At 34.1% G+C, this 72,089-nt stretch overlaps 1 protein-coding gene and 1 long non-coding RNA gene across 2 annotated transcripts; one reads left to right on the top strand and one right to left on the bottom strand.

Annotated features, from left to right (window-relative positions):
• Positions 1-27,366: 27,366 nt before the first annotated feature.
• On the bottom strand, positions 27,367-28,001 carry LOC132255222 (uncharacterized LOC116803646). The gene has a single exon (XM_059743222.1). The coding sequence runs from the start codon at positions 27,901-27,903 to the stop codon at positions 27,550-27,552; it is 354 nt and encodes a 117-aa protein (XP_059599205.1). The 5' UTR covers positions 27,904-28,001; the 3' UTR covers positions 27,367-27,549.
• A 13,598-nt stretch (positions 28,002-41,599) lies between these two features.
• On the top strand, positions 41,600-42,209 carry LOC104881713 (uncharacterized). Its single transcript, XR_002031949.2, has 2 exons — positions 41,600-41,672; positions 41,794-42,209. It is a non-coding gene; the product is annotated as an uncharacterized LOC104881713 (long non-coding RNA).
• The last annotated feature ends 29,880 nt before the right edge of the window (positions 42,210-72,089 follow it).

Below are 72,089 nucleotides of genomic sequence, written 5' to 3'. Positions count from 1 at the left end.
GTTTAGAATTCCTACCATTACTAGACATTTTGTATTAAAAAAAATATCTTATAGAAATAATAAACCTCAAAAAAAAAAGTTAAATGACTAAGATGAAATATAAAATAACAACTAACGTAAAGCAAACCAACATCTCTTTCCTCCCCTCAACCTAACAACTAAACAATATTAGGTAACAAAAATATGTTTCCATATAAAAACAAGAAACAACTCTAAAACTCAAACATGTTTATGTTTAAGCCATGCAATCTGATCAATTGGGTCTTCTAATGCAACAAACATATCTCTATTTTCCTTGACAACCATGATATCTGTGGCTTTCATATATAACTCAAAGTCATTCTTCACTTTAGGCATCCCACGTATGATTTTCATCACTTCAGCAATGCTACAACCTGGCTTATCTCCTTTAGATGAGATAGAAGACCTATTCTCCACAGCACTACAAATGCGCTCTAACTGGATAGCCACAAGCTTAGATTTGGTTTCATTCCTTTTCCTCTTTCTTCTTCCTTCATTTTTTTTTTTTTTGCCATAGAAGGTTGAGAAGTAGCTTCAAAACCATTGAAGATAGTATCAAGTGGCGGATTGCAACTAGAGTCATCTTGGTCTTCTATTATATTATCTTCGTGTTCCCCCACATTAGATGAATCATCAACCTCTTGTCCTACAAAGCCTTGTGATGGTGCCCAGGCTCCTTCACCAGTAGCAATAATATCTTTGAAAAGTATGTCTAATTGCTCAACATTTTTCAAGCCTTTTGTTTTAAACTTTATTGCTTCAAGATTCTCCTACAAGAGTATTTAATTTATCATATTTCATAACCAATATATAAATTAATCAAATAAATTTAATGAATAAACAAAACATACCTTCAATTTCTTATCCCACCATTCATTGCTTGCATTGATGGTTTGTCTCATAGGATCCCACCCAAGGCCAGTCTCTTTCCCAATCAAGGTATTCTAAAGTTGCCAATCCTTTTTAAGAGAACTCCATTTATTCTTAAGTTGCCTATATTGATAGTTTCTTCCAGTCAAATTGTTGAAGGCTTTTATCACATTTTTCCATCCCAACTTGTTAAAGTGACTATTTGGTCTATTTCCAGCCAAAGTCTCAGTCACACAAACTTTGATAAAAGCATCCATTGTAATATCATCCCAATAAGCCTTGCTTTGTTTTTCACTTTCTCCACCACTTGGTTGTTGAAATGGTTGAACAATATTGCTAGACATTCTCTATTTAAAAAAATATATATTTTAGAGAAATAATAATTTTCAAAAAAAGAATCACACAATTAAAATGAAGAATAAAGAAAGAATTAAGGAACATAACATCAAGAATATATGTGGTCCATTAATTGATAAACAATCAGTGCAAAGTTTAGAATTTCCATAATTTGCTAGTGTGGACCATGCTTTAATCTAGAATAGGTAATGCAGAATGGATTAATGTTCTGAATATAACCCACTCTTCATATCGAACCAAACATCAATTACTTCATTGGCTAACCCTGCACAATTACTATGCAGATGATGAAGGGACGATTAACTTACATATGGAACACTGGTCTGTACATAAAAAAAAAATATTTTAATTATATTACTATAAAATAAAATTTTGAGAAAAGACTGAAAGTGATGTCATAGAATCTCTAATGACATGGTGCCATTCTGTGGCTCCGCTAGATCAGTGTAACCACAGTTTCTATGACATCAAACACACTAGTAAAGATTGAAAAAGGTCCAATTATAATCGACTAAAGGTTTCCTAGTAGCTGACCTATCGAGAACTGGACTTGGCTTATCCTTTCCCTCTTCCATCCAACTGGGGCAACCTAATTGTATCAAAACTGTAGTCTCATTAATCCCTCTATTGCACTTACAAGAATTCTTAGGTTGAGCCTGGCATTGAGCCAAACAAAAGGGTTTTTCATAACCCTGAATACAACCCGATCAAAAATTGATTGATTGGGTTTGGGTTATCTCCCGGGTATCATTTTCAGTAATGTTTTTAACTATTTAGGTTTTTGAGATGATGGAATGAGTTGTGTGGCTGATTGGGATCAACTGGAAACGCTTCTTTTTTTCCTTGAAATTTTTTTTTTGGTAACATTGCCCATATGTAATCAAATTCAATTCAATTTGTTCTATTTTAACAAGGGTATATTCCAAATTAAATTAAAAGAAAATTACAGAAGGGAATTCATGAAACAAGTTCAGTATCAAGTTTCTTTCTATCACTATCAACACAATCCTCAATCAAAAAGAGTAACAAAAGAGAGAGAGAGAATGTTAAATGTACTCTAATTACATACCATTGTGTCTTACTTCGAAATTGCAACTTTTATAAGGGGATAAAAAACCCCAAGCCCCTCTGCTTGGTAGCCCAGAAAATGACAGAAAAGAAAGGAAACACTGAAAACAAAGAATCAACTCAACTAACCCAAATGATTGGTTGAATCTCTTCCAAGTGAGGTTTACTTTCTTGGGATCTCAAAAAATAAAAAAACTAATTAATTTATTTTTAAAAAAAAAAACCCGCTCACAATTTCAATTCTCAAATTGCTCTATCACATTTTCTCAACAACCAAACATGCAAAAGGGCATATACATAATCTGCAGCACAGTTTCCCCACCACTCATCAAGAAAAACAGAGAAAAACGTGCATAGTTTGATATTTCTTTTTAACATCTTTCACATAAAAAAGAAAAACATAAAAAGAAATTGTAATTAAACAGAGAGAAATTGAACAATAAAAACAAGAATTGAATAATCAAAACAGAAATAAAAATAAATAATAAACGTACAGAAGAGAGAATCCGAGGAGAAACAGAGATTGAGGAGTAGTGGAAGTAGAGTGGCCTTCTGAAGCTACTGCTGATTGAGGATTTATAAAAACATTTGAGGATTTATAGATTTCATTTTCTCATACTTTCCTCCTAACCAAACAATCCTAAAACCCAAAACCCTAACTAACATTTCAAGGCAATCAGACATTAAAAAAAAAATGGAAAAGGAAAACAAAAAAAGAATAGAGGGTTACCTTCGATCCACGATCTCGAATGAAAATAGAGGTTTACTGTGTTGTCTCAGATGGAGAGCGATGGAGGAGGAGAATAAAGGATAGAGGTATGAACGAAAGGGAAGAAAGATATCGGGAATCACTGGGGGCATTTTTGGAATATTTCAAAAAAATTGAAGTGTTTTTTTTAAAAAAACACCTATCAAGTGATTCTCTAAAAATCACTTCAAGTGTTTTTCCAGATTTTCAAAAGTGTTTTTAAAAATTTTCCAAACACTTTATTTTCATCCCAAAAGCACTTAAAAGTGTTTTTAAGGGTAGAAAGACTTTTAAAAATCACTGCCCATTCAGGCCTAAACTATTTTAAAAACACCATTCTACTACACCATTTTGCTGAGGTGTCTTGAGAACAATTTTTTCCAATTTAATTCCATTAGTTGCACAAAACTCTTTAAGCTTCTCATCTTTGTACTCTCCTCCGTTGTCAGATTTCAATCGCTTCACTTTCAAGCCCATCTTGTTCTCCACCATGGCTTTCCATTTTTTGAAAACATCACAAACTTTTGATTTCTTTTTCAAAAAATAAACCCATACCTTCTTAGTAGAGTCATCAATGAAGGTGATGTAGTACAATGAGCTTCTAAGGGATGAAACCAATGATGGCCTCCACGCTTTTGTGTGAATCAGCTCTAACTTCTTGGCTTTAGGTGGATTGCCAATCTTTGAAATAGCTCCAATGCATGTTTCACAAACCTCATTTAGAGAATTAATAGAAGACAACCCAAAAACCTTCTTAGGAGAAAGTAATTTTAGACTTCCAAATTTTAAATATCCAAAACATGAGTATAATAACTAAATTTTATCATCAACTATAGAGCTAAAGAAAGTCAATTATCCACAATTAATATTTAACAAAAATAGATGATTTTGTATCATATTTAGCTTTGGTATTAGTCATTTCTAATCATCGTTAATGGTACGAACACCCATATAGATCCACATATCAAACCATTTTTTTGTAAAAGTAGCCTTATATTTAATAGATTTTGATGAAGACATGGATTAACATATAACAAATTAGAGATAAAATTTTAGGATCCTTTATTTAATTGAATGAAAATCTTACCTTTATCCTTAACTAGTACTATTATATCATTTCCAAATTTTACCTCTAAATTAGAAGTCTTATCTAACTTGGAAATCATCTCTTCCCTACCACACATATGACTACTATAGATTGAATCCAAAAACCATGTACTTTTGTTTTCATTCTTTCCAGCACTATAAGCTAATAACAAGGTCTCTAAATTTTCACTTTTACCTTTTATAGCATTAGCCTTAAAATTCCTTTCATTCGCTCATTCGATCTCCAAGCCCTACGTTTTAACTTGCAATGACCATATTTCTTTTTAATTATAATATTATATATGAGATTTATTATTTCTTTTAGTTGAAATATTACCTCGTCCTCATTTTTAGCCTAATTTGGAATTTCCTTTTCTATTTTTTCAATTCCAACCTCTCTTACTTGATTTAGAATTATTTTGAGACTCATTTTTTCTCTTCTAAGACTTACTTGGCTTTTTAGTGCTTTTTTCACCTCAATCTAAGACCTTTCATCCAAGTGTTGTTAATGGGCTTGCAAGGAACCTATCAATTCATTTGATGTCATGGTACTATGATCGTTCAATTCTTCAATTATTATTACCTTATACTCCAATCACATGGTTAAGGTTTGAATAATTTTCTACATAACTTGGAGATGTGAAACATTTTTACCATTGGATTTCATTTGATTTTAATAATTTAGTCACTAAGGAATGTGATTTCAATGCTCATTTCTAATTTTATTGACCTAAAAAATTGCATTGGACGAGTATCGGGTATAACCAAAGGTGGAGTTGTTCCCTATGAAGGGGGAAGTTTTCATGTATGCTTTGCATAATGATGATGATATGCCAAGGAACTTCAAGGAAGCTCTCCTTTACTTGTGACATGTGAAAAGCTACAACCAACTCTATTTGGAAGTTGGTTGAACTTCCACTTTTAGCTTAAGATAATTAGGAGCAAGTGGGTTCTCAAGGTCAAATGAAAGATAGATGGTTCAATAGAGAGGTATAATGCTTGACTCATGGCCAAAGATTACATTCAAAGAGAGGATGTAGACTATAAGGAAACCTTCTAATCAATAATGAGGTTTGCCTCAATTTGCCCAATTCCTTTCCCACCTTTTGAAGTAAAAGAATGCTCCTTTATTGATAGGAAAATTTAGAGAGGATTTTACTTATTTGATATTTGACATTCTTTTTGAAATTTAAAATTTAAAATTGGAATGCTTTAATTGCAAACTTGCTCTTGATGTTGGCACATATGACATGGAGGATGTATTTTGATATGATCTAGGTCCACTAAAATTTTGAATTTAGTCCTAAAGGTATACTATTTATATGAATAATTTCTTTTTTGCTTTAATATACTAGAGAAAGAGAAAAAAGAATTAAATAATGGAAATTAACATTTTTTTAAAAAAAGGGTTAAATTATTATCCTATTGTTAAAGATAAATTAAATTATTTGAGAAATTCATCATATCCAATACTTCATCTAAATAACCACAAAATATTCATTGAGTATATTTTAGGTGATATTTCCTCAAACGTAGGGAGTCTTATAAATTCATTTTATTGATGGTAAATATAAATTATCAAATACTTATTAATTGAAATCATATCAAACCCACTTTGGATTATATATATATATATGTATGTATGTATGTATGTATGTATGTATGTGTGTGTGTATGTATGTGTAAGACTGAAAACATTTAGGTACAAAAAATACCAATATTGTTAAATGTATAATCTAGTAAAAAAAAAAACAAAATACTTGTCCAACTTTTATTTTTCCTTTTTGTGAATTAAAAACCACTTGATTTATTAAGATGATAAGCAGTTTTTAAAATTTTATAATTTATGGAACAACTAAATCCTAATAATAATATAACTTAACTAATATTTAGGGTTTTTTCTTCTTTTTTTTTTTTTTATTTATTTTTTATTTCAGATACATTAATATATGGCTTATTAATATATTAAAAAATTAGAACTCATATGTGTTGTCTTTGCTCGCAAACTTGAATGAAATATTATTCACCTATAAGATTAGAACTCATATGTATGAAATAAAATTAATTAATTTGTGAGATATAAAAGAATATATATGACACTCCACCCAACAAAAGTTTGGCATGAAACGCAGTAGAGATGGACAATATCCATTCAAGTTTGTAGATTACCATCAATAAGTATACCCAAGGTTTGTTCTAGGACTAGTCCAAAGGTTTACCTCTACATATATAGAAATAAAATATTTGTACAAGTCAATTTTCTTCTTCTTAATCTAAATGTCACATAGTCTTGAATTTTTGGCACAAAGGCAATAGCTAGAGATTTGAAAAAAGGTCAATCTTATAAGAAAAAAAATGTAAAACGTACTCATTATTGATGTGGCATTGGACAGTGTTGGAATGGTTGTTGGAGGTAATATCCATAAGAGTAGCAGAGAAAGCATGAAATCTTGTAAGCTAAGCTTTCATTACAAGTTATACTAAATTAAGATAAGACCAAAAAAGAAAAAGTACTTGAACTCTATTATCAATTTTTTGAATTGTTCATGCATTGAGAATAGATCATTTTGATATTATATTTTCTTATAATATAAAAAAAAATGTTAAAACTATCACTATAAATATTTCAGGTGGGAAAATGTTATAGGATAGAGATGAACTTATGAAGACTATACGTGATGGATTGAAATGTGACGACGAGTAGTTGGAAACATCCATTGGAGTGAGGGAATTAATCATACTTCATACTTCAGGATATAGATATAAGAAGTGTTGAGACTTGATAATTATATATAGTTTCTATCCTCTATAATATATTTGCACCAAAGAATTAATCCTTTGAGAAATTTCAATGATCTAATTTGAATTAATACATGCCATGAAATCTCAAATCTTGAAACATAACACATTATATGAGGTATGCATTTTGGACTAATATGGTAATTAACTTTTATTCAAATGTTATTTATTTATTGCACTTCAATCTCAAAACAATCAAGTTGTATTTTAATGGGATAATCTCTAGCATAATATTTGAGGGTTCCAATCACTCTATTATACCAAAAGGAGTGTTCCTTATTTGTTTTTTATTTTTATGTTATTTATATATTTATTTATGGCAAAGCACATTTTTACTAATCTATTATTTAAATATTATGATTAGCTATTAACTTTTGAAAGGAATGGGGCAAAAGATTTTATGAATAATAGTTATTAGCTAAATTCTTTTATTTAAATATTCTCTAAATAGAATTCTTTAATTAGATATAGAATATATTTCTTTTTGGTAGGACATTGTTCACTTGAATCAAGATTAATCAATGAATATAATGAGCGATTTCATTAACATATATATAAAAGATCTATATTATGAGATCTAATTGAACAGTAAACATTTTATAATTGAAGTACCCATTTTAACTCATGTACTTACATTAAAATGATTAAAAAAAATTTATTCAACGTCATTTAATAAAAAAAGGAATTATGTCTTATAACCCTTTCATCCTTATTCTCATTGATGATAAGTTGACTAGATCTAATTATATTGACTAGAAAAGAAACTTGGACATAGTGCTCATAATAAAATAGTTGAAATGGGTAACTCAAGAGATTGTTCCACCCATTCCAATGAGTTTTCCACGTAGGGATAGAAAGATGCTCATTCCTAGCGACAAATAGAAAATGACAAGGTTTGTTGTATCATACTTAGGTCTCTCAGTAATGTGATGCAACAACAACACATGGGAATTGCCACTACCTATGAGATTCTCTTGAGCCTACAAGAGAAGTTTGGTGATAAGGGTGGGCCAACTAAGCAAGCTACCCTAGGGACCATCATGAGCCCCAAGATGATAGAAGGAACTCCCTAGAGATCATATTATTCATATGATTGCACTCTTCAATGAGGTGGAGATCCTTGGAGCTGAAATCGATGGGGAAACCTAGGTCGATATGATCCTAGAGACCTCACCAAACTCCTTCAAGTAGTTTAAGCTCAATTATAGTATGAATATGAATAAGTTAATGATGATCTTGCTAGAACTGATGAAGGAACTTCAGATGGTTGAGGGTATTCTCAAGGATCCTAAGGGTATTCACATGGTACTAAAAGATTCTTCAAATTCTTCTCATAATAAGAAGAAAAAGAATTCTTTGAAGAAATCCAAACATGGAAAAAATAAGGCTAGGAAAAGAAAAAGGAAGGGTAAGTGTTTCATTTGTGGCAAGAAAGGCCACTAGAAGAAAGAATGCCCTTATTTTTTGAAGAAAAGATAAGGTATATCCCATACACTTTTAGTTGAATCATGCTTAGTAGTGGATAGAATTTGGAGCTACTAATCATATCTATAATTCATTACAAGGGCTTCAACTAAGGAGAACACTAAATGAGGGAGAGGTGTACTTGACTCTAGCATTTGCTACAAGGATAACTACGTAGAGAGTGGGAGATGTTACTTTAGTATTAAAAAATAAGAAATATTTAGAACTCAAGGATTGTCTTTATGTACCTAAGTATAGAAAGAATTTGATTTTAGTTTCTAGGTTAAATAAATCGAATTATTTAGTTTATTTTAATAAAAATGTTTTCATTTGAAAGAATGATTCATTTATTTGCTCAGATATGTTGGTTGACAATATATTTTATATTACTCTTATATCATTGTTATCTATCATTGAAAATGATCATGCCTCACTTAAGAGGAAAGTACCTAGCATTAATTAGACTTATCTATGGCATCTACACCTAAGTCATATTAATCTAAATATGATCCAAAGATTGGTTAAGTTTAGAACATTGCACTCGTTAGTTCTAGAAGATCTTGTAGTATGCGAATCTTATATAGAAGGTAAAATGACAAACAAACACTTTACTGTTGAAGAGGTTAGCGTTAAAGAATGACTGAAGTTCATGCATACTAATGTGTGTAGACCTTTTAATGTCTAAGTGCATGGAGGGTATGATTATTTCATTACCTTCAAAGATGATTACTCTAGGTATGCTTATGTTTACCTTATGCATAGGAAATTTGATGGCTTGAATAAATTCAAAGATAAGGTGGAATTTGAGAACCAATTAGATAAACACCTCAAGGTACTTTAATTTGATTGAGGTAGAGAGTAATTGTCTAATGAGTTGTGCTAGAGCTATTTATATTAGAGAAATTTATAATTCTATATGATGATTAAAAGATATCAATATTATTTAAATTGTTGCTCATGTTTGATATATGCTTTCTATTGAGATATACTCTATTTTGTTGAGAATAACTAGAATTTATAGCATGAGCAACATCGGGAGTGCTAAAAGCATTTGAAACTTAATCTTAAAGTACCATAATGGGTGTGTAGAAAGAGTCAAGGCATATGAATAGTATAAATTAGATGTCTAATGCCCTTTTTCAAACCTATTTTGATACCAAAATGTGCTTTATCGAAATTTTGATAAAGCACCTAGAGAATCAAGCCTTAGTTTCCTTCATTGGTTATATTCAATAACATTTGGACATAATTTTGATACTTGAAAACCTTGGTAGGAAATTTTGATACCAATGGAGATGACATACTAATTTATCAATTTTTCACTATTTAAAATTTCTACACCAAACTTATATAAGCTCAAGATTTTGGCAAACACTTGCATTTTTTTGCATTTTTAGTACCGATCCATGCAAAAGGTGTTTTGCGAAGTATTTTGACTTGACTTGAGTGTATTGGAGTTTAATACAATTGGAGAAGGCTAAGAGGATTGATGCTATTCAAGATGAACTTTTTTATACAAGGACAAAATGATTCAGTATTGATTTCAACAATAGCCCATGGATTTCAAAGGTGACCTAAAAAAATAAGACCTTTGTTGAACATTTCATTACCATATTGATCATGTGTCATAATTTTGATCTATAAAATTTGTTATCTTTTTCTGAGACTTCATTTGGCTCTCTTACTCATTTTTAAGCATTTTGACCATTTTCTTGATGTTTTTAGCATTTGTTCATAAGTATAAAAACTTCCATTAGAGATTTTTATGAGGAAGGAGAATGAAGAAAACATAAACTTACTTTTGATTATTGCAATACATCTCTATTAATTTTGTAAATTGAATACATTATGTGGGAATGACAATGAGTGGCTAAACCCCTTTTTTATCTATAAAAAGTTGATCTCCTATGGGAGAGTCTTAGTGGAGTGCATATAAAGTATTAAAAAAAGTTGTCCTTACTCTAAGATTCATATTTCTCACAAATTTGACAAGGAAAAATAACTCTCTTTAAAATTTACTAGGGTTCTATATGTGTGATTCTTATTGGATTTAACAAATGCTTCCTTGTAAGAGTTGATTCACTAAGATTCAATTTGATCCCTTATTGTGATGTATCTAAGGTTGGTGCTTGAGATGAGTATTGGGCTTAGTTGGTTGAAAACTGAATGTGAAAGAGTGTGGCTGTTATAGGAGCACATTGGACCCTACTTTCCTTGAGATTTGAATTTAGGAGTGAACTTGTTTCTATATAATTTTATCATTTTATATTTATAGTATGTTTTTCTACATTTTTACACCCCAAAAATTTCATCTTTCTGATTCAATTAGATTAGGTTAAAAATAACATAGGATTTAGGATGGAAATCTTAGATCTTTACACCATTAGGTACCACAATGCCTATCCTTATGGGATCAATCAAGCTACTATACCAATAGTTGCTTGTTCTTTTTAGTTGTTTTTGGTTGGGAGAACAACGATCTTTGACCTTGGTTTACCAAAACCAATTTCAGAATAGAGTACTAAAATTAGAATAAAACTAAAGAAGGTACAATAGTACTTTATAGCAGCACTAGTGATTCTTGTCATCCCTTAATCAGTAGTTAACTAAGTGTATCCTATCGTTACATTTCCTAAAGTCAAATCTACAAGAAAAGTGAGAACCTAAACATTGTGACATACTTCAATTTGATTCATTAAATGGTAATTAAGGATCTAAACTAAGAAAATGTTTTAGATATAATTTTGAGTTATAGAACTCAACTTGATCAAGAATAACCCAAGGTCCTAAAACAAAAATAAATTTGAAAATCCATATTCAATGTTCAAAGGACTTGATCATAGAACTTATAATTTATCAATGCAAATTATAAATCTAAGTAAATATTTTATTTTCATATTAATGAAATCATTAAAGGATCATAGAAAGTTTCTAATTTCTATGGCTTAAATTATTTATTACAGAACGGAGGTATTGAAATTGGTTTCATGAAAATGAGTAATCATTTATAAAAGATTGTAAATTTTTTTGTAATACAAGGGCTAGACAAAATTAATTCAAAAATTTGTGAGGATTTCTATATTTCACAAATTAATTCATTTTCTATTTGATTCATATTTATGTTAATTGATATTAAGAGTGATAATCATGACACATATGTTATAGATTTGGCAGTACGCTTACCACCCTGTAATCCCAGAAGGCCAATTTGTACTCACATATGGTGGTGGTGCAAGCATAGAGGCTGTATTTCCTATGTAAAATTTTCTATTGATTTCTATTGAGTTGAAACAGGATAATAATAATAATAAATAAATAAAAACCTCAAATATTGTGATGTCTATGATTGTGAATATAATCTCAGTTGTTACTACTACTTGCTAAAATATGTAGTGCATACTAATGCCTCCTTTATATTAATCCCCTTGATAAGTGTGAGTAACGATTAAAATTCATCAAAATTTGATAATATAATCCTAACTAATTAAATCAATGTCAAAAGGAAAGTGTTCTATTTAAACAAATGCTATTCTACCCAAATACATTTGTTAAAATTTATTTCAATTAAACATTTCTATTATCTTTTTCTTGCGAATATGTGATTTTAATAACTTTTTAGTCACTAAGAAATGTGATTTCAATGCTCATTTCTAATTTTATTAATAAAAAAAATTACATTAGACGAGTATTGAGTAAAAACCAAAGGTGAAGTTGTTTCGTATTAAGGGGAAAGTTTTCATGTATGCTTTGCATGATGATGATGACAAGCCAAGAAGCTTCAAGGAAGCTCTCCCTTGTGAAATGTGAAAAGTTGCAACCAACTCCCTAGTTGGTTGAACTTCCCCTTGGGCTTAAGATAATTAGAAGCCAATGGATTCTTAAGGTCAAATGCAAGATAGAAAGTTTAATAGAGAGGTATAATGCTTTGATCTTTGATCTATTTATAGGAAAATTTAGAGAGGATTTTACTTCTTTGATATTTTAAATTCTATTTTAAAATTTAAAATCTAAATTGGAAAGCATTGATCACAAACTTGCTCTTGATGTTGGCACATATAACATGGAGAATGTATCTTGATATGGTTTGGGTCCACTAAAATTTTGATATTTAGTTCTAAAGGTAGTATATTTATATGAATAAGTTTTTTTTTTTAAATATATATACACACTAGAGAAAGAGAAAAAACAAATTCAATAATGGAAATTAACATTTGAAAAAGAAAAGTCTACATTTTAAAAAATAAATTCAAGTTTTTTTAATATTATCATTATTTGAGAAATTCATTATATTTATTACCTCATTTAAATGACTACTAAATATTCTTGAGTGTATTTTAGGTGATATTTCCTCAAAAGTTGGGGGTCTTGTAAATTCATCTTATTTAATGACATATATAAATTATCAATTACTTATTAATTGAAATCATATAAAAACCATGGTGGACTATATAATTTATGATGGTTTATATGCATATATATTGCATATTGAAGACGTTTAGGTACAAAAAGTACTATTGCGAAATGTATGCTCTAGTGAAAAAAAAAATTAAAAATACTTTGTGATGTTTAATAATAAGGGCTCTTCACTCCAAAATAAAATTACTTGTTCAACTTTTTACCTCTTTTTTTTTTGCTAATTAAAAACCACTTGATTTGTTAAGATGATAAGAAGTTTTGAAAATTTTATAATTTATGGAAAAACTAAATCCTTACAATAAGATAAATTAACTAATCTTTAGGGCCTTTTTCATTTTTCCTTTTTTAAATTACAAATACATAAAAAGGTTTGATATATAGCTTAATAATAATCTATTAAAAATTTTGAACTCATATGTGCTGTTTGTCCTCATGCACTTGAATGCAATATTATTCACCCATAAGATTGTAAGTCATATATATGAAATAAAATTAATTAATTTGTGAGTTATAAAGCAATATATATGATAAATCCTTACTATTCTCCACCAACCAAAGTTTGACATGAAATGCAATAGAGATGGACATTAATATCTACTTGAGTTTTTAGATTACAACCAATAAGTATACCTAAAGTTTGTTTTAGGACTAGTCTAAAGGTGACATTACCTTTCTCTCTCTCTCTCTCTCTCTCTCTCTCTCTCTCTCTCTCTCTATCTATCTATCTATCTATCTATCTATATATATATATATATATATATATATATATATAGAAAATCAAAATTCATACAAGTCAATTTTCTTCTTCTTGATCTAAATGTCACGTAGTCTTGAATTTTTGGCACAAAGCTAATAACTAGAGATTTGAAAAAGGTCAATCTTACAAGACAAAAATGTTAAACTTACACATTATTGATGTGGCATTGGACAGTATTGGAATGACTATTAAAGGCAACATCTACAAGAGTAGTAAAGAAAGCATGAAATTTTGCAAGTCGGGCTTTCATTACAAGTTATATATGAATCAAGATAAAACCAAAAAAGAAAAAGTACTTGAACTCTATTATCAATTTTTTGAATTGTTGGTGCGTTGGGAATTTATCTTTGTGATATTATATTTTCTTATAATATAAAAAAATTTGGAAATGATTAATGCTAACAATTTGAAAATGATTAATTTTTATGAGATATGATTTAGCAGCCCCTTATGCAATTAATATAACTCAGAAAAGGCCATGTATCCTGAACATGCTAGTGAATATCACTTGTACTTGTAGCATATAAATTGATTCTTCGGTGACCAATACAGGTTAATTACAAATCAATAATGTAAATAAGCTTTACGAACTTTGCTTAATTTGGTGAAATAAAATGTGATTATATAGTAGAACCTGGTCTCCAAAACAATAATTATCTAACTTTCTCGTGAAAACCATAACTAAGGATATTTAATCAAGCCAAATTACATACCTTACTATTGACTAAAGCTAATGGGAATGGATTAATTTCTCATATCTGTTTTGAAAAAGCTTGTAGAGAGTATCATATATTTTCTTTGTAATTGATTTAAGATGCATGCATATGTGGAATTAAATTAACTACACAAGAAAACTAGTCATTAGGTAATTCTAGGTATTTTCTTCCTTTATGACCTATTCAATTTCTAATCTCCTACAGTAAAATTCTATTAGTCAAGAGTCAAAAAAACCCTTCAACTAAGCCAAACTACCAAAAACTGTAGTCATGCCACTGGCTGCATTCATATAAATAACCGGTGATCGTTCTCCTCCATATATCTTCACATTGCCCACATAAAAATATTGCTACTGAACAGGTTCGCATGCGCTGCTCCTGTTGTCATGGCTACTGAACATAAATGAAGCTCCAGCCTCCAATATGCATAGTCATCACCCAACATCAGAAAATCTTACCAGTCCTGAGCACATAATATGTAGGCCCTGCATTTGTTATTTTTGTTTTTATATATTTTCATCATGATAAATACATTAAGGAAAAATAATAACACAAAAAATTGTACATCATTCATGTATTCTTTTTCTCTGTTCACATTTTGTACCCTGGTGGACTTTTACACTTTGTGATATACATGGAAATAAAAAGGAACTAGTTGAATGATGCATATACGGATATATGCTTGCTGGTTGTTGCTGTATTTCCATCTTCATCATCTTTGCTTGGCATTCAACCGTGTGTTTTACCAAACTTTGCTCATGCATCCAAGTTTATGGCACTTACATGCTGGAAAAGAGGAAAAAAACTAAAATATATTGGCAAGGCTAATATTTGTGATAATATGGATATATTCATGGTAGCCTTTTTATTAGTTTGATAATAAAGCAAACCAACTTATTTTTTAGTATAAATACCATTTGCTTTGGATGTAAATTTGCATACCAGAAGACCATGTCTACATCATTAAGAGAAAATTACTGTGTAATTCGCGAACAGAAAACTGCTATATAATAATATTACTAGAAACTTGATTTGTAAAGACCCAAAAAGGGCCCACTAAGAGAAGGTGAGTCCATTTTGCATCAAAATCTAAAAAGAAATCAATGTCTCAATAGATAAATATTTAGTATGAAAAAAATACATACAATTAAATGATTTTGATAAAACAATAACAACAAAATAAATTAATAGTGGAAGCAAAGATTGAGAAGATGAGACATACAAAAGAAAACATCTAAAATACATAAAGAAAATGAACTACATGTCCTACAAGTCTAATAAGGAAAAACACAAATCTAGGTACCTAGTGACTTGTTCTTTGAAGCTAATTCTGCCTCCTCAATAGGCATATGCATGGGAGTCCTTACCTAAAAACCATCAAAATCTATTAGGTGAACAAATGGTTTAGCGGATAATTATGATGCACAAGTGTTAGGATAATTGATACAAGGTAAAAACAATTTAAAAATATATTATATATGGAACAATTTTTATGTACAAAAACTAGCATAACATAATGATAATTACATTTTAAAAAACGTATGATATGTAAATAATAAAATCATAGATTTGGACATATTTAAAGTCAATCCATTAGCTATACACAAACTTATTACCATCATGGCCACCACATATCAACATGCTCTTCAGGGTCTCACTATCCTTGATTATAATACCATAGAGCTCATCTCTTGATCATATGATCTAAGGGTATAAAAGAATATATTCATGTCAAAATCCCATTTTGAAACAATGATCTTACTTGAAATAAGAAAGAAAATAAAAGATGAAATACAAGATAACTATTAACAAATTAAAACTTGTTTTTTTTAAATTTTTATAAAGACAATTTGTGAATGTGAAATCATTTTTTAAAAAGACAATTTTCAAAAATATTATATTTTTGTAATATATATATATATATATATATTATTTCAAAAAAAATCCTAGATATCTTGGGCAAAGGATATGAAGAGCTGTAGATCCCAAAATTTGTTCCAATTTTATCTTTACATTAATTTTTAGCCCAACTTTATTCTTAGTTTTTAAATCTTGATTATATCTTATATTTTTTTGCCAACTCACCATCTAATTATTAGTTTTTATTATTTTGTATATTATTTTATTATATTATTATATTATTATTTACTATTATTATCATTATTTTATTTCTATTTCTATTTCTTTTCTTCATTTTCTTTCTTTTCTCTCTCATCTGTCCTTTCTCTTCCTATTCTTCCCCAACGACTCCACCTACTCTCCCATTCTCTCTCCTCCCATGCCTCCCCACTCTTAAGACCACCGGCTCCATCTCCTCTCTAGAGTTTTTATTTTTTATTTTTTTATTTCCCTTTTTTTTCCTCCTCCAACTCCCACACAAGACAGTGGCCGACCCCAATTTTTTTCACTGCCACACGCACCCCTCATTTCCTTCCTTCCATTTCTTTTTTTCCTTTTCCATTTTTTCATCTTATTTTCTTTTTTTTTTTTTATAAAAAAAAAAAAAACCATCAATCCCTCCCACCACCGGCAGGACCAGTCGCTGTCGGTTAGCCATTTGCCCGTCGGCAACTCCCTTCTTTCCTCTCTCATTCTTCCATTGCCTCAACTTTCTCTCACTTTCTCATCCTTCCAAAAATTGAAATTGTGTAAGTTTTTTTCCCTTTGATTTTAATAGTGATTATTGTTGAAATTGGGCTTGTGTGTTGGTTTGTGGGCCTTTTATTTGAGATTTGAGATTTAGATATGCATATTGGATATCTAGTTGGACTTAATTAAATTTTTTTTTTTTTTATTACATGTGAACTCTATATATTCAATTTGGTTTGGTTTTAGTTTTGGATTTATGTTTGTGTATTAAATTAGGTTTCGAATATGAAATATTAAATTGAGGCTCAATTAAATTTATTTTGATTTGTCATATTTTAAACTTTGGTGAATTAATATTAAATTTGGGCCATTTTTATTTTTGCATGAGCCTATTTTGCAATCTTGTTGGCTGAGTATGAATTTATGACATGTGGAGCACGAAATTTCATGAAAGAAAGTGAAACTCGAAAAATTGTAAGCAGACATTAAACTTGTTGTAAGCTTGTTTGGATACACGTTTTATTTCCCACTTTTATTTGGTTTTATTTTTATTAGTTTATATAAATATTTATATATATATATATATATATATATATATATATATATATATTTACTTGTTGTGTACAAAATTAGATATCTAACAAACTAGAAATTTTGTTTAAACAAGAGGAATAATTCAATAAATATGTTTTAATAAAATAATAATTTTAAAATATTCAAAAAGTTTTTTTATTAATAAAAACTCAAAAAAATGCTTTTAAAAAATCTAAAAAAATTGTTTTTAATAGAATTTGAAAAATTGTTTTTAATAATAATTGTGAAAAAAATTCTTTGTTTAATAAAAATTGTCTAAAAATTACTTTGTAAAAAAAGTTTCTCAAAAATTAATTTTAAATTAAAAAGTCTTTTGCAAATAAAGTTATTTTTTTAATAATTTGTATAAGTCATTTTTCTTAAATGAAAAAAAATTGGAATATTATGTAAATAAAATTGTAAAAAATCATTATTTTCTAGTAAAAGCAAGTAAAAATAATTTTTGTGCCCAAATTGAAATTTTGTAATAAATTTTTTTGATACAATAAGTGTAAATAATATTTTTGAAAATTGAATACAAATGAAATTACGAAAATAAATTGACTCTTTTTTGTAAATAAATAAATTGAAACCACTCATTCAAAATTGTTTTTAATAAAATCATTTGAAATTTTCAGAAAACTATTTTTTTCAAATATTTTTTTAATTAGTTCAATAAATCAATTTGCATAATTCTATTGTCATTTATTTTGTACATTCTTGTAATTTTATCTTGTCATCATCTTTGTGTATATTGTTTTTTTCCTTTAATCTTGGTATTTATGGATATTAATTAAATAATTACCACAATTCCCTTAATTAGTTTAGTAGAAACCGTATGTATACGTACTTAAAGGGGTGTTACGGTTCTCCACCGTATCTTCTCAATAGGTAGTCTGACCCCCAAATCCAGATTCTGTTTTTGCAAACATGTCTTTTTCAAATAAGAGTCAAACATAGTTTTCTTTCTTATATTGTTTTCCCTTTTTAAAAAAAATTAAAATAAGTGGCGACTCCAAATCTTTTTCTAAAAAATTAAATTTTCACAAATAAATGAAAAACGAGTCTCACCATTCGAGTGGGGATGCACGTGAAAAACACAGGTCCACAAGAGCCTTCCAATTAATGGTATGAAGATAGTGTAATTGTTAAATTACTCTTTTGATTTAAAAACTTAAGTTGTTGGATAACATATCAAATTAACCATATTAACCATATTTATCAAGGTAATTTAGCTTAATCCTTAAATGCCATCCTAAGTTACTAATGTGAGTTCATGTTAAACTATGTCAACATGGATAAAGTCATAATAAAGAGGGTTGGTAAATGTGCATATATACATAGAAAGGGATTTTGTCTCATGGCTCCTGAGGGTGGAAAAGCTGATGCGTGTTAGTAATGTTCAATGACTTAAATCTGCTGGAAGTATGTGGTCTAAAAGCCCCAAATATTCAAGCCCCAATTCAAGTAAACGTGTTCCTACCACAACTTAATTTATCTTTGTTCAAAATCAATGCCTCTAAAATAATGAAGTAAATGGTACGTATCATATATGACAAAAGTCTTCATAGACCATACCTACCTAGATTGGTCTCTCTACTCTTATTTAAGTGCTTTACAACCGTGAGAAAATTTTGAATTAATACTTAACTTTGCTATAGATTAGTGCTAACAATTTGGAAATGATTAATTTTTATGAGATATGATTTAGCAGCCCCTTATGCAATTAATATGGCACAGAAAAGGCCATGTATCCTGAACATGATAGGGAATATCACTTGTACTGGTAGTACATAAATTAATTACAAATCAATAATGTAAATAAGCTTTACGAATATTGCTTAATTTGGTGAAAAAAAATGTGATTATATAATAGAACCTGGTATTCAAAACGATAATTATCTTTCTCGTGAAAATCATAACTAAGGATATTTAATCAAGCCAAATTACATACTTTACTATTAACTAAAGTTAATGGGCATGGATTAATTTCTCATATCTATTTTCAAAAAAGCTTGGAGAGAGTATCATATATTTTCTTTGTAATTGATTTAAGATGCACGCATATGTGGAATTAAATTAACTACGTAAGAAAACTAGCCATTTGGGTAAATTCTAGGTATTTTCTTCCTTTATGACCTATTCAATTTCTAATCTCCTACAGGAAAATTCTATTAGTCAAGAGTCAAAAAAACCCTTCAACTAAGCCAAACTACCAAAAACTCTAGTCATGCCAATGGCAGTATTCATATAAATAACCGGTGATCGTTCTCCTCCATATATCTTCATATTGCTCACATAAAAATATTGCTCTATTTTATTATCTCCTGTTTGCTTAACCCATCCAAGATCATCATGAGATTTCTCAAAATTGTTTAAGCTGTCACAGCAGTCGTTCTCCTCCACAGTGCTAGTAGGGTTCTTGATGGAGAGAAAGAAGAGTGGATGAAGATAAGGATTGTTCCTTTGAAATCTATGCTTTCAGGACCTGTCCCTCCTTCAGGACCAAGTTCATGCGGCCATATCCCCGAAAAAGGCTCACCTTGTCCCAATGGAATGAAGTTTGCGGGTCATGCCTTCCTCCCCATAGAGCCAGTTCGCATGCCAGCACTCCTGTTGTCATGGCTACTGAACATAAATGAAGCTCTAGCCTCCACCATGCATAGTCATCACTCAACATCAGAAAATCTTACGAGTCCTGAGCACATAACTACGTATTTTAGGACTTTTATGGGACCACAAGGAATAAACTGAATATGTAGGCCTTGCATTTGTTGTTTTTGTTCTTTTATTTTATATATTTTCCTTCTCATAGAAAAAATAATAATAACACAAATTGATTGTATGTCATTCGTGTATTCTTTTTCTCCATTTACAGTTTGTGCCCTGGTGGACTTCTACACTTTGTGATATATATAGAAATAAAAAAGAGCAAGTTGAATGATGCATATGCTCATATATGCTTGCTGGTTGTTGGAGTACTTCCATTTTCATCATCTTTGTTCGGCATTCATCCATGTGTTTTGTCAAACTTTGCTCATGCATCCAAGTTTACGGCACTTATATGCTAGAGAAGAGGAAAAAACCTAAAATATATCGTTTCTCCTTTTGCAACAACCAACGAGCCCTTAGTAAGCTTCCAAATCAAAAATATCTTTGGGCCTAACTTCTTTATCTTCAAAAGTATTTGACAAATCTTTGATGGTGAGAAAATCTTCCATCATGGACTTCCACATAGCCTAATTTGAATTGTTAAGTTTTATCATGGAGGTTGAGTTCCCTTTTATCTCCATCCCTTTCAAGAATAAAAGTTCCACAACCAAGCTCTGATACCACTTGTTGGGAAAATAAAGGGAGAGATCTAGAGTATTAACCTGTCAAAGTTAAAAGATTCTTCCACAAGAATAACAACCACTCAACAATAATAACCACCTCTCAAGAATAATAACAACTTAAGAAGAATCAAGAACAACAATCAATAACATTCAACCACAAAAGAGGATACCAAATATAACGTGGAAAAACCCTTTGAATAGAGGTAAAAAACCACAAAGAAAATTTCTTCTACTTCAATAAATAGGGATACAATAATTAAGTCCTCGCTTAAGGTAGGAATCCATCACCCAATGAAACATGAACGAAAGAAATTAGGGAGAAAACGTACTATAGGAATTCCCCAAAAAGGTTGATGAAAGGAACTTGTAACTTCACCCTTGAGCCTTAAAACAATGCCCAGAAAAACAAATCTTGATCTTCTTTCCTTTTCTCAATCAAATGCCCTTTTCTCTTAATACCATAGCCCTATTGCTATTTTTATATCCATATTTGGGCTTAGGAAAAACCTAAATATAAAATAGCCTAATATATGGGCTCATGGGCCAGACAAACATAGCCCAACAACTTCAAACTTTTTCAATCTATTTTTACTTAAAATTCAATACACCCTTTGCTTATATCTCTTCACTCTTTATGCATTTTTATTTCTCTTACTAAATCCTATTTAAAACCTTATATTTGTAAAGTCCAATGGATGAACCCAAAATCAATAGTTTCCTAATCATAGTCAAACTCGAAAAAGGTAATTTACCAAAACACAAACTCTATTATAAATATTGACTTTCCTAAATATAATAAATAGATAATTTAAACCAAATACCAACAATCTCCACATTGATTAAAATTTCTCAATCTTGCATAATTAACGAGAATAAATATGTGCCAAATTCAAACTATCATCGAACTTGATTTAAGAAATTGTCTTTGTTTTCTTTATAACTTTATTCATTTTGAAAGTATTTTCATCCTTGTGTTAATGAGTACACTTAGTGAAAAACGGAATCTCAATCATCTTGTGGCATCCATCTACTTTGAGAACTTCTTTACTACTAGTAAAAGACTTTTCATGATGTGACTCTTCCTTCATAGCTCCACCTAAAATTATATTTTCAATCAAATTGTATAAAATTTTTCACCTTTTTCCCTATCATAGCTATCAAAACACTTTAATTGATATTCATAATATCATTTATATTTTTTTTTTCCAGAAAAATCATAGAGAAGAGTATCCAAAGCCTCTAAAGAAATTAAACTCTTTCTCAACTTAATTAGCAATATGCTAAACATTACTCAACATTCTCATAATACCATCAAACATCCTCACCTTTATGGTATCAATCTTAATGACTTTAGAACTTGAATCATTGCCCATTTAAACAATAAAATTTAAAATCTAAGAGTCAACAAAAATTTTATCGACTATAACAAAAGGAAATCATCTTTCTTATTAAACTTTTTATCAACAATATTAGTAAAATTTGAAGTATATTGGAATTCAAGATTTTTTCTTACTACTTGGTGTTTTGATCAATTCTTCATAATTTCTTCTTATATGTCCCTTTCTATGGTTGTAATAACACTCCTTCTAGAACTTCATTCATTTTTTAAAACCAATGCGTACCCCCAAAAGGAAGTTCTAAGTTATAAGAAAGACGCTCCAAAGTTCATTCCACGATTAGGGGGTCTAATCTTATTTAACGCTGACCTAATTTGGAAGTGGTTTTTCAATTTTTTTTTTCTTTATTAAATGACTTTTACCAACTATATATTCTATACACCTAATTTGATGACATTTGGAGCTCTTACTAGTAGATAATAGCTTTCGCCACCTTGTTTAATTTCATGTGAACAAATTAATGTTAGATTAATGGTAAATCCTCCTCAAGAAAATTATGATTAAGGACAAGCAAGGCAACCCTGCAACTTAACATTAAAATCATTTTCATTTTTTTTATTTATAATTTCTTATGTTTTAAAGGTCATGCATGCTTTAGTGTACAAGAATCAAGATTTATTCTATGATAAAGTCTATAAAATTTAAAAATAATTATAAACCCATAATAGACCCAAATAATATACACTAATATTTTGGGAATCTAAAACTATCTTAGCACGTAGTATTGAAACCCATTGATATTTTCCAAATAAAGGAATTTCTTATTCTCTTGCATTATTGTGTTTTTTTGTGTATAGTATTTATACACCTATTGTAATAGATTCTTGAATGGAATATCAGTTATGTGATTTTACAATAGTCTTGAAGATTCTTCTGGTGTAGCCATTTTTTCTATTGCAGGTAAGTTGTTGTGACTTGAGGTTGTTGCAGTATGGTGAGTGTTATCACCAAATTCTTTCCTAATGCAAACAGATTCAAAATCAAGTGGAAATTTACTATTTGGTTCTATTTTCAGTGTACTAACATGTAAAATTAACAAGGGGTCAAGATCTAGCCAAGACATAAAAAAACTTTAAGAAACACATGTGGTTCAAAAATACCTAAGCTAATCTCTATTTTCAATCAATTTGTTTGAAATTTTTGTACTAGGATATTATGGTCCAAAGGATAGATAGACTTTTAGATGGTTAATTCTTTAAAGAATATATTCTTTTAAAAGCATTTAGGAGTCTAATATCTTTCAAAAAAAATCTTAGAATTTTGAGAAATTCAAAATTGTCTAAGTATCAAGGAAAGAAAGAAAATGATTAGGAAAATAATTTTATCATGTTTGGTTTTTCCATATGAAAAATATGAAAGAGAACCAACTGTAATTAAAATTGGTTAGAAATTTATATATTTTAAAATTATTTAATATTAAAATAAGTAAAATAAATTTTAAATAATGCATGTATAATAATAATTTATAAATTTTAAATTTATTTTTTATTTTCCTTCATTTATTTATTTATTTTATTTCTATCATTTCTTTTTTCTTCCCATCATATTTTCCTTCAAATATAGCCTTGAGCTTGTGTTTAACACTTCATCCATAACTTCATTGATTTTTCAAAACTAATGCCCCCTTAAGGAAGTTCAAGTTATAAGAAAGAATCTCCAAAATGCCTAGATCAGACAGTGTACTCATATTTAATGCTAACCTAGTTTGTAAATATTTCTTAATTTTTTTTATTAAATGACTTATACCAACTAGTATGCGCACCTAATTCAATAGGGAGAAAATTAAACATGCCGACCAATGAGTGACTCCTAATAGGTTTAGCCAGCTTGCTGAAACACACATAAATAAATATATATCTATATATATATATATATATATATATATATATATATAATTTTTTATGTTCAAAAAGGTCATAAGATGCATGTCCATGTGTACAGTAATCTAGTAATTTCAGACGTAGTTTCTTCTTTAAGACCCTTTTTATAAATATATTCAAATGCACTTTGGCATTTGTATGTACATGTTAAAAAGTAATCCACAAAGGAAGTAATTTTCAATCTCCCAAAGCAAAACACTATTAGTAAGTCGTCAACAGTCAAAGAAACCCTTCTCACTTTGCCATTAATTTATAAAAAAAACGCTATTAGGTGTTCTGAGCCCCTTTCTCAATGAGGCATTTAGAGCCATATTCTCACTTTGGCTTCACAGCCACTTCTTACTTAGAAGTTCATAGCGACTTTCTCAATTAGGCGTTTAGAAGCACATTCTCAATTAGGCATCCTGAGCCACTTTCTCATTTAGGCATTTAGAGCCACTTTCTCATTTAGGCATTTAGAGCCACTTTCTCACTTAGGCATTCAGAGCCACTTGCTCATTTAGGCATTTGGAGGCACATTCTCAGTTAGGCGTTCAAAGGCACATTCTTAGTAAGGCGTTTAGAGGCACATTCTCAATTAAGTGTTTAGAGCCACTTTCTCACTTAGCCATTTAGAGCCACTTTCTCACGCACTTAGGCATTCAAAGCCACTTGCATAGTTAGGCCTTCAAAGCCACTTTCTCACTTAGGCGTTCACAACCCCTTTCTTAGTTAGGCGTCTAGAGCGACTTTCTCAGTTAGGCGGTCAGAACCACTTTCTCGATTAGGTGTTTAAAGTCACTTTCTCAATTAGGCATTCAAATGCACATTATTGGTTAGGTGTTCAGAGGCACTTTCTCACTTAGGCATTTATACCCATTTTCTCACTTAGATGTTTAGAGCCACTGGCTCAATTAGGCGTTCAAAGCCACTAGTCTAGTTAGGCGTTCAAAGCCATTTTCCCACTTTGGCCTTCACAACCACTTTCTTACATAGGCATTTAGAGCCACTTTCTCAATTAGGCATTCAGACACTTTCTCACTTAGGCGCTCACAACCACTATCTCATTTAGTCGTTCATAGCCACTTGCTCAATTAGGCGTTCAAAGCCAGTGACTTATTTTGGCCTTAAGAACTACTTTCTCATTTAGGAATTCATCACCACTTTCTTAGTTAGGCGTTCAAAGCCATTGTCTCAGTTAAGTGTTCAGGGCCACTTGCACACTTAGGCATTTAGAGTCACCTTCTAACTTAGGTGTTCGAGGCCACTTTCTCACTTAGGCGTTTAGAGCCACTTTCTCACCTTAGTGATCAAAGACACTTTCTCACTTAGGCGTTGAGAGCCACTTTCTCAGTTAGGCGTTGAGAGCCATTTTCTCACTTAGGCCTTTATAGTGACTTTCTTAGTTAGATGTTTAGAGTGACTTTCTCAATTACGCATTCAAGGCCACTTTCTCAACTAGGCATTCAGAGTCACTTTCTCACTTAGGAGTTAAGGGTCACTTGCTCAGTTAGGTGTTCAGAGTCATTTTCTCACTTTGGCATTCACAACCACTTTCTCACTTAGGCGTTCAGAGTGACTTTCTTAGTTAAGTGTTCTGAGCCACTTTCTCAATTAGAAGTTTAGAACAACATTCTCACTTTGTCGTTCTCACCCACTTTCTCTATTAGGCGTTTAGTACAACTTTCTCAGTTAGGAGTTTAGAGGCATATTCTCAGTTAGGCATTCATAGGCACATTCTCAATTAGGCGTTCATAGCCACTTTCTCGCTTAGGTGTTTAGATCCACTTGTTGAGTTAGGTGTTCAAAGCAACCGTCTCACTTTGGCCTTCAACACCACTTTCTCACTTAGGCGTTTAGAGTCGCTTTCTCAGTTAGGCCTTCAAAGCGACTTTCTCAATTAGGCATTCAAGGTCACTTTTTCACTGAGGTGTTCATAGCCACTTTCTCAGTTAAGCTTTTAGAGTAACTTTCTTAATTAGGTGTTCAAAGCCACTTTCTCAATTAGGTGTTTAGAGGCACATTCTCAATTATGCGTTTAGAGCCACTTTTTCACTTAGGCATTTAGAGCCACTTGTTTAGTTAAGCATTGAATTAATTTTTAAATCGTGAATTTAACCATTCCCATGTTGTTTTTTTTTTAAAAAAAGTAACCTGTTATTATTATTATTATTATTATTTTACATTAATGCCTTCTACCATTTCAAGTATTTAAAGTAACCTGTTTTAAAAGAAAGTTATTTTTACAAGAAAATAATAAGAGTATTTTTGTCAAAAACCCTTTTAATCGAATAACCGAGATAGTGATTCTTTTTCATTTATCATATATGCATATTAATTTGTCCAGCTAAAAATATTTCTTTGATCATCTCCTCTTTGCTTAACCCGCCAAGATCATGAGGTTTCTGGACATTGTTTTAGCTGTCACGGCACTTCGTTCTTGTTCTGAGCGTCCAGCCACACAGTGCTGGTAGGGTTCTTGATGGGGAGAAAGAAGAGTGGATCAAGATAGGACTTGTCCCTTTACAGTCTCTGAATTCAGGTACTGTGCCTCCTTCTGGAAGCAGTTCATGCAGCTGTATCCCGGAAAAGGGCGCTCCACCTTGCCATAACGGAATAAATTTGCAGGTCATGCCATGCCTCCCCCGGCGGTTGTCATGGCTACTGGACAGTAAACATATATAGATGAATGAAGCTCGCTCCTCCATGGGAGCCACCAAAATCAGAAATTCTTACAATTCTCTAGCACCAAAATATACTTCTAATTAATTCTAGTGAGACCATAAGAGTGAACTGATTTGCAGGTCCTGTATTTTTTCATTCTTGTGATAAAGTTTGTGTTTGTTAGAACAAGAAAGAAATAATCATTATCACTATTTACTTGTGGTACCCTTCTTAAGTTTTTATGCTATCTACAAAGATAAATGAGAAAAAATGAATAAGATGGAAATCATATGGGCATACATATCTTTGGTAGCTGATTTACCATCTTCATCATGTTTCTTAGTTTTGCAATCATGCATGGAATAGGAAACCCCACTCAAGCGTTTCATCCAACTTCGTGGCACCTGATTATGTGTACGAATTCATATACCTTCGCACAGGCAATTTGGGTTACTTCCAACATTTACGCTTGCGAATATATTTATTTATTTAACTAGCTCGTCTGTTTCTGCTAAATAAGGTTGATAAAAATTTATTGATCCTCCTCTTGGTTTCCTGTTTTTGGTGTGTTTTTTTTTTTCTTCCTGTCATGGTTTTTAGGACCGAAATAAAGATCAATATTTTCAATACAAAATATGATTGCATTATCAAGCACTAAACTCAGTTTACATGGCATCTTATCTAACCAGTTGAATTGGTTATTCTTTCTAAACCAAGTATATGAAATGAATTAAGGTTAGAGATAAAACATATATACTAATCATAAGGATTGGGATCTATCTTCCACATCTAACTCATCAGCTGATCCATGCACAAATATGATTACATCATTAAGAGCTGTGATCTTGGTCATAGCCATCCTTAGCAAGGGAAGCCATGGCAGCATCCTCTGCCAGCATGTACGCGGAAACGGCTGGAGGTGCAGTTGCAATGTCGTCAGCTATATTCTTTTCATTGAAGGTGCATCGCCCTGCCCTTTGTTCTGGGATGTGAGTACAAGGACTGGGGCCGGATGGCAGCACTGGACCTTTCTGCAGAGACTGAAGCACAAGACTGTTTCTCTTCGCCCATTGCCCTCCTCCTAGTAGCCGCATTGCTTCAAGTTCTCGGAAACTCCAAGCTGAGAGAAGCATGAAATTGAAAAGCACCACCAAGAGGACTAATTTCCTAGAACTGAAACCCATCTTCGAAAAGAAATGAATGGATCGTTTTATATGAATAGAGAGCGGGGAAGATGTGAAGAATAAGCAGCTTTGGGGTGCTGCAAAAATGGTATATGGAAAAGTGTATATATATATATATTCATAAATGTAGACGCTGGGCCTTCATAACAAGCATGCACACAAATACACAATTTGGAAATTTGGAAAGGGCTTCTGCTCTTGGATCGTGACAATGCATAAAAAAGCTGATGCATGTGAATAGAGTCGTCAGTCATATTCAAACATTTGATTGTTGAGGAGGATGTCACGTAAAGGCTGTGAGCATCACGACCAAACCAACAAACATTCAAGCCCCAATTCACTAAAAAAATCCGTTCCCACCATAAACCTATTCTTTGATCAAACTTAGTGCCCCACAAAGGAAGTAATCCACTAATCGTCAGTCAGAAAAGTGGTATACAAACCGTGAAACTTTTTAAATGCGACAGTTTGCATGAGACCAATTCTAACTTAATTTGGAAATGATTTTGGTGGCCGCCATGCTGCTACTTTATTCGGTGGGGCAACATCATGCAAAAGTATGATGTTACAGGTTAATTAATAAGCTAAATTATTGAAGTCATGCTTTTAAATATTTCAATATCATCCATTGTATTTTGAAGAAGCAGCAATTCACAGACATGAAGTGGGAAGTAGATATTTTTTATTTAATTGATTTTTATTTTTATTTTTACAAAGATCATAATTATCATTGTATTTAATAACAGTAAATTTTTTAATTAATTAATTTATTTATTTTTGGGATGGCGGATGCTTACAATTAATGACCTATGAAAACTTTGTCATCGTATGTAATTCATTGGGTTAGATTTAGAGAAAACATGAAATAAATCCCTAAAAATAATTACACATGGATCTTTCATATGTGGATGCATGCATTTAATTAGAAACAAGAAATAGTATATATATATATATATATATATATATATATATATATATATTTATATTTAACCCAATTTGATTTCACAAGTGCAAAACTCTCGGCAAGCTCACATGCATGTCCTTCTAGTCTTGTGCTAGAAAATTAGAACTCTTGAAAGACAAAGGCAAAATAGGAAGACTATCTTCCAACAAATGAAAAAAAGTGTTGAAATTATGATGCATTTTCATCCTTTTATTGACATCATGACATTTTTCAAAATTTTTTAACTTTAAAAATTTTATTGATGACTTTATACCTATTATAAGATCATAATTTATTTGTGAATTTATAATTTGATAACTTGATAATTCACTAGTGACTTTATAACTTCTATTTGTAACCTTGCAAGTTATTGTGACTTTACAACTTTTGTAACCTTACAATTCATTGTAACTTCGCAACTTTTGTAACATTACAATTCATTAGTGTCTTTACCTTTCTTTGTGGCATTGCATTAATTCATTGTATATTTACAACCTTTTCTAACTTTACAATTCATTAGAATATGTTAACTTCTAAAGTAAATGTCTATAATTAATAAACTCATTCATATGTTATGAACTCTTCATATTTCAATAAGTTAATTGTTTCTTCTCAATAATCTGAGGTGAGGACATGTAGCATGGGACCTTCGTGGGATCTCTACATCTCTAGTAAGTTTATTCCTAATGAACTTGTCAATTACAATCATATTTAAAACAAATTACAATTTCACCCAAAAAAAAAGAGAGATAGATTAGTAAGTTCCCCACTTACACATCAATTCTTCCACTAACTAATATTCCTTACAAGTTTTGAAGTCGGATCAAGATAACTGTCATTCCCTAAACTTATAAGTGTGTCACCTCTTATAATTGGAAATTTTAGGAAAACCAATTTAGAAAATCTTAATATATGACATACTAAATAGATATATACACTTAAAAAAAATTCTTTCTAAATTGACTGGTCAGTATTTGTAACATAGTTTCATTTGTTTGTATCTTTATCCTTTGGTCTCATTTACTTGTACCATCATTCAATGGACTATAAAGAATTTTTGGATGAGGTACTAAACACTCTTATGATAGTCAAATAAACTTTTATAGTAAGGATCATCGACAGTACAAAATGATACTTTTTTGTTAGATATCAAAAAGGCACCATGAATTAGGCATAGTCATATATGCATATATAAGTCTCATTTTTTTGTAATATAGTCTTATTTGTTTGCACCCTTATAGTTAAGTCTCATTTACTTGTTCCCTGATTTAGTAGTTTAAATTTCATAATACATATTCAATGGTCCAAATGTGAACTTCGATAGGTATTAATGCAATACCTTAGCATTTTCTTTACAATAATTATCTTTTGCTCAGAAGATGATGAATTATACTTAATATTTTGCTTTGATGAGCTGTCATTGATTTTAGTAGCTCTTGGGATCTCTTTGGTTTGTTGAATGCTCAACACTTGTTAGTTCGATTTATCCATTTTGGCCTTTTGAGACTTTGATGCGTGCTTCATTAAGCATTTAGTGTGGCATGCACATTATCTTAATTAAAAAATATGTAGACAATATAATAGTTGAGAATAATTAAGTATGGAGATGACTCAGCAAATTAATTTTATCATTCCCAATTAACACTTCCCAATCTTCGGCTACATACTTTCACATGGAAACTCTTTGAAACCACCTTTTTAGAACAATCTTAACTTCTTGATGCCTAATTAAGAACAATATTGGATTTTACTCCAACAAATATAGAATCAGAAAAAGAGATGAGTACAAAATTGAATAAACTCTTTTAATAGAAAATTTTTCACTGTCACTCAATGTTATGCTCTTAGTCATAAGATTTTCCACAACCTAAACACTCAATTTGAAAATTAATTACAGGCTCAAGGAGGATAGCAGGATAAACAGAAGAAAAGCATTATATGCATTTTTTTAACATTTTCTCAAGAGATTTGAACAGAAAAAAACAAGATCATAAACAAGCTTTGTGGTGGTCTGGAAATGGTGGTATGTACATGCGTATACATCCCCAGATGATGCCCCATTTTTAAATTAAGGACATTGTCTCTTAGGTCTTGATAATGGGAAGGTTGGTACATGTGAGTGGAATCATCTTCAAAAAGTTGATCAATTCTTAATTAGGAGTATATGTTACGAGAAAAAGCAGCTTAACATCTAGAAGTCTGACCAAACCCCAAAATTTCAAGCCTCAATTCAAGTAAACACGTCTCTATCAAAACTTTATTATTCGTTCAACGTAGGAAGAAATTATAGTATAAGCAAAAACACACTAGCGTATAGACCATGATCCCCTGATGGGCCACTGCAGTACAGCAATCTCAAAACGCAAGCCCCCATTGAACAACTGCCGTCCCTTGGTGTGAATGTAAAATGAAATGAGAAATTAAACTTTGCCATTCAGGTAATTCAAGGGCAGTTTCTCCTTTATGACCATTCAATTTCCAGTCATCTTGTGGCAAAACCTAATAGTCAAGAATCCAAACCCTTCAAACAAATCAAACAAAGAAAAATCCAAGTGATACTGCTGGAAATGCATGCATATAAATTACAAATAACACGATGTCCTCTACATATGCATATCATCGATTCACATATCGTATTGATTTCATCTCCTAGCCTGTTTGCCTCACCACCAAGATTATCATGAGGTTTCTCAACATTGTTTTAAATCAAAAAATACTCTTATTATTTTCTTGTAAAAATAACTTTCTTTTAAAACAGGTTACTTTAAATACTTGAAATGGTAGAAGGCATTTATGTAAAATAATAATAATAATAATAACAGGTTACTTTTAAAAATAAAAATAAAAACATGGGAATGGTTAAATTCACGATTTAAAAATTAATTCAATGCTTAACTAAACAAGTGGCTCTAAATGCCTAAGTGAGAAAATGGCTTTGAATGCCTAGGTGAGAAAGTGGCTCTGAACGCATAACTGAGAATGTGCCTCTAAACACCTAATTGAGAAAGTCGCTTTGAAGGCCTAACTGAGAAAGCGACTCTAAACGCCTAAGTGAGAAAGTGGTGTTGAAGGCCAAAGTGAGACGGTTGCTTTGAACACCTAACTCAACAAGTGGATCTAAACACCTAAGCGAGAAAGTGGCTATGAACGCCTAACTGAGAATGTGCCTATGAATGCCTAATTGAGAATATGCCTTTAAACTCCTAACTGAAAAAGTTGCACTAAATGCCTAATAGAGAAAGTGGGTAAGAACGACAAAGTGAGAATGTTGTTCTAAACTTCTAATTGAGAAAGTGGCTCAAAATGCTTAACTAAGAAAGTCACTCTGAACGCCTAAGTGAGAAAGTGGTTGTGAATGCCAAAGTGAGAAAATGGCTCTGAACACCTAACTGAGCAAGTGACTCTTAACTCCTAAGTGAGAAAGTGACTCTGAATGCCTAGTTGAGAAAGTGGCCTTGAATGCGTAACTGAGAAAGTCACTCTAAACATCTAAATAAGAAAGTCGCTATAAAGGCCTAAGTGAGAAAATGGCTCTCAACACCTAATTGAGAAAGTGTTTTTGATCACTAAGGTGAGAAAGTGGCTCTGAACGCCTAATTGAACAAGTGGCTCTGAACGCCCAAGCGAGAAAGTGGCCTCGAACGCCTAAGTTAGAAGGTGACTCTAAATGCCCAATTGAGAAAGTGGCTTAGAATGCCTAAGTGTGCAAGTGGCCCTAAACACCTAACTGAGACAATGGCTCTGAATGCCTAACTAAGAAAGTGGTGATGAATGCCTAAATGAGAAAGTGGTTCTTAAGGCCAAAATAAGTCACTGGCTTTGAATGCCTAATTGAGCAAGTGGCTGTGAACGACTAAATGAGATAGTGGTTGTGAGCGCCCAAGTGAGAAAGTGTCTGAATGCCTAACTAAGAAAGTGGCTCTAAATGCCTATGTAAGAAAGTGGTTGTGAAGGCCAAAGTGGGAAAATGGCTTTGAACGCCTAACTAGACTAGTGGCTTTGAACGCTTAATTGAGCTAGTGGCTCTAAACATCTAAGCGAGAAAATGGGTATAAATGCCTATGTGAGAAAGTGCCTCTGAACACGTAACCAAGAATGTGCATTTGAATGCCTAATTGAGAAAGTTGCTCTAAAAACCACCAGCCGGTCTTTTCTCTCTCTTTTTTTTTTAAATAAAAAATAAAAATCTGGATGGTATTCTTTATGGCTGAATGGTGCACTTGATCTCTCAAAAATATGCTGCTTGTGCTTTGGAGGAAAGATCCCCCAATGGTGCGTGGTGGAAGCTCTTAAAATGCATGGACTTTGGCCCCTCCAATGGTGAATGCGTACTGTAGAGTTTTAGTGGCAGCCTCTCCTCCTTATTCCTCCTTATTCCTCCCCTTTTTAATTGCGTCCTCTAGATTTTTAAGTGGCAGATCCTCTTCCCCAAGTCGGCTGGGAGTTCTTCTTGGCCCCCACCCTTATCCAAAAACACTAGCCCTATTTTCATTGGCCTTTGGCAACTGTCCCATGCGAGGACTCCTTTGTCCAAATTCTATGTTTTCTCCACCGGAAAAATCCTTTTTAAATTTTAAAAACCAATCCATGCATATCACCCAAGGAGTCCCACCTTGTTCAAAAACTTCTTCACCCCTATTTCAACTTTCCGGTGATCTTCAATAACGTCCAAAAGAGTTTCCTTCCTTCTCAAAGTCTTACAAGAATCAACTCTTCTTATCCGTTGATTTCCCTAAAAAATATATCAAATTATTAAATCAAATAAATGAATAAAAAAATTAGAGAATGATAAAATAATAATAGTTATAGCAAGATAATAAATAAATAAATAAAATAAATGAATAAATAAAAGTGATTGACAATAATAAAAATAAATAAATAAATAAAATAAATGAATAAATAAAAGTGATTGACAATAATAAAAATATATAAATAAATAAAATAAATGAATAAATAAAAGTGATTGATAATAATAATATAAATAAATAAATAAGTAAAAAAGAAAAATGAGCCATGCAAGCCATGCAACCATGCGAGTCATACAAGTCACGCTAAGAATGTCTAATGGGCCAAGTGTGCTTGAGTGACCTAAGTGATCTAGGTGTGCCTAAGGCGGTGCCTAATAGGCCAAGGATACCTAGGTGGGCCTAAAGTGATGCCTAATGGGACAAGCATACCTAAATGGGCCTAAGTGAATCTAGGCGGTGCCTAATGGGCCGAGTGCGCTAAGTGAGCCTAAGTACTAGACGAGCCTAAGGTGTCTAAATGGGTTTAAGTGAACCCAGATGGGCCTAACGTGGTGCCTAATGGGCCTAACGTGGTGCCTAATGGGCCAAGTGTGCTAAGTGGGTCTAAGTGACCTAGGTGGGCCCAATGAGTGTTAACCTAAAGTGTAGTAATGGGTCATAATGAGGAGCTGGATAAATCCCCTCAACTAAAGTCTCAAAGGTAGCTTAGAAAAGATAAGTTACATGAGTAGTAATGGGTCACCAAGGAATTGCTATAAAATACCAAACAAAAACTTAATAGGATATGTGCTAGGAAGGCAAAATGGAAGGTCTACACTTAAATTTCATGTGTCCACTTCAGTGAGTTTCTTGAAATGGTTATGCCATTTATAAATTCCTTTATAAAACAATCTATGAAAATAAAATCTTGTTAGGATCGTAGAGTTATCTCATAAAAAAAACCAATTGACTATACTTATTTTGAGGCTTATAGTGTGTGTAACCATCTATAGCATTAAACACTCATCCCAAGGTCATTTTTTTCATGGAGCAACATTGTTGCATACCTAATAACCCCTCCTCCAACATGAGGCTTTTGCAACTCCAACCTTAAAACATAGCTCCAATACCACTTGTTATAATAAAAAACTTAACCATCTCATCTTAAAACCAATTAACTATCAGTGAGATTAAGTTAATTCTTTTTATGTGGCTTGATGTCATTCATTCATATTCATCCTACTACTTATCGTAGATCTCCGATCTTACATACTCATCCCAAAATTAGAAGCATTATTGCATACCTAATAAATATGTTGTTTCCTTTTTCATCATTTTTGTTTCTCATGGTGTTAGGACATTTTTATGTATTGACAATTTTATTCATTTTCGTTATGGATTAGAAATCTGTTTAGATAATAACTTACCCTCTATTAAAGATTCAAGGGTATTGTGTGTTCAACTAGGTAGTCACAAATAAGTTTGAAAGATTTTGTTAAAGGCAAATTAATTTTTTTGGAAGTTTTAAAATTGAATTAAAATGTCTTCTTTAATTATTGGCAACTTTGAGATTTTATTTTTAATTAATTTTTAGAAAGTTGGCTTTTTTTCTTTTTTTAGAAAATTATTTTTAATACATTTTTGAGAAGTCGATATTTTATTTTTAATTAATTTTTAGAAAGTTGATAATTTTATTTTATTTTTAAATAAAATTCTTTTGTTAATTTATTTTTGGAAAGTTGACATTTTACTTTTTAAGAAAATTTTGTTTCTAACTCTCTAGGGTCATAGGCATATACCTTACCTAAATATGTTTTTGGGTTGGACACTTTTAGAATCAACCAACTTACCCTGTTATTCTCAATTTCTCAAGAAAGAATTTACAAGATTGAATTCTAGGTTTTGTATCCCCTTAAAAGTTGAGAGGAATCCACTGAAGTATTGGAGGTACTACATCGCATATGTGGATCGAAGTATAGGTGCTAAATAGTAAGTCTTTAGAGTAAAACGATCACATAAATTTGTGTACTTAATTTAATCTCAAATAGTGAATTGTAAATTAGAGGTCTTAAGCCTCATGGTTTTTTATCACCATAATTAATGTGAGAGTTTTCCACATAAAAAATTACTGTGTACGTATCTTGATATTTGATTACTTTGAGTATAGATCATGTATCTTGATATTCATCATTGGTGCATAAATTAACAATTTAATATTTTGAACTTTATTGATAATTTAACATGCATGTTAGTAGACCTAGTTTTATAAGCTATGAATTTCACCCTCGGTTAAGGTATATACAAGGTCCAAAGTATTGGCTGAGACAAGTGCAACTCAACCAAGTCGTATCCGCCTTGGGCAAGCCCCCTATGAAATTGATATTTGAGTTTGACTTGAAGATGGTGTGAATCAATTCAAAATGAGAAGCAACCTAGAACTTGAGTTGAGGAGAATCAATCACAAATGGTTTTAATTTCATTCACCTATTTGTAGAGAAAGAAAAAAAAGGTTTGACAGAGAAGAAGAGGATGGGGAGGATGGTTTTATCCTCATTCATCTAATTGGAAAAAAAATGGGTTTGAACGAGAAGAAGAGGATGTGAAGGATGGTTTTATTCCCTTTCATCCTATTGCAAAGAAAGAAAAAAAAAGGGAGGTTTGAAAGAGAAGAAGAGGACAATGAGGATGAAGAAATTGGTCTTGGGTAATAAGCTAATGGATTTATCCATGGGTGATAGGGTATTTATAAAATGGGTAATGAATATAGTGGTATTTATATCATGGGTAATGAATATAATGAAATAAATAGAATTGTAAATATAAATTATAAAAATTTAATTTAATTATATTTTAAAGAAATTACTAACTTTTTTTAATACAATTAAATAAGATGTATAAATTAAATTTTATTAGATAACATATTACTAAAAAAAAAAATTACTTGTATCAATATTAACAATTGAAATTTTTTATAATTAAATAAATTTAATATAAAGATATTAAATAAAAGACTTTTAATATTAAAAAATAATAAACATATTTTTATGTTTATTTAAACAATATTAAATTTAATTAAACTTAAAATTTTATAAAAAGTATATTTAATTATATACATTTTGCCTCTCATCGGATACTAATCAGAGATACCAACACCGATGTGCCTCAAGACCTCCTAAGTTAATGACCGAGACTATGATGTTGAACCATATGTATGTACATATATTGAGAACCCATCACTTAACCAACACAATTAACACTTTTATCATGTGCCTTTGGGGAAAAAGGGAGAAAAGTTTTATATGGATTTTTCTTGCATTTTCTCAAGAGATTTGAACAGAAGAAAACAAGATCATAAACAAGCTTTGTGGTGGTGTGGAAATGGTATGCATATGCGTATACACCCCGGATGATGCCCCATTTTGAAAGGACACGCACTGCATCTTAGGTCTTGACGATAATGGAAAGGTCGGTGCATTCGAGCCGAATGATCTGCAAAGAGCTGATCAATTCTTAATTAGCAGTGTATGTTACGAGAAAAAGCAGCTTAACATCCAGAACTCTGTGACCAAATCCCAAAATTTCAAGCCTCAATTCAAGTAAACACATCCCTATCAAAACTTCATTCTTTGCTCCAGATAGGAAGAAATTACGGTATAATAAAAAACACAGTACTATACGGACCACGATCCCAAGATGGGCCACTGCAGTACAGTAATCTTGAAACGCAAGCCTCCATTAAACAACTGTCGTCCCTTGGTGTGAACGTAAAATGAAATGAGAAATCAAACTTTGCCATTCAGGTAATTCAAGGGCAGTTTCTCCTTTATGACCATTCAATTTCTAGTCACCTCGTGGCAAAACCTTATAGTCAAGAATCGAACCCTTCAAACAAATCAAATAATGAAAAGCCCAAGTGATACCATTGGATATGCATGCATATAAATAACAAATAACACCATCTCCTCTACATATGCTTATCATCCACATATCAAATCGATTACATCTCCTAGCCTGTTTGCCTCACCACCAAGACTATCATGAGGTTTCTCAACGTTGTTTTTAGTGTCATAGCACTTGCATTTCTTCTGAGTGTTCAACCACACAATGCTACTAGGGTTCTTGAAGGAGTGAACCGTGAGTACTTGATAGAGAAAAGACGTGGTCTTTCAGAAAGTCCTCAGCAGATGGGACCGGTCACTCCTTCTACCCCAAATCCATGTGAGAAACCCTCCGTTGGAGGCCCTCCTTGCAAACACCCGCCTGCATCTCCTGCAAGAGCACATGCCATCGCTCCGGCTGTCAAGGTTACCATGCACAAGTGACATTTTTACAGGCCATCAGATCCAAGTATACGTAGTTCATTGTCGTGTTTGTCATCTGAATAAAGTGATTTGCAGGTCATTTTAGATTTAGTATCTGTATTCTGTTTTCATCTTTTGATGACGTTTATATTAAACGAATAACGTAGACAAGTTCTATGCATTCTGTGTATTAATTTCGCTCTTGATGTGTGTTGTAACAATGTGAAGTTTGTACACTTCATGATATATAAATAAAAAGAAGAAAGTTGAATCATGAACAAATTTTTGCTTCATGATCTTTTGCATGGTTGAAACTCAACAGTCTATTAATTAGTGATTTACTTTTATTAGAAAGTAGAATATATTATCATAGAATGGATTTGCCCTGTAATTGAACTTTTCAAATTTGTGAATCAAATTTTAAAGCATGCGGTCTTTTATTTTCTTTTTTCTTTTGGGTTGAACAGATTTTGTTGTCTTTGCATATATATTTTTTCTATATTTTCATTCTATATTTTATGGATATATGGGAAGAAGAAATCAAAGCAATTGGGCTGTTGAGAGGCCCATACTAACCCAAATCTTTTGACCTTGTAAGGATGTGATAGTTTTAATGTCAAGGGGCTAAGGATCAATGCATGATTATTCAAATCCTATTAAAATCTCATGTAACCTTGTGAGGATTGTTTTATTTTTATGTTCTTGAACTAACATTATTTGCATAAAGCTTCCACTGGCACAACAGATACTATGCATTTTAACATCTCCAAATGTTCATAAACCAGATATTTGCCGATGCAAGTGAAATAGACATGCTAATCTATATGAATCATACTCATTTTTAGAGGTTTAGATTAAAAAAGCTAGTTACTATGATTTGTCCTCAAAGAAAAGTCAAGAAATGAGTAGAAAGTCCAAGGAGCATAGGAAATTTTTGTAAACCATGCGTATTGTTGATCCAAGTCAAACAAAATCTACCTGGTGTTTGCTATATCAAACTTGGAATATTTGAATAGTAAGGCCAAACTTATCATCTTGTAACATGGGTATTTGTGTGTGTATAACACGACAACGTGACCCAAATTAATGCTCACTTATTGCATTGTTTGTGTTGTATGATTAGCTTTTAGCTAGAATGCTTTTTTTTTTTAAATTTAAATAATAATAAAATAAAATAAAAAAATTTAAATTCATGTGTATGTTGAAAATAATGAGTATAGATCATGCATCTTGATATTCATCATTGGTGCATAAATTTATTACAACTTAATATTTTGAACTTTATTGATAATTTAGCATGCATGTTAGTAGACCTAGTTTGATGTGTTATGAGTTTCACCCTTGGTCAATGTATATACATATATTGATCAAAACCCATCATCGAACCAATCTAATTATCTCTTGTATTGTGTGCCTTTGGGGAAAAAGGGAGAAAAGTTTTATACACATTTTTCTTGCATTTTCTCAAGAGATTTGAACAAAAGAAAACAAAATAATAAACAAGCTTTGTGGTGGTGTGCAAATGGAATGTATATGCAGATACACACCCAAGTGATGGCCCATTTTGAAAGGGCAAGCATTGTGTCTTAGGTCTTGATGATGGAAATTAAAGCTGGTGCATCTGAGTGGAATCATGTCCATAGAAGTGTTAGGAAGTGTCCCCAAATTCCTAATTAGTATAGATTCTTTTTTTTTTTTTGTACAGAATATTATATAGAATATTTTTAGGTTGATATATTATTGTAATATTAGACTTCCTTATAGAATAAGAAAGGTTATTGGAAATATCTCTATAAATATTATAAGTCATGGGGAGAAAAAGTTATGAGATGAAGATGTGCCTATAAAGACTATACGAGGTGAATAAAAATATGAGGAAGAACGAGAGTTGCCCAATGGAGTGAGAAGCTCATGATAAGGTAGGGATACAAAGAGTAGAGAAACATGGGATGTTTCGAGAAGCCAATAATTGTATCTGGTTATGTCCTTTGTAATGTTCTGGTTCTGTCCTCAGTAATGTTCTTTATTGTATAGTGGAATGATTCTCTCTCATTCGTTGACGTAAGCATGGTTGGTCGAACTATATTAAAAACTCGTGTATCGTATGTGTTATTGATTTATGTTTGTGTTCTTGATTAACGATGTTTGCATGAAAGTTTTCCCTATCATAACAAATTGGTATAAGATATTGGGTTGAAGATTTATGGAAGATTAAAAGACCACGGAGCACACAAGATGAAGGCAAAAGGAATTTTCAGTGAAGGTAGAGTCGATTGCTCTCTCGTAGTGATATAATACAAAAAAGTTTGTGTCATGGAGAGTTTGAAGATTGACTTCATGGAATTTGGTCTAAGGTGGAGATTGTTAAGAAGTGCCCAAATTTCTAATTAGTATAGATTTCTTTTTTGTAAAAAATATTATATTGAATATTTTTGGATTGATATATTATTGTAATATTAAACTTATAAAATAAGGAAGGTTGTTGGAAATATCTCTATAAATATATATTCTAAGTCGTGAGGAGAAAAAATTATGTGATGAAGATGGGCCTGTAAAGACTATATGAGGTGAATAGAGGTGTGAGGAAGAATGGGAGGTACTCTGTGGAGCAAGAAGAGTCATGATAGGGTAGGGATATGAAGAGTGGAAAAACATGGGATGTTTTGGGAACCCAATAATTGCATCTGGTTATGTCCTCTGTAATGTTCTTTATTTTATAGTGAAATAATTCTCTCATCTATAGACATGGGCATGGTTGGCCGAACCACGTTAAAACCTCGTGTATCATTTGTGTTAATTATTTTGTCTTTGTATTCTTGATTAACGATGTTTACATGAAAGCTTCCGCCATCGTAACAAGGACTATATGTTACGAGAAAAAGTAGTTTAACATCCAGAATTGTGACCAAACTCCAAAGTTTCAACCATCATCAATTCAAGTAAACCCTTGGTGTGAATCTAAGAATGAAATGAGAAATTAAACTTTGATATGCATTCAGGTAATTCAAGGGCAGTTTCTCCTTTATGACCATTCAATTTCCAGTCATCTCGTGCCAAAACCTATTAGTCAAGAATCCAAACCCTTCAAACAAATCAAACAATTAAAAATTAAAGTGATTACATTGGATATGCATGCTTATAAATAACAACTAACACCATCTCCTCTTCATATGCATATAATCTACATATCCAATTAATTTTTAGTTCATCTCCTGTTTGCCTCATCACCAAGACTATCATGAGGTTTCTCAACGTTGTTTTTACTGTCATAGCCCTTGTTTTTCTTCTGAGTGTCCAGCCACACAATGCTGCTAGGGTTCAGCAAAGTGGTCCTGTCCCTCCTTCTGGCCAAAATCCATGTGGGAAAACCCCCGTTGAAGGCCCTCCTTGCAAACATCCACCTGCATCTCCTGCAAGAGCACATGCCACTGCTCCGGCTGTCAAGGCTACCATGCACAAGTGACATTTTTACAAGCCATCAGCTCCAAGTATATGTAGTTTATTGTCGTGGTTTTCATCTGAATAAACTGATTTGCAGGTCATTTGAGCTTTAGTAACTGTATTCTATTTTTCATCTTTTGATGAAGTTTGTGTTCAACGAATAACATGGACAAGTTCTATGCGTTTCTGTGTATTACTTTGGCTCTTGATGTGTGCTGTAACCATGTGAAGTTTGTACACTTCATGATACAAAAATAAAAAGAAGAAAATTAATTGAATCACCACGTATCACTAGAGCATTGGTGAAGTAGTCATGGTTACCCGCTTAGTCAACCCAGTGCCACTAGAGTCAAGCTTGTGAGTCTGGCATCAATCCTCTTGTCAATATAATAAAAGGCAATAAAAGGCTCTTTTCTTGTCATTTTGATCCTCATTGATCCATCTCTTTGTCTTTGTTCGTGTATTTCTTTCTTCACAGGGAACTTGGATAAAGTCCACCTTTGCTGATGACTTCTGCAGTCCTACTTCATCAATATGCATGTACGCTGCTTTCAATAAGAGAAAAGATTTTCCCCGACTTTCCTGAGATTCCGATAAATGGAGCGACGAAGTCAAATCCCCCATTAAAGTTAGCAGACAAGCATATGGAGTTGTTTATCAAATAAAATCAAAAGGGTGGGGGTTCTGTGTCCTAAAAATGTGTTCCAACCGCCTCAAAATCCCAAATGCCTTACTCTGTTTTTTAGTCATTCTTTTCTCCCACAAGGTTGAGTCCTGGAGCTCTGCGGTTCTAAACATTCTGTTGGCTGAAATTTTCAACTTCAAACAAGGGTGGAGGAGATAGAAGAGGGGCATTCTTTTGGATGATATCTCTGAATAATGCATAATACAATTGTGAGTCCCAGTTCCATGTAGAGGAATTTTATATTTTTAAGCGCTGACTCTTCATTCATGTCTGGCTGTTTTATGGGTTACTCATGAATGATTTTACTTCATTTTCATTCGTTTGATTCCAGAAAAGAGCCTCATTTTCTGATGGCCATTGATCTTTTAAACGTCTAAAACTTGATAGTCCATTAATCAGTGATTTACTTTGATTGGAAAGTAGAATATATATATATCAACATAGGGTGGATTTGTCCTGATAAGACAAGCATTTCGGACACTAGACTCTTCATTCATGTCTGGCTGTTTTATGGGTTACTCATGAATGATTTTACTTCATTTTCATTCGTTTGATTCCAGAAAAGAGCCTCATTTTCTGATGGCCATTGATCTTTTAAACGTCTAAAACTTGATAGTCCATTAATCAGTGATTTACTTTGATTGGAAAGTAGAATATATATATATCAACATAGGGTGGATTTGTCCTGATAAGACAAGCATTTCGGACACTAGGAATAGTAGGTTTTTCAATCAAAATCCTTACCATCCCACTGCTAAGACATTTTGAAGACGACTAGTATTAGGTTTTTCAATAGTAGGTTTTCTTAATAGTAGGTATGACCTTTGATGTATCATATTGACTTCTATTTAATTTAGTATTCTATTACTTTATAAAATATCTCTCTAATTTATAGTATATCAAGGAGAATTAATTTGTACTTGTCCTTATTTTGAAAATAATTCCCAAATCTCTATTTAGTGGCTGGTTTTATCTCAATGAATTGGATAGTGATAGCCACATGCAGCAAGAGAATAAGTCAAATTTGGTTGCACAAAATTAAAGCTTTGATATATGTTTATTCCTAATAGAAATTTGACATTCATGTCAAAATAAAAATTTGTAAGACTAAGGCTTTCTTCAAGAAGTGTTTTAAAAAATAATTCTGAAAAATGGTTTTCCAAAACAGTTTTTAAAAATGGTTTTCTAACGTTTTATAAAGCAAAAGTTTTTTTGAAAACTTGAAATGTTCTTAATTTGTTTTCTATATTTTCTATATTTTTAAATATATTCTTAAAATAAATTTTATTTTTTCCATTTTATTTTTAATTATTTTTTAAAATAATTTTTAAAAATAGTTTGTATTCTTAAAACTGTGTTTTGTTTTCTAATTATCAAACTTGTTTCCCGGTTTTTTATTATAAAAGATAGAAAACTATTTTCAAAAGCAATTATCAAACATACCTAAATCTTCTTGCATCCTAACAAGATTCTTAATTCCTTAACAAAAAAATTAGTCTTTCTATCGAAGTACATATTTTGAAGCCATTTAACTTAATCTTTAAATTAAGCTTTGCGACAATCCATTGGCATAAAAAAGAAGAAAAAAAAAAAAAAAAGGAAATGGATAGATGCAAAAAACCCAACTCCTAAAACAAGCCTACGAGCTTCGATCTTGAGCATGGCCACCCTTAGTAGCGGAAGCCACAGCAACATCAATCACAAAATTGGGAAAATGCAGGTTCAAGGCGCACCTGCCTCCTCTCTGTCCAGGGATGTGTGTGCATGGACTGGTTCTGGGTTCACCTCTTTACCTAATAAAAACCCATCAACAGGATATGTATTAAGATCAAGCAAATCTGTCACCTTACGGTTTTTCCTTGTCCAACATGGGGCTCTTGCTACTCTAACCCATGACCTAGCTGTAATTAATATCACTTATTGGGATCAATGGCTTAATTAGCTATAAACCAATTTGCTGTAAATAAGATCAGTTTAATCTTGATGTCAGTCAATCAATCATATTCTTCTTCAGGCTTAACTTTCCGTGGAGTTGGACTCATCCCACATAATACACGCACGCATCGTTGGGCTTTACTTCTCTTCAGACTTATGCCGGTGTCTAACCATCTCCGACCTTGCCTACTCATCCCAAAATTAGCATCATTGTTTCATATCTAATTAATGTGTTTTTTTTTCTTTTTCATCATTTTTGTCTCCACATATTTTAGGAAAGGGACTGCAATTCTTGAAAAAATATGGTGTTCGTCTCTAGAAGAATATAAAAATCTATAGCCCAATTTTTAGATCAAGAGGTTAGCGTTGATTTCAATGGAGTGGTCTACGGAGCAGAGGATATTACTTTGGAAGCAATTTTCTGTGACTATGCTCTCTTATTTATTTGACTTACAAAATTCAATGGAACGTTTCAAAGGTAATTTCATTCTCAGCATGTGATCCAAAAAAGAGAGGAGGAAAACGGAGAGTGAGGGTCGATTACATAGAAGACTTAAAAATGGATTCAAACCCAATTCTAAAGTTTCCCAACATAGCTCGATTAAAGATACATGGAGTCATAGGTGGCCGCTGTTTACGCACAAAAATATGGTTTGAAATTTGACTTCTATAATAATTCATCTTCCTGACTTCCTTTTCGACTTAAAATTTGGTCTCTTCTGACTTAAAATTTGGTCTCTTCTATAATAATTCTTTGATTATTTATTTATTTATTTTTAATCAAGTGAGTTTTGATCAACATTGAGGTGGTATATGAGACATATGGTATGTGCTCATGTGCCTATTTCTAGAGAAAAGACCATCATTTGGAATTACAGGTACTGTTAATCATCTCTTGGCTTGTGACTATGCAAATGTTCCATCTCCATGCATATGGGTCAATCTACCCCTGAATCTTCTTACTAGATGAAAACTCAATATATTATCAAATTGTGATCCTTGGGAACTCAGGTGTGTGTGCAATTTTAAGAAATTTTTATGGCAAGGTATATATAACTTTCCAATTGCTTCAATTTATAATTAATAATTATGTGCGGGTTCGGGTTTTGGTAGATTGCTTGAATCTTGAACCCACACCTACCCTAATATTTTTAAATTGATATTTTTCCAACCCAAGTCAAACCTTGACTTATTCAAAGTTTATCCTTCAACTCGAACCCTACGTGGAGTACAAATTGGACCGACTCAAGTTGCAATCCTATTCACATATGCACAAAATTGTCCAAATATTATTTGATTTACAAAAATATTTGATAAAACTTAATATTTTAAGCCAAATTATCTTTAAATTGTTAACTTAAAATTTATTATTTAATTTATACTTTAAGTATTAAAGTCATCCAATAAAGTTAACATTTTTATTGAATCATCAAATTAACGCATTATTCTTATTAATTTCAATTAATATTTACCTTTGTTAATTTACATTAACATTTTCTTTCATTATTGTTAAATAATAAATTTATTTGCTAAACATTCATATTAAATGTCTTGTAGAATCATAAAATAACTACAATATATTTAGTTAAAAAGTTATATGAATCATGTGGTGGAGGCATTGACATAAAAGATATTCTCATTAGAGATGTATATGGACAAAAGGAAATCAATTATTTAAAATAAGTTAATCATTTTGACTTAATGGTTAAAATTATTTTTACCTTTAAGTTATAACATTAAAGGGTGTTTGGTAAAACTTAATACTTATTGATTTAAGTTGAATTTAATTTGACTTTGGTACAACACTTAACATTAAAGGGTTCTTAAGAAAATCATAGTTTGAAGTTAGGTATGACCTTTGATGCATCATTTTGACTTAATCTCTTGACTTACAATTTGGTTTTTTGAAAATCCGTTTTCAAAAGTTGTTTTCTAATCTTTTATAAAATAAAAGTCTATTTGAAAATCTAAAATATTCTTAATTTATTTTCTATATTTTTAAATATGTTCTGAAAATAAATTCTATTTATACTGCGTACTTTATTCTTTAATCATATTTTTTATATTTTATAACTATTTTTAAAATAATTTCTAAAAATACTTTATTTTCTTCAAACATTGTTCTATTTTCTAATTATCGAACTTGTTTTCCAATTTTTTGTTATGAAAAATGAAAAACTATTTTTGAAAAGAATTACCAAACATACATGAATCATGTTGCATCCTAACAAGAATTGGTCCTCCAACACATGCCCAAAAAAAAAAAAAAAAAAAGAAAAAGAAAAAGAAGAAGCTTGTCATCTACAATAACCCAATTCCAAAGCCAAGCCTACGAGATTCAATCTTGAGCATGGTTATCCTAAGCAACGGAAGCCACAACAACATCTATCACAAATTTGGGAAATGCAGGCGGCGCAAGCCCAACACGGCCAGCTACGTTCATGTCATTTAAGGCGCACCTGCCTCCTCTCTGTCCAGCGATGTGTGTGCACGGACTGGGACCAGATGGTGGCACTGACCCGCCTATAGGGACTGACGCAACAAACCATTTCTCTCAGCCCATTGCTCTCTGCCATGCAGAGGCCTCATTGCTTCAACTTCTCCGATCCTCCAACCTGAGAAAACTAGGAAAGTAAATAGCATCATGAAGAGGATTTTCCTACAAGTGAATCCCATTTTTCAAACAAGGAATGGAACGTTTTTGTTTTATATGTATCGTTTTTGTTGATTTGTAGTCCCTGGTGACGGTTGACTAGTGGCATTGTGGTTTTATAAGAAAGATGGTTTAACTAGGCCTACGTTTTCAAGGTTGAACCGAGTGGGAATGAATCAAGTCATCTATCAACAACTACACGGCAGCATGGAGGGAAGTGATTACGATTTACAGTATGTATATAAATGTAGGGCATCATGTGGGTCAACTTGGATAATTCTTTCTAGGATTATTAATTAAATATTATAGTTTTCAAATTAAATTATATAAATAGCCATGGATTTGGGTCGGGATGTTCCACAAGTTTTGGTAATTGAGTAATATAAAAATAGGCATTAAATCAAATTCAATCTTACGAATATTTAATCATTTCAATAATTTTTTTTAGGGTATTTGGTTTCTTAAAAAGTATCAAAAAGAGACAAATAAGACCATAAAAGAAAGTAATTTTCTTACGTTTAAATAATATAAAGAAAAGATAAGGAAAATATCACAAAAATAAAAGAGAAATATGCTAAATAGTTTTAATTTCTTCTCACTTTGCTTAGAATTAGACATAAGAAAAGTTGAAAAAATGTATTTTTTTTTTCTTTTAAATGTTTAATTTTCTCTCTTGATTTTTTCATGAAAAAGAAATTAATACTTTTTCTTATTTTTCTTTTTCGTTAAACTTTTGAAGAATCAAATATAGTCTCAATAACAAATATATTGTATATGGAATAGATATGAAGTAGAGGATGATTTTGGATATATCTATGAAGTTATCTTCTCCAACTAGCTAAGGCTTAACTACCAACTCGATCTGATGATCTTTTTTCCTCTTTGAGGGATTCTTTTAAGCAGCTCAGGCAGTATCATGCCCTTAAACTTGTCAAGGATTCCCTTGATTGCCTTGGCTAAGGGTTCCCCTCCTTAAGTGTTGCTAAGTAGGTCACCTACTTCTTCTTTAACCCCTTTTTCACTTGCATAGCTGATAACAAAAGGGTTTTGAGCATACCTTTGGTGACCATAGGGACTACAGATGGTGTCTCCTTCTCCAAGATATTATGGAACATAGGAAGGATAGTCGCACTATCTTTACCTAGCATAGGAAGTCCATCATTAACACAACGTTGAAGTCGTGCATCAGTGCCACTATAAAGTCCATCTTGCCTTCCCAAATGTCAATATGTAGGGTAACCCCTCATGCTACAATATCTTAAAGTGGCTTGGTAGCAAAATTGACTCCCGTAAGCCATTGACCTTCCTTGGATGTATGGAGCTTTAGTTTCTTTACCTCATCCACAAAGATGATTGTGTGTGGCACCCTTGTCCACCATGGCCTTGGTGGGCTTGTCATTCACATAGGCTTCTACGTACATTAACCTTGTGTTGAGAGGTGTCTTAGGCACTAACTTAGTCTTAAAGGCATCTTATTTGTCTATAATGCATGTGCCTTTTTCTATATTGACATACCTCCAAACGCCACCATAAAGTAATCATGTCAGTGGGGTAGAGGGTCGTAGTGTGTACCTTAGTGGCCTTATCAGTTAGTGTTGTCACCTCAAAATACCACTCAATGTGCCATAGTATGTTGTTTGTTGAGTTAAGCATTTTCCCTTCTGCTTTTCACAGACTTTGTTTGCATTTTCCCATTCTCAGGATATGTATTAAGATCAAGCAAATCAGTTTACAGTTTTTTCCTTGTCTACAAATAAATCCTTTCCTCAACACCAGTGCTCATTTTGCAGTGAGCCCATATCTTCCTCATGTTTATGAACATTTATGTCATGTTGTCATGGTAAAATCTCATAGAATGATAATACTTTATCCTTTGCAAGAATTCTAAACCTTCTCTAAAACAACCCACTTTTGGAGGATAGAATCCACCTTTCAATCTGTTGAAAAATATATCCAAGGGACTGCCAAAAAATATATCACTACCAACAAGGAGTTCCTTCATAGTCAACCAAAAAGTCTGTTGGTCCATATCAACCTTTCATCTTCTGTTAAACACGAATTCCATGTGTCCAGAGATAATATTTCTCTTAAATCTGGTAGATCGTAAAGCTCAAATGGAATGTTGCAAAGCTGACCTTCTACCACGCCAAGCTCACACCTCACTTCCTCAAACTCACAATCATCAGAGTCATCCTCGAAGCTTGTCCCTGAGGCTTGGTTCTCCTCCAATACCATGTTATCAACATTGGAAGAATAAGAAACCCGTCTACAATCACTACTGACCCCTGATACATGACGGCCAATCTTTTGAATGCCCATTGAAAAAGAAAGGACAACGAGGGCAATGATCTGGTTCCACAAAGTCAAATCATCAGAACAAAAATCCTGATTCCCAGAAGAAGCCTGGAGTACGAACAAATCCTTAGCCATTGTCGCAACTTATAGCAACCAATTCTGATTGTTAATAAGCAGAAACAAGTAAAAGCAAGAAACTCTATAATCTATCAGAAGATTTTGATCTGTGTAATCTAATCACAGTAAGCTCCCAATAGATGTACAAATATGATTATATCATTAAGAGCTTTGATCTTTGTCATAGCCATCCTTAGAAATGGAAGCCATGGCAGCATCCTCTGCCAGCATGTACACGGAAAAGCCATGGCAGAACACTGGACCTTCATAACAAGCATGCACACAAATACACAATTTGGCAATTTGGAAAGGGCTTCTGCTCTTGGCTCGTTGCAACGCATAAAAAAGCTGATGCATGTGAGTAGAGTCATCAGTCATATTCAGACATTTGATTCAAAAAAATCTGTTCCCACCGTAGATCTATTCTGTGATCAAACTTAGTGTCCCACAAAGGAAGTAAATTAATAAGGTAAATTATTGAAGTCATGCTTTTAAGTATTTCAATATCATTCATTGTATTTTGAAGAAGCAACAATTCAGACATAAAGTGGGAAGTAGATATTTTTATTTATTTGATTTGATTTAGTTTAATTTATTTTATTTTATTTTTACAATTCACATACATAATTGATTTTGAACAATTCATGCTACAAAAATGAAAAGATCGATTAAGTTTGAATCACCAACACGTTTTACCTTGGTTGTGGTCATCATTGATCTATAGAATATGTAAAATATCTTGACATTTATTTTACTTTTACAAGAAAATTAAAGTATTTTGAATAATCTGGATGAACAACTTCAGTAGTTTTGACAATCAAAACCTTATATTAAATAGTTTTCATTATAAGATATCATTTTGAATATATGTTTAATTTTTCTTTTAGGATGATGTCAAATACTTTCTAGTTCTCTCTCTATGAGAGAAAAGAGAGGCAAGTCTATTCAACAACACCTTTTCTTTACTGTGCACGTGGTTTTGGGTTAGTATTAGAAAAAAACTTGAAATAAATCCTTAAACATAATTACCCAATGGATCTTCATATGTGGATGCATTAATTTAGAAACAAGAAGTAAAATATTCTTTTACCTTACTTTAGTTTCACAAGAGAAAACCCATTCATTCCTTCCAATAAATTTTATTGAAGTGGGTTATAAAAGGGAATGTCTTGCATTGAGTTGAACCCTGAACTATTGATGATTTTGTAAAATATTTATGCAAGAAAAAGACATGGCAATGAACTACATCAAATCATAGAGAAGTGTCATCATAACAAGGGAGGCAGATATGTTGGTGGGCTGTAGGACATTTGCTACTAGGAGGTGGTAAAGTAAATGAGGGCTCTAAAGGGGGTGGAGTCAACAATGCACCAAAGGCACCAACACTCAGCAAATGTGAGAGTGTCTATTCCAAGGAAAAATCAATAAAGGCACCAACCATAAAAAAACACTCTAGAAATCACTTGGAATATGAAATAATAATACCATTATCAACCTACCGTAGATTTTAACAAGAATAACAACCCATTAAAACAATAACTTCATCACAACCCAATTATATAAATCCATAAAATGCCCAATTCCCAAATTTTCTTCAATCTAGTGCTTCAATATACATAGTTCAATGCATAAAAACAAGTAAATAGGTACCTATTTTGGATAAGCAAAAACATGATTTGACTGACTTAATTTTCTTAATGGCATTACCAAGTACCAAAAAAGAAATGAAGCATTGGCTAGTCACATTGTTGGGTTCCAAGTATATATTCTTATTTCTACAGTGAATAGGAAAATGTGTTTTATGACAAGTAAAAAGAATCCCTTACATTGTTATGACAAAAAGGAAAACAATGGACATTTCAAGAGCACATATATGTAAGGAAAAAAAATTTAAAGTTTTTTTCACCAATTTTTTAATATTTTTTTTTAGAAAATGAGGTAATCAAGGAGTATCTAATTATAATACCTAAGGTAATTAACAAAAGAGACCTTGACTGTTTTATCATTGCTAATAGGCATGGACAAATTAGAATGGTCAGAGACTTGCACACATAGATGAAGTAAGATATGCAATAGAACTAGTATTCTACTTAATCTAGACTTGATATATTTATTGGGTTAATCAGTCCACATTTTGATGCAAGTTCAATCACCTTATTTCTACAAGTCAATAACCTCCAAATTAGTTAAAAATGTAGAAGGATTCCAATATAGCTAATTCCAAATGTTTATATTGAGATATCTGATGAAAAAAAACCACACAAACATGAACAACAAAAAAATATAGAAGGCATTATAAAAGGGTTAGTTACAAAGGTTTTTTTTATCTTTTTTTTTTTGTCATTTTTCATGGTTTTTTTTTTCTATAAATCTATTTCAAAGACATTATAAAAGGGTCCGGCGTTGGCATGGTTCATCTCGGTGTTGGAGTTGGATTCAGATTTTGTACCTGATTGATGATCAAGAAGGCTCAGAAGAAATTGCTGAATGAGAAATTGCTGATTTCACATTCATCAATTTTTTCTCAGTCTTGATCATCTATCAGGTATAAATTCTTTAATCCTGTCTTTCTTTTTCTTGATATCCTGGACAGGTTAATTAGCTGTGATTGACAAGTATGATCCACGACTGTTTCTTTCTCACTTTCATGGTCAAGAATCTGAAACTCAATTTCACTTGGGAGTTGTACTCTTTCTCTCTCACTTTCACTCACTTTCTCTAGAAAATTAAATTCTAGTTTGGTAGCTTTCAAGAATCTGATAGCTTGGGTGTCGTTGATTTCACACCCAACAATTTCTTGGCCCTTTTTGTCATCAATCCGGTAAAATTCTCCTAACCCTTTTTCTTCTTTTTTTTTCGTTCTTTCTTTCTGTATAGATCCATTACAAGTTCATTTGCGTTGTTTCCTCTATAAGATTCATAACTGTTTATCACTTTCTCTCAGTTTCGCTCACTTTCTCCAGAAAATTAAATTGAAGTTTGCCAGTTTTCAAGAATCTGATAACTTGGTTGTAGTTGATTTCTCCTAACCCTTTACTTTCTTTCTTTCTGTAGAGATCCAATTCAAGTTCATTTGCTTCGTTTCCTATATAAGATTCATGACTGTTTCTCTCTCACTTCCTCTCACTTTCGCTCACTTTCTTCAGAAAATTAAATTCAAGTTTGGTAGCTTTCAAGAATCTGATTGCTTGGGTATGGTTGATTTCACATTCAGCAATTTCTTCCGAGCGTTGTTCATCATTGACTGTTAAGACAAATATATTAACTAATCCTTTCTTTTTTTTGTCGGATATCTTAACACATCCTTAACTGTTTGGCTCTCTGTTTCTTGGTCAAGAACCTGAAGCTCAATTTCAGTTGGAAGTTGTTGATTTCTTTTTTCTAATCAGATTGCCTTTTCACGTGGAAGTTGTTGCTTTACAATTAAAGAAAAGAATTGATGTGTACGTTTTTAGCTGTTTTTGTTTTTAAAAAATATTTTGATAAAGTACAGAATACTTTGTCAAAGTATTCTGTTTTCCCCAAAGTGGTTTTCTATTTTCGAGAACTAAGAAAAAGAAAAAGAGAAAAATATGTAAATATGAACTATTAAAAACTATTTTTTTAAGAAATATTACAAAATGAACTATTAAACCTTTAGGTTTCGCTTGGTTGACAAGATAGGATATCATATTTATATTTTAAGGTAGGAAATTTAATGAGATATGTTATATCATATTTATATTTAATTTATGAAATGAATAAAAAATAATATGAAATATATATTATTCTTTTTTTCTTAATTTGTCTGAATGATACTGTAGGATCCGTCAAGAAGAGTAGCTGTTAATCTTCGATATTCCAAGTTCCAAGGGCCCTTCCACCAGAAACTGCATGTATGCTTAGTGCTCTTGAAGCCTTTTCTGGATGCCCCGCCACTTTCTTGCGACTTCCGCTGCATCCGTTGCCATAATTACGTTGCTTTTGACAACAATTTTATTCAGGTAGTGTTTCTTTTCTGTCATATATATATATACATGATTTGTGATTTTAATTAAGATTTGATGCTTAATTAATTGATTAATTTCTTTGCTATTCTTGTAGGATCTTTTTCCATTTTCCATGACTCAGCTCCTCTTTGATGGCGGTGTGTAAGGTTTCCCATGCTCTCAAAACTAAATGTTGTTGACTGTTTTAATTATAAGATTTATGATGTTCCAAGTGTGCAGTATTTGTGTGATGCCTAGAGCATACGATCATTTTCGTGGTGGTCTATTTGTTGGTGGACATCCTGCAGGGAGTCATGAGGATGCGGTTTCTGTCTGCTGTACTTCATGTGGAAGCTGGCTTGAGTGGAGAATAGTAAGGATTTCTATATTTCACAAATTAATTCATTTTCTCTTTGATTTATCTATACCTTAATTGATATTAAGAGTGATAATCATGGCACACATGTTGTTGATTTGGAAGCACAATTACCGCTTTGTAATCCATGAAGGCCAATTTGTACTCGTGGTATGTGGTGATGGTGCAGGCATAGAGGCTGTATTTCCTATGTAAATTTTTCTATAGATTTCTATGCAATTAAAAACACATCAAATGTTGTGATGTCAATGATTGTAAATATAATCGCAATTGTTACTACTACTTTCTGAAGTATGTAGTGCGTACAGTTGCCTTAATATTGGTGCCCCGGAAAGTGTGAGTAATGGTTACAATTCATCAAAATATAACTAAATGAATATTTTACTATTATCTTTTTTCTTTTGAAGTTTTGGTTGTGATTTCAATGATCGTTGCTAATTTTATGGATTGAAAAAATTACATTGGATGATGAGTATTGGGTAGGACCAAAGGTGGACCAAAAATTATTTTTCATTTTTTAGTGTAAAAAATGTTTTTCCAACTTGTCTACAAACCTTGCAACAATACTTTTTTATGTAAATGAAAATATTGAAATGTGGTATTACTTGTATGAATAAGTTTTTTTTCCCCAAATATACAAGAGGAAGAGAAAAAAAAAACTCAACAATAGAAATTAACATTTGATGTCCTAGTCTTAAAGTCATCAAAAAGTCGGTAAACTACATGGAGTGATATAGATTTGAAGAAAGCGACTCCACTTTTGAATCATGATGATTATTTAACATTTGTTGCATCTCTTGATTCTGTGTATGAGAGTGATAGTGATAGTGATAGTTGTAGGGACCCCTCCCTCTGGGAAACACGTGGCACGCACCTCACAGTGACACGCAGTACGTGTTATCAGCCGGACCATCATCATCCGGATTCCCCTAAGGATACGCATGATGATGGTTCTCCTATCCGGACCGCCTCAAGGAAAAGCACATGACGTTTCAGCTTCTTCTGTCCAAGGAAGAGCAAACGACGCTGACAGAGCATAGACATCCGGACAGCCTTCATAATGTATCCGCTCCACTACACAACCCGGATAATCAACATGTGACCATCCGGATTTAATGGTCCGGATCATCAATTAAAGTAAAGCAAGTCTTACACGCTATCACGACAACCAGCCATGGCCCACGTCCCATCATCTGCAGAATGAAAGGACGGGTTGAGGGGACAACAAGTCACTTCCCATGATCATTCTACATAATCACTTCCCACGATCTCTGACAGCCGCATCACCTACCATGGTTTCTGATAGCCGTTCGTAGGATGATAGTGCTCCCACTGGCACCTATTATCATCATAACAAACATAAAATATCTCCTCACCATTAATGAGGGGAACAGTACCCCTGAAGCTGTATATATAAAGCCTTCAGAACAAAGAAGAAGGGGGATCCTCCTGGTAACTTTTTAATACCTGGTAAAAGGACAACTGGTTTATATTCCTCTCTCTCACCATGGCTAACAAAACCATCGGAGGGTGCGTCCGGACACCCTGTCCGGATGCCTTCTTGCAGGTATAACGTCTGGATCAAGAACCTTTATGGGTTGAGATCACGCGTCCATCCATCTGTCAACTACGTGGATCCTCAAAGACGTGAGACATCAACATTGGCGCCGTCTGTGGGAACTTTTCTTTACTTTGATTCAGTCACTAAAAAAGATGGCCACACCTTCCCAAAGTCGTTCATCTGGTAGGGGAGAGGATGATAATTTTGAATGGCGCCTAGCCATCGAAAGGAGACAGTTGGCAAGCGAAAGACAGCTAAAAGCTCTCCTCCAGGAGACAGAAAGATTGAGAGAAGAAAACGCTGTGTTACGCATCCAGGCTTCAACATCAGAGCCTCCTCGACGTCAACATTCGAGGGGCCAAGTAGCAAACTCAAGGCCTCAGCAAGAACCGGAGTCAATATACCCTGGGACAACAGGGGCAATCCCAGGGGCATGCAACGTGAGGCCTCAGGAGCCACGCACGCCTATGCCTCGAGCTCCCCGCGAGGAAAACTCAGACTCTACTCACTTTTCAGCAAAAAGGCAACGTGATAAAAAGTCGCGGTTGTCAAATTCGATGCGCGCAAGACTAGGCCCGCAAGAGCCTAGAAGATCAAGGCCACCTATGGCCACAACCTGGGCACCACGCCCTGACCCCATGGCAACCCCCATGGTGCAAAACGATCACCCGCATCGTGACCCCATAGTCACCCCTGTGATGCGGAACGTTCATCTGCACCCAGCGGAACAGCCAACTGGGAGAAACATCCCAAACGGGCCACCCGTTGGCTCCATCAGCAAAAGGTTGGATGACATGCTCTCCACGCCTTTCTGCTCTCATATCATTAACTACGAGCCCCCAAGGGGATTCCTCGTACCAAAATTTTCCACATACGATGGAACAAACGATCCCTTCGATCACATCATGCATTATCGACAGCTCATGACGCTCGATATTGGCAACGATGCGCTGCTATGCAAAGTATTTCCCGCCAGCCTACAAGGACAGGCCCTCTCATGGTTTCATCGCCTACCTCCCAACTCTGTTAACAATTTCAGGGACCTGTCCGAAGCTTTCGTGGGACAATACCTGTGCTCCGCCCGACACAAGCAAAATATCAGCACCTTGCAGAACATAAAAATGCAAGATAACGAATCCTTAAGGGAATTTGTGAAGCGGTTTGGCCAAGCCGTACTTCAAGTGGAAGCTTGCAGTATGGATGCTGTCCTACAGATCTTCAAACGAAGTATCTGTCCAGGCACTCCATTTTTCGAATCACTGGCTAAAAAGCCTCCTACTACGATGGACGACTTATTCAGACGAGCCAACAAATATTCAATGCTCGAAGATGACGTACGTGCAGCCACCCAACAAGTTTTGGTTGCCTGACGGCCATCCGGAAGTAATACGGAGAGAAATACCAACCTCCGGATCGGCCAAAGCCGTCTGACCGAAGGCAGGAAGGGCCAAGTCGCCCGGAAATGCCGCCTCTCACACCTCTTTCTATATCATATGAGAAACTTCTCCCAATGATCCAAGGCTTGTCCGACTTCAAGTGGCCTAGACCCATTGCAACGGACCCATCTACAAGGGATCGTAGCAGGAGATGTGCCTTCCACAAAGATCATGGCCATACAACAGAGACGTGCCGATCTTTCCAGTATTTGGTCGAAAGACTCATAAAAGCTGGGCATTTGAAGCAATACCTCCGCACGGATACTGGGGGTAGGGACGTTTCCCAACACAACAACCCTGGAGCCCCTAGGGCCCCAGTTGCCACCAAGGTCGTTATCAACTATATTAACGGAGGACCATCTGACGAGGAGTATGACTCCAGGCGGAAAAGGCAAAAATTGTTGCGGGCTGCATCAATACGCGAACGCATTAATTCCATCCGGCCGGGTCTAACTAGAGAGGGCCCTCGCCCCATAGATGGAACAATAATTTTTCCACCAGTAGATCCCACCCGGACACTACAACCACATCGCGACGCCCTCATCTTGTCCCTGGAAATTGGGGACTTCGATGTGCGGCGTATCTTAGTTGACCCAGGCAGTTCGGCCGACCTGGTACAAGCATCAGTCGTTGGCCACATGGGACATAGTCTCGCGGGCCTTGAAAACCCCGGACGAATCTTATCCGGATTCAACGGATCATCAACCACATCCTTGGGAGATATCATACTGCCGGTCCAAGCTGGCCCAGTCACTCTCAATGTACAGTTTTCAGTAGTACAGGAGCTGTCACCCTTCAATGTCATTTTGGGGCGCACATGGCTCCACTACATGAAAGCTATCCCTTCTACATACCATCAAATGGTGAGTTTTCTTACCAACGATGGTCAAATCGACCTATATGGCAGCCAATTAGCCGCTCGCCATTGCTATCAAATAGCACGTGAAGCAGGGGCCAACCAGGAGGATGCATCTCCCCCTGAACCCAGCATTGCACACGACCAATAGCAATTATTGGGTCCGACGGACAAAGATCCCCCGACAGCAGACCCCTTACAAACAATCCAAATTTCGGAGGAAAGCGATCACCTCACGAACATCAGTTCCCTCATGACACAAGAAGAAACTCAGGGCATGCAAAATATCCTCAGACAGAACCACGACATCTTCGCGTGGGCACATTCTGACATGAAGGGAATTCATCCCTCCATTGCGTCTCACAGGCTTAACGTCTTTTCAACTGCCAGACCCGTCCGACAGAGGATTAGGCGCTTTCACCCAGATAGACAAAGAGTCATCCGGAACGAGATTGACAAATTGCTCGAAGCCGGATTCATCAGAGAAGTTTCTTATCCGGATTGGTTGGCAAACGTAGTCGTGGTACCCAAAAAAGAAGGAAAATGGCGAGTTTGTGTAGATTACACCAATCTCAACAATGCGTGTCCAAAAGATAGTTTTCCCTTGCCGCGAATAGATCAGATTGTGGATTCCACTTCCGGGCAAGGGATGCTCTCTTTCTTGGATGCCTTCTCCGGATATCATCAAATCCCCATGTCCCCGGATGACGAAGAAAAAACAACATTCATAACGCCACACGACCTCTATTGTTATAAAGTCATGCCATTCGGACTCAAAAATGCTGGCGCCACTTATCAAAGATTGATGACTAAAATCTTCAAACCTCTGATAGGCCACTCAGTAGAGGTATATATTGACGATATCGTGGTTAAAAGCAAAACTCGAGAACAACATATCCTTCATTTGCAAGAGGTTTTTTACCTCTTACGAAGGTATGGCATGAAGCTAAATCCTTCTAAATGCGCCTTTGGTGTAAGTGCCGGCAAATTTCTAGGATTTATGGTCAGCCAAAGGGGCATAGAAGTCAGCCCGGATCAAGTCAAAGCAGTCATGGAAACACCCCCTCCCAGGAACAAGAAAGAGTTACAGCGCCTTACAGGCAAGCTCGTTGCGTTAGGGCGTTTCATAGCCCGCTTCACTGATGAGTTGCGACCCTTCTTCTTGGCGATACGAAAAGCTGGAACGCACGGGTGGACGGACAATTGCCAAAACGCTTTGGAAAGAATTAAACATTATCTTATGCAACCACCCATCTTGAGCAGCCCCATCCCAAAGGAGAAATTATACATGTATCTGGCAGTGTCAGAATGGGCAATCAGTGTCGTTCTGTTTCGCTGCCCATCACCCAAGGAGCAGAAGCCCATCTACTATGTCAGCAGGGCATTGGCAGACGTAGAAACCAGATATTCAAAAATGGAGCTAACAGCCTTAGCCCTTCGAAGCGCTGCCCAAAAGCTCCGGCCCTATTTTCAAGCCCACCCGGTGATCGTGTTGACCGATCAACCCCTTCGTAACATTCTGCACAAGCCAGATTTAACCGGGAGAATGCTACAATGGGCCATCGAATTAAGCGAGTTTGGAATTGAATTCCAACCAAGGTTGTCCATGAAAGGCCAGGTAATGGCTGACTTCGTGCTAGAATATTCCCGAAAACCCGGCCAGCATGAAGAATCAAGTAAAAAAGAATGGTGGACTCTACGAGTTGACGGAGCCTCACGGTCATCCGGCTCTGGAATTGGGCTCTTACTGCAATCCCCAACAGGGGAACATTTGGAGCAAGCCATCCGGCTGGGATTCTCTGCCTCTAACAATGAAGCGGAATATGAGGCTATCTTGTCCGGATTGGACCTTGCCCTTGCTTTATCCGTCTCCAAGCTCCGGGTCTTCAGCGACTCACAACTCGTGGTAAAACATGTCCAGGAGGAATATGAGACTAAGGACGCACGCATGGCGCGATACTTAGCTAAAGTAAGGAACACCTTGCAGCAATTCACCGAATGGACAATCGAAAAAATCAAGCGAGCTGACAATAGGCGCGCTGACGCTTTGGCCGGCATAGCTGCCTCCCTCCTTATCAAAGAAGCCATTCTACTGCCCATACATGTGCAAACCAACCCCTCTGTCTCAGAAATTTCAGCATGCAATACCATTGAGGCACCCCAAGCAGACGGCCAAGAATGGATGTATGACATCACAGAATATATCCGGACAGGAACTCTACCCGGAGATCCCAAACAGGCACACAAAGTCCGGGTGCAAGCTGCCCGTTTTACCTTAATTGGGGGGCACTTGTACAAACGATCCTTCACAGGACCATACCTTCGGTGCCTAGGGCATTCAGAGGCTCAATATGTGTTGGCTGAGTTACATGAGGGAATATGCGGAAATCATTCGGGAGGACGATCTCTTGCACATAGGGCTCATTCACAAGGATATTATTGGCCAACAATGAAGAAAGACGCGACAGCATATGTCAAAAAATGTGATAAATGTCAAAGGTATGCTCCCATTCCACATATGCCATCAGCAACGTTAAAATCAATCTCAGGACCATGGCCCTTCGCACAATGGGGCATGGACATAGTGGGACCTCTCCCAGCTGCACCCGCCCAAAAGAAATATTTGCTTGTTGCCACAGATTATTTCAGTAAGTGGGTGGAAGCTGAATCATATGCTAGCATCAAAGACAAGGATGTCACCAAGTTCGTATGGAAAAATATTATCTGCCGTTTTGGAATTCCCCAAACCATCATAACCGACAATGGTCCGCAATTTGATAGCATTACATTCAGGAATTTCTGTTCGGAGCTGAACATCCGGAATTCATACTCCACACCACGCTATCCTCAGAGTAACGGGCAAGCAGAAGCCACAAACAAGACCCTAATCAATGCCCTAAAGAAAAGGCTTGAACAAGCTAAAGGGAGATGGGTGGAGGAGCTACCCGGTGTCCTATGGGCCTATCGAACCACACCCGGACGACCAATAGGAAATACTCCTTTCGCCCTCGCATATGGAATGGATGCAGTCATTCCTACTGAAATAGGTCTTCCTACTATCCGGACTGACGCAGCAAAACAAGATGATGTAAGCACGGAATTAGGAAGAAATTTAGATTGGGCAGATGAAGTGAGGGAAAATGCAGCCATCCGGATGGCAGATTATCAACAAAGGGCATCAGCACATTACAATCGCAAAGTGAGGCCAAGAAGCTTCAAAAATGGTACGCTAGTCCTTAGAAAAGTTTTTGAAAATACTACTGAAGTGGGTGCAGGGAAGTTCCAAGCCAACTAGGAAGGACCTTATATAGTGTCTAAAGCAAGTGACAATGGAGCCTATCATTTACAAAAGCTAGACGAAACTCCATTACTTAGATCATGGAATGTGTCTAATTTAAAGCAGTATTATCAATAAGAAAGCCAAGACAAGTTCAAATGAGAAAGAAGTATTTTTATTGACATAGCTAAAAATATGTACAAAGGAGGGCTCCGGACCACAAAAATACAGAAGGAAGATTACAGAAGAAATTGCAAAAAGAGAAACTGTCAGGGAGCAGGCTTGTCATAAAGTTTCTTTTCTTCACCCGGAGGAATTGAAGGCACGTCCCGCTTGATACCGTTCTTCTTCATGCAGCACCGATACCCAAAGATGAACGTATCATCCACTTGTTTTTTATATTCTGCTTCAATTTCCTCCCTCTCTACAGCAAACTCCCGTTCTAGCTCCTCTTTTTGTGCAACCAAGTGCAGCTTTAAATCTTCCCTCTGTTTCTTTTCAATAGAAACTTCTGTCCGGAGTTGCCTCACCTCCCCCCTCAGCTGGGTTATCTCATCTGCTGCCTCATGCAGGCGGTAGGCCGCTGATTCCTCCCGACTCTTTGCCTCAGCCAAATCCACCCGGAGGGCTTCATTTTCTTTTCAAATGGTGGATAAGCTAGCTTCAGCCTCTTCCAATTTCAAGCGCAGCTGGTTTTCGCTTTCTTTATGACGAGAGGCAAAGATCCTCATATAATCAGTGGTCTGCAGCAGATCAGAAAAGAGATCGTGGTGTTGGGCCATGCCGCGGAGACCACTCACCAGCTGACACACAAACAAGCAATGCAAAGTTACAAATCATACCACAACAACACAACAAAATGATAAAACAATCAAAAAGCACGAAAAACAGTTTTACCATTTCCACATTTTCGAACATCTGGGCTGAGGGCATGATATAAGGCGAGCCAGGTGGAATCTCTTTCAGCTTATCTTCCAACTCCGCATAACTAAAAGAGTTATCAGAGGAGCAAGATGCGTCATTAACAGGTCCACCCCCGGATGAAGCAGCAGAAGGCGATTTTCGTTCCGGGTGAGGGGCCTCAACATTTCCGGCCGGATGGGCCTCCCCAGGTGCAACCTCATCCGGGACCACCACCGGGACGGCTAGAGCCTCAGTTACCATCTCCACTTCGCCCCCATCCGGATGAGCGTCGTGGGCAGATGAGCAACTGACTTCAATCTCTTGCTGCCGCTCTTGAAGCCGCCCGAGGAGTCCGGACTTCAAATCGCGCACTGAGCGAGGCTTCTTTGAGGATGGCCCCGTCACCGGAACAAGAGCCAGCAGGTCCGGATCGTCAGAGGGCTAGCTCTGGCTTTCTGCTCCCACTTCCTCCATGGGGGTCGCACAAACGGCCTCAGCTGCATCAGCATCCGAATTGCGGGAGTCCGGATGGTTGACAGACGCAGCTTCCTCAGCCAAATTCGCTAGACGCGCAACCGCTGCCAAGAAGGTGCTTGAATGGTTCAGCCCCGCAAGGTGTCCGGACCCGCTTGAGATGGAATGAGGGGCAGCGTTCACTGGCTCCTCTATCATTACCTCCGCCTCGTGAATAATGGGCGGAGGAGCAAATTCCATGGGAGGACTGGGCTCCTTCAAGTCCTTCCCATTTTTCTTCACCAGCTTCCTCCTTTTCGCTGGATTTTTCTTGGAAGGAGAGCCTACGTCGCGTTTCTGTCCGGGAGCCTTCCGAAGGGTCCCTTCGTTCTTCTTCTTATCCCGATCCTCCAGGAGAAGTCGGCGTTTTTCAGCGTCAGCCTCTTTTGACGCCTCGTAAATCGAGAGATCCTTCACAATATAGTGCTCCCCAGGTACTACCTCCTTTGGCATCTTCCTGGGGAGAATATTGATGACGTACTCTTGGGGCTCCCGGACGACCGCCGCTAGGTTCCACGCAGTTAGCAGCGTCTTACACTGCCTCTCCTTGGCATTTATCTCAAAAAGCTTGCTGAGACGGTCAAAAGACGCCTTCTCCACCCAGTCCACAAGGTGGCCCCTCAATTCCGGACCTACATTAACAGCAACAAAGGATGAGAATACCATCCGGAAAAAGTCAACAAAAAATCAACAAAGTAAAAGCCGGGCAATAGTCACAAAAGCAAACCTACCCGGAACCTCCAAGGAGTAGTTTGGGGTGAAAGGCCTCGCCGGATGCTCCAAAAGCCCCGCCGACGCACCCCGGACCACCACGTGTCCCGTCGCCCCTCCCTTTGTCGAATCTGGCAGCTCTGTCACCAGTTGGAGGGAGGGCAGGTGTGCGGACATGCTGAAGATGTCATTTTTTACCTTCTTCAAAGAATAAACAAAGAACACCTCCAGCAGTGAGAGGTCGAGGTTATATAGCATGCTTACAATGCTGCATCCCATCAGCACCCGGACGATGTTGGGGTGAATGAAGACGGGGGGAATCTGGGTGAAATGGAGGAACTCCTTGAACAACGACGGCAGAGGGAACCGGAGCCCCGCGTTGAACTATTCCTTCGAAAAGATGATGGTTTTTTCTTCTGCCTTCCCAGAAGGCACAAGCACCCTCCCATTCAGCAATTCGATAGCCACGTCATTCGAGATACAGAACCTTTCCCGGAATTCCTTCGCGTCCAACTTATCTATCGCTTTTCCACGAACCTCGGTACCCCGGGAAGATGAAACAGTCTTTTTCGCAGCCATTTCTTACCACAAACACAAGCCCAAACCTACACACAAGAAGCACAATGGGTAAAACACAAATAACCCAGAAAATACACAAAACCTAACCTAAACAAATCAGAAACCAAAACCAAAAAACCAACAAAGCGCAACAAAAAGGAACAGCAATAGAAAAAGTACACGTACCAAATGAAGCTCTGAAGAAGAAAGATCACAGTTTCGATACAAGAACACCAGCAGCAAACGAGTGTCGCGACACAAAATCACCGGTACAAAAGTGTTTTCGAGTTTCTTTACTCAGAAAAAGCAAAGGACGCAACAAAAGTAAGAAGAAGAAAGGCTCTCAGGAAAATGCAGTAGAAAAAATGAAAAAGAAGGTACAGTACGCTATTTATAGGGGGACCAGCCCTCGGAAAGCCAAACGTCCAAACAGCGCTATCATTGAAACAACATGCTGCCTGGGAATTCCCAGAGTCGGTGGCTCATCATAAATGCCTTTTATGGCTTCCGCACCCCCACTCGCCACGTGGCCCAGTAAGGCGAAGAAACCTCTTCAAATTTCAAAAAGCCAGTTATTTTTTAACCCGCCCATTTTTTGGCAAAATAGGCAAATTAAAAAGGGGGGCAATGTAGGGACCCCTCCCTCTGGGAAACACGTGGCACGCACCTCACAGTGACACGCAGCACGTGTTATCAGCCGGACCATCATCATCCGGATTCCCCTAAGGATACGCATGATGATGGTTCTCCTATCCGGACCGCCTCAAGGAAAAGCACATGACGTTTCAGCTTCTTCTGTCCAAGGAAGAGCAAACGACGCTGACAGAGCATAGACATCCGGACAGCCTTCATAATGTATCCGCTCCACTACACAACCCGGATAATCAGCATGTGACCATCCGGATTTAATGGTCCGGATCATCAATTAAAGTAAAGCAAGTCTTACACGCTATCACGACAACCAGCCATGGCCCACGTCCCATCATCTGCAGAATGAAAGGACGGGTTGAGGGGACAACAAGTCATTTCCCATGATCATTCTACATAATCACTTCCCACGATCTCTGACAACCGCATCACCTACCATGGTTTCTGACAGCCGTTCGTAGGATGATAGTGCTCCCACTGGCACCTATTATCCTCATAACAAACATAAAATATCTCCTCACCATTAATGACGGGAACAGTACCCCTGAAGCTGTATATATAAAGCCTTCAGAACAAAGAAGAAGGGGGATCCTCCTGGTAACTTTTTAATACCTGGTAAAAGGTCAACTGGTTTATATTCCTCTCTCTCACCATGGCTAATAAAACCATCGGAGGGTGCGTCCGGACACCCTGTCCGGATGCCTTCTTGCAGGTATAACGTCTGGATCAAGAACCTTTATGGGTTGAGATCACGCGTCCATCCATCTGTCAACTACGTGGATCCTCAAAGACGTGAGACATCAACAATAGTGACAATGATTGTGATTACACTGATGAAAAAAATGGTGCTTATCATAATAATCTAGTTGTTGAGCATGAGAATCTTATTAAAAAATATTTAAAAATCATGATATTCTTCATGCCCACAAAGCTAAGATTGAATTGCTTAATGAAGAAAGGACTAGTTGCCTTGAAAAATTTTTATTTCTCAAGTCTAAACATAATTCTTTTCTTGAGAGAAATAATGTTCTCATTCTAGAGATTGAAACAATGAAATCCTCTTCTTTGGGTAATAAAATATTTCACCCTAGAACTAAAGTACTTAATGAAATCTTTGATAAATGTAAAACCCATGGTGATAAGAGAGGTTTGAGGTATGTGAATAAAGTTGAAACTCTTACTAGTGGGGAAATTGTTTTTGTTAAAGGCAAAGATGAAACCCTTAGCTAAGTAGCACCTACCAACACTCCTTCACTTTGCACACATTGTAGGAAGTCTGGACATACTAAACATAGATGCCACACTAGATTTCTTGAGAGGTATGAGTTTCAATTGAATAGACTTGTAAATGATTTTAATTCTCTAAAAAAACAATATTCTAAATAGTGGAAAATGAAAGAGAACAAATATTAAGCCTAAGAATCAGAAAAACACCCCTAACACATCCTAGAGTGAAGCAAATTTGGGTAAAAAAAAAAAAAAAAAGACCTCCTCTCTTTCCAAAATAAGGGCTTAACTATGTCTGAAGATGTTCCTTTATATTCTCTTAGGAATCTAGATCCTAGGAAATCTTTAAGAGTCTCTACCTCTACTTAGCTCATTGCTCCATAGCTTAGGACCCTCTTTTATTGTTTTATCTTTTATCCTAGAGCTATGTTTTGTTTAGAAGTCTTTTTTTCTCTCATGATTTCTTTTTAGTATATATATATATTTTTAATGAAAGTAAGTTTCTTGTTTAAGGGGGATTCTTCTTACTTTTACTTAAAAATCATTGGGTGTAGGCCTAAGGATTCATGTTTTTTTTATACTCATTTTTTTTCTTTCTACTCCTTGACCTAAACCAATTCTTCTTATGGAAATTTGGATACCCTTGTCAGTTGCCTTATTATCATGATTTGTAATATCTCAAGTGTTTAGCCTAGAGAAATATATTAAATCTACAAGATTTGATGTCAATATTCCTAATATATTTGTTAATCTCTTTTAAGGTATAAGATTCAAGATGAATAAACATCATTGTATAGTGGAAAATAAACTAAAGTTACATCTTGTGATTGATCAAAAGGGAAACTTCTTAAGTTTAACTAATAAAGTAGATTTGATTTCTTTGCAAGGATTAAAAGTCATGTCTAAATCTTATTGTACACATACCTTGTTTGGCTAAGATCAATATTATTGTTTCCCAAAGAGAGTTAATGCAAAATTGAGTTGTCGGCTAAGATTAATTCTTGTATACTTTCCAAGATTCAATCTTTAAATATATGTTGCTCACTTGCAACATTTGGAAACACCCGTAAAAGTGGATACAAAGTCAACCATACATACAAATAAAGAAAATAATATAGAATCATGGTGTACAATGCCTCCACTTAATATATATATATATATATGTCAAATTAAGAGGGAGTTAAGTTGTGTTGTATGTAGATCAACAATGTCGTATTAAATAGAAATCTGACTATCTTAGAACAAGTCGATTAGATGTATTCTTAATTTGACCAAAGGCATGACTTGATTTCTTCTAAGAATTCAATCTCAAAATATATATGTGGATCTATATTTTTCACATGAGATCCCACTCGATGGCGAGACTCACTTTTTAGTGAAAAACTAATTTTTATAAAAAATTGGAGTTGTCACTTATTTTATATTTTTTTAGGGAAAACAAAATAGGAAATAAAACCATAAATATGACTTCTTATTTTGGAAAAACATGTATTCGAAAACCAAGTCCAAGTCTAAGGGTCAGGTTACTCCTTGGGAAGGTACCGGAAGGTAGCAGCCCTTTAAGCCTTAAAACAGGTCTCTACTAAATATGTTAAGGTAACTATGATAATTGATTTGTAAATCAATAGATACCAAAGACAATAAAAGTGATCATGCCTAAAGCTTTATAGGATACTATTCACATCAAACCAAACATATCATAGGGAATCAATCACATGTAAAAGAGAAGGATATGAGCATACTTGAGCCGAAACCTACAACACTTTCATGAAAACACTAAAGTCGGTCTAACAAATAATACAACATGCAATTCATATCATTCAAGAAAGCCAAGCAATGATCAAAGCATAGGAAGGTGTAATCAAGCATAAAGCCGTTTACAAAGACAACATGTCTATTTATAGAGTTAGAGAAATAAAGGAAACAAAGGAGGTACCTTGATCACATTCATAGCTTTCAATATGCTTGCATATAGCTAGAGTGATTAGAATAAATCATGACAATAAATAACTATGATGGTAAGTCCTAATTTACATGGCATATGTATGGCTCAAATGAAATGACAAGAATCTAAAAAATATCAAATATCATATAGGATATACGAACAATTTATTATAAAATAAAAACTGATTCGCAAGAGAGATTAAAAACCAAAATTAGTGACTAAGTCAAAATATGCGATAAGGTGATTGAATAGTCAATTGATTTAGGAAAATCATAAATAAATACCTAAAAGCAATATTTCATCATGGAAAAGTTTATGTAACATCCTCATTATGCCTACATTATAGTTAAAAAGTCAAGATCAAGTAAAGATATTCTAAACAACACCAGATTAAATAACAAAGCTAGCATTGTACGAATATTTCAACATATAGTCAATATAGAAAGGTTCAAAAAATAAATTTAAAAAAATACCTAGAATGTGAATTTAATTAAAAAAAATAGAGAATATCTCATACATTTTAGCTTATTATCCAAGTGACCAAACAATTTAATAAAGCTCCAATTAATTCCAGTTCACCAAAATATCCTGAAAGGTCCAAAACAAGACTAAATTATATAGCATGCATAAATCAATTTTTTTAACCACTCCATAAATGTGATAAAATCATATAAAAAATCATAGAAAAATTTAAGATGCATATTTGACAAGAAAAATATTGTTAAGGCAAGAAAATATATGTATCAATTTTAAAAACAACTAGAGTGCCCCTTGGTTTAAAATTGTGACAGTGGATTAGCTGCAAAAAGGGAAAATTGTATCGTCCAATTGGGAAACTATTTTCCAATATTTTATGTGTCAAAAATTAATTTCAAGATGTATTGAATAAAAAAATCTAAAGAAATTAAACAGATCATTTAATAATTGAATTTTGTAAAGACGTTTTCAAGTATCCAAAATAGTGTTAAAATTGTGTCTATTGGAAAACTAAATTAAATTTATTGATTGAAAAAGTGTTTTAGGTTAATTTTTTTTTCATACATTTGATGAGTCTAGAGCAATATCCAAGCATTGAAACAATTTTATGGGGTCTCTAGGTTGTTGAACTCCAATTTACAAGTTCAGAGATGTAGTGAGCATTTAACAATGGCAGTAGAAAACTGATTTTTGGAAAACTTTGTATATAGGGATCTATCAAATCCCTTTTTAATTTCCACGAATTCATCCATAATTGTTTACCTCAAATGATCATTATAATTTCAAGGTTAAGAGTGACTTCATTGATTGGAGCTATAAATTTTAATTCATGTATCATTCAAGATCAAAATTCATTTTAAAACCTTTTTTCGTATGCATACCGAATAAAATAGGGTTGCGTTGTCATTTGGAAAATTGAAATTTCATACTTAAAGGAACTAAGATGAATTTTAAATAGAAGTTTAAGGATTGATTTAATTAGAACACGTGAAATCTTAAATACAAACTACCAAGAAAAAGTATGTGTGTGTGAACTATGAAAGTGAATTACAAATATCCAAATGCAAAATCAGAGAGTCATAATCAAATTAAAATGTTCATCTAAAGATAATTGGCATTTGACTATCGAATGGCTTGTATTGGTAAAAGAATTTGAAGAAAAATTACTCTAACCACAACTTTAATTTATCAAACAATCAACATTCAATCACCTAATTTCCTAATTGTCAAATTCTAACAACACTTGCGGCCCGGTTTGTCCACACCCAAACCTAATCTAAGGTATTTGAAATCAATGAGAATTAATAATAGAAGAAAAACAAAATTAAGACTAAAGTTCAGCAAACTTACCTAAATCTTCTTCCAAGTCTGATAAAGTATTTTTCCAACATGACTTTTTTTTTTCTTCCAATATGCATATGCTATGTCTTCATTATTTCCATGAGAATCGGCCATGAATTAACTCTAGTTACTTTGAGGATAATAGATCACTTGTAGACTCTATACTTGGTTCCAATCTACCATCATTATCCATCTCTAAAATACTGAAAGATTCCAAATTCACTCTGACATCTTCCCATTCCATTTTTATCTACTACTCATCAAAGGTGATTTCCTGCCATGTATCAAAGGGAACAATATTATGATAGAAAGTAAGTTGTATGAATGATAGTAAGAAGTGGATGTAATTAAACTACTAATGGTGTAATAATAGTGCCAACAAATAAAATGGCCTAATAATTCACTAATTCTCTTCAAAACTTAATTTTCATATTATGGTCATTATTATTTTTACTACTATCTTTTTATCAAGGATGCTATAAATGTCCCAAGTATGAGATTAATGAATAATTAATATTTTTTAATTATAGAAAAGAGTTTCTAAAGTTGAGGTAGGATTAAACCATCCAAATTATTTATCATATCTTCCTTTACCTAATGGATTTTTTTTTTTCAAATATTACCTTTTAATTTTAAAAGTAATATATATATATATATATATATATATATAATATTTTAAAATAGTATTATTGCACCTTTAACATTTAAAACAAAAACAAAAACAAGAAAAATTGACAAATTGTGCATGGTCTAATGAAATAAATTTCAAAACAATATAATTATTATTTCCCTTACTCTTTAATATTAATGGTTATTGATTCGTCCCTAACAGCGGCAGTGGCAAAGGCACCATTTGATTCGAGGTTCGATCCCCGGCAACGGCGCCATTTGATTCGTGCCCAATTGGTGTCTCAGCTGATTCGTGTCTAGCTGGTGCTCCTTGATTGAGGGAGTAATCAACAAAATTTATAACCTATTACACCATATACTAGGGTAGCAAAGACAAAGCTACTATAGCATAGTGGCTCTAGGATCGTTCACTGGGATGGGTTTTCACTTCACAAATGATGTTAATTCAAAGTTGAATTGGTGCCTTTTCATTTCAATGGTTAGCTTTAAAAGAAAACATAAAGATAAGCTGGAAAAGGTTTGGTTTTAAACTAACCAAAAATAGTAACTGATTTTACTTACAAAGAAAAGTGTTTCTTGGAGTTCAGATCACTAGGCTCAGATTCCTCATACAAAAAGGGAGTTCCGGTCACTTGTTTCTTTTCCTCGCATTAGAGAATTAACATATAGTTAATTCTCTAACCGGTGCTGTACAGATGCTTCCCATTAATGGGTTCAAACACTAAATCCCTCTCACTGATGCAACTTGCAATGACTCATACCTCTCACCTAGCACTTGCCATTCAAGGTGATCTTTAACCTTGGACTTCCTTTCAAAAGCTCGCAAGAGATAACTAATGGATGTCTCCTTGGAGTCCAAAAGCTTACCAAGTGTTGGCTATTCTAGAAAATCCTACCTTCAAGTCACCTCCCAAAGGCTCGCAAGGGGTAAACTAGTGCATTTCCATGGTTGGAAATCACTTGCCTTACCAAGTGTTGGCCCAGGTGACTCTAAGGTGTTTTAAGTTAACTAAAAAGATAAAAACTATTAACGGTCACACTTTCTCTTCATTAAAAACTAAAACAACAAAACTTCCAAATTATGCATGTGGAAACTTACCCGGCTTTCCTCACTCCAAGAGACAAAAAGCTTAGCCTCTCATCCTCTGAGGAAAAATCCTCAGAGTTTGGTTGGCTAGAAATAAAAAGAAATGAAAAATGAAAGAGAAGGAAAAACAGAGCAAGGCTCTGTATATTCTATATATTGATCGATGGATTACATATATGATGATATGATCATTGATTACAGTGGATGCAAAGGAATATATATAGAGGAGTTTTTCCAACCTTCCTAGCTAAGAAATCTTATGGTTGGTGGCTTACAAGGAGAAGAATGGAAATTTATACAAAAATATCTGAAGAAAAATATCCAAAAAATTCGGAGGCAAATATCGGGAAGCACTAAGGACCATTTCGCAGGTGAAAATGGTGTCTGCGAGATTTCGCAGACACCCAAGAGGGCTACGAAATCACTTCGCAGCAAAAGGTTATTCTCGCACCGCTGTGAAGTTGGCTTTCATCTTGTGGTGTTTGGCTTCCATCGCGGCGTGAAACTTCAAGGGAAATCCAAAGCACTGTGCAAAAAGGCTGCGAAATTCTCGCAACAAAAGGCTGATTCCGCAACACTTTGCTGAATCCTTCCTTCAGCTTGGAGCAGTTATCTTCCAAAGGCTGTAACTTCCTCATTTCAGCTCCAAATCATACACGGTTTGAAGCGTTAGATTCTTGACTTCCTGAGATTTGAAATGGTATATAGCATGTAGAAAATTGACTTCGGGAAGTGCTCCAAAAGTGCGCAAGAAGACTGCAGTTGTTGTCCTCTGTTTTCTTCACTCTGTTTTTCCTCTCTCCTTGCTTCTCTCCTTGCATACTTTGAACAACTTTGGCAAAGGGCTATGGAGCTCCAAAGCTTGGTTCTTCATGAATTTGAGCTTCCAAAAGCTTTGCCATGAACTATATACAGCTCTCCCTCATTCTTGGATTGCTTTGGTGATCAAATTACTAACAAAAACACCAAAACTTACACAATTTGATTAGAAATGATTGCAAGGGTCCTTAAAATGTTAATTGAGTTAAAAGGCAATAACTACTACTCAAAAGTGTTTAAAAGGATTAATTACAAGCTACAAAATAGCACTTTTTGAGTAGTAATCAGTTATGAAAAATAATAAAAAGATGTAATTATATATTTATTTTTCATTCACTGTTGCAAACAAAAGAAAGAAAAAAAAAGGACTCTCCACTATTCATTATAAAAATAAAAATAAAAGTTAAATAAGTAGAAAATTTTTTGTGGCTTCAATATTGTTAGGAAGTTTTTAGTTAGAATATTTGCCTAAACTTAATTCAAGTTGATTATAAAAAAGTTCCAAAAGGGTGTGTTAATGGGTCATTAAAAATTTTTAATGAATATTTATATGAAATGCCCAATTTTTCTTCACCCTTTAAAATAGTAGGGATATCCTGGATATCCAAAAGGGTTATACCTAAATTCTTTATTTATAAATGACATGAAATATGGGATGAAAAATAATAATTTTTGTTTATTACATTGACTATACACAGTTTATATAGGAGATTACAAGAGAAGAAATAGGAAACAAGAGATATAATAGGAAACTAA

Source organism: Vitis vinifera, chromosome 15 (assembly GCF_030704535.1).
Source record: "Vitis vinifera cultivar Pinot Noir 40024 chromosome 15, ASM3070453v1".
Lineage (NCBI taxonomy): Eukaryota > Viridiplantae > Streptophyta > Magnoliopsida > Vitales > Vitaceae > Vitis > Vitis vinifera.
Note: the sequence above shows the minus strand (reverse complement) of the source record. Positions and strands in the feature narration are given on the sequence as shown.

Coding starts and splice junctions, on each gene's coding strand:
- LOC132255222 (XM_059743222.1), bottom strand. CDS start 27,903: ATGGGTTTCAGTTCTAGGAAATTAGTCCTCTTGGTGGTGCTTTTCAAT.